Source organism: Mastigoproctus giganteus, chromosome 8, assembly GCF_048544385.1.
Source record: "Mastigoproctus giganteus isolate SK-2022 chromosome 8, ASM4854438v1, whole genome shotgun sequence".
NCBI classification, from domain to species: Eukaryota; Metazoa; Arthropoda; class Arachnida; order Uropygi; family Thelyphonidae; genus Mastigoproctus; species Mastigoproctus giganteus.
In genome coordinates this window covers 233,695,560-233,767,648 of record NC_143582.1, presented here as the reverse complement: position 1 = coordinate 233,767,648, position 72,089 = coordinate 233,695,560, and the positions used below count along the sequence as shown (strand labels likewise).

The window sequence follows — 72,089 nt, the reverse complement described above, 5'->3', positions numbered from 1 at the left end:
CCTCAGCATGTGTAATAAATTGCTCACAGTTTTGAGCTAAAAATGGGGCTAGTGCTATTGCGAAGAAGGTGGCGGACAATACGCCCCCTTGAGGTACTCCCCTAGAGATACAGTAAGTTGCTGTTTGTTTCCCGTTTATTGCGATAATTTGTCTTTCTTGAAGGGTGTTAGTGAGAATGCTTAAAGTGCTTCCTGAAATGAGGAAATACTCCTTGAGGATTACTTTTATAGCTGGAATTGAGACGTTGTCCAAGGGTGCTGCTACATCCAGGAAAACGATGTCCAACTGTTGTTTATTGTTTAAAGCTAGCTGTATTCGGAGTAGAGTCTCCATTAAATTTGTAATAGTCAACCTTCGAGGAAGCACAGAATGTAAGTATTCTGGCCTGTCCCCAAAGCAGTGCTGATTGACGGTGTTGAGGATTGCTTTCTCAAAAACGTTTTGCAGAGAGCATCCGATTGCGATGGGCCTGAAATCTTTACTGGTTTTAGGATTGCTTATTTTTGGAACTGGTTTTACGTAATATCTCTTCCATTTTTCCGGGATAACCCCCTCACTTAGTATTCGCTGGAAGAGGTGGTGGAGCGGTTCGATTATGTAAGCGCTACATATTTTTATTATGAATAAGTGTAAAGTGTAAAGTGTGTTTAGGGTCAAGCGGCACCAGGGGTTTCCCCCATCTCCGCGTAGGTTACATTGTATGTGAACCAGTTTACTGGAAAAGCCAGAGATTCAAAAGTGTATGGACTTTGTATATGTGTGATGCCTTGTACCGTTGTTCATCTGGTCATTTAGCCGCCAGACCTCTACTGAGGCCCGACGTTGCCCCACTTTCGCCCCGTGGAGGCAGACCAGGTATCCACTTGAATATAGTTCACTCTGGCAGGTCCTGCCACCTAATTTCCTGAGATTTCAGTGGCTAGGACCTAAAAAAAAAAAAAAAATAAAAATAAAATAAATAAAATAAAAAATAAAAATAAAATAAATAAAATAAAAATAAAAATAAAATAAAAAAAAAAAAATAAAATAAATAAATAAAATAAAATAAAAATAAATAAAAATAAATAAATAAAAATGTGATCACGTTGAGGAGGAAGTGCTAGGAGGTCAAAAGAAATGGTGGGCGAAATTGATTTTCACTTGTGGAATTTAGGTTGTGTGGGGCGTGCAGGTAGAGTGGGGAGGGAGACTGAAGACTGGGGGGGAGATAGATAGAAGTATGGAGCCGATAGGGAAGACAACTCCAGTTTACAGTGGGGCATGCCCATGCCCCACCAGAAGGAAAAGAAGGGGTGGCGAGAAGGGGAGGTGACAGCAGGGCTGTCCCCTCATCCCCCGCCAGGGACGGGTAGAAAGTAGGCCAGGCAAGGGAGCTGGCCTATTTGCCCACAGGGCATACATGTGGGGTGGCTTCAGTCGGGCGCCAAGGCGTCAGGGCTGCCCCATTTGGTATTCCCAGGAGTGGAGTGAAGATATCTCTGTCCAGGTTTTCAGTCCAGGTCTGTATGACATTTGTGCAGATCATGCTTCGTCTTTTATTAAGTAGTTACTCGTGGGATCCAGGTCCATCCACTAGTGGATATTCAGTAGGATAGGCTTCAGTCACAGTCAGGGAGGACTCCCGAAGGTCCGATTGTAGTCAATGCATTTGGTTAACAGTTCTCAAATGGAATCGGTGTCCTCCATCGGTCAGTATTTGGGAGAGTGCAGTTCAGGCACAGTCCAGTTTTATCTTGGTTCATCATTTGTTGTGATTGTTGTTGTATTTATCCTAGTTGTCCTAGATTTTCCGGCAAAGGAAGAGTCTGGCGTCTTACAAAGAGGCACTGAGCAAAGTTGGTTAGGGCATTGTAGGTTCCCTCGTCCTCCAGTAGGTAGTGCTCCTGATTTTTGGGGTTGAACTGGACTCGTGTGATGAGGTGTCCACGCAGATCTTCGTACAGTTCACACTCGTGTAGCAGGTGGTCCCAGGTCTCGAGGGAACCACATGCGCAGGCTGGGTTATCTGTCAGTCCAAAGAGGTGTAGCTTGTGGCGGATAGCTCCATGTCCTGTGAGAAGGTAGGTGACGTGGAGACCAGGGCAGAGCCATGTCGGATATTTTGGGTACACCTTTTGCAAGTTCGGAAAGAACCTTCGCGTGATGTCTCCTTTGTCAGAAATCGTCCAGCGTTGTTGCCATATCGATGTCAAGTACGTTTGCAGCCTGTATTTCTCAACTTCACAGTTATTAGCCGGGTCCGTAGTGTGGTCCTGGAAGGTTGTGACTTTGCCACGTCTGAGTTGCTGAAGCATGCCATTGCGAATCACCTCAAGATCAAGAGGGAGAGCGCCCGTGATCACTTGTAGTGCATGAGTAGAGACTGTCTTGCATGCTCGGGTGAGGGTCAATAGGATGGGTCTATGTATGATATCCAGTCGTCTGCGGTTTACCGCTGTTGAGGCTTTGTGGAACCAGACGCCGGAGGCGTATGCGATTGCCGGGATAATGGCTGCTTTATAAAGGATCGCAAGTGTGCGCCTTTTCAGGCCCCATTCGCAACGTGTGACTCTGGCAAGCATGCCAGCGTATTTTTTCATCTTAGCCTGTATATATTTTAGGTGTGGGGTGAAAGACCGATTACGGTCCAGGATAACTCCCAGGTACTTTAGTTCTGTGACTAGCTTAATTGTCCTATTGTTGATTCTTATTTGCGGCGGTCTAGTTGGGGTTAGGTAGCCCTTAAGTAAGATGGATTTAGTCTTGGTGGCCGAAATGGTGAGCCGATGCCTTTCCGTCCATTCTTGCAGTGTGGTTACTGCTGCATTCGCGAGAGTTTCTAATTGGGCTCTTGAATCTGCAGTAAGGGCTAGGGATAGGTCGTCTGCATAGGCCAATGCCTGTACACCCCCTAAGTCGAGGGAGAGGAACTCGTCCAATACATAGTTCCACAGGAGGGGGCCTAATACTGAGCCCTGGGGGCATCCTCGGTGTATCTGTCGATCTACCTTGCAGTAAGGGGCCTGTACCAGGATCCGTCTGTTTGTTAGGTAGCTTCTTATGCAGCTGAATAGATTTGATGGCAGTTGGGCTGCCCTGAGTCTTGCGAGGACGCTCGGCCACCAGAGGGCGTCGAACGCCCCTGCAAAGTCAATAGAGATGAGGAGAAAGTATTTTTGTCGGCAGCTCTCCGCCATGTTAAGGATACATTCCAGTGCGTCGAGGGTTGAGTTTCCCGGTTTAAAGCCAAACTGTTTGTTTGCTGTTAAGCTAGCTGTGAGGTAGTGTGATTCAATCCTATGTCTGAGCAGCTGCTCCAACACTTTGCTGAGCACAGTCAGGAGTGCTATTGGCCGATAGGAGTCCGGCTTGTGCTGTGGTTTTGAAGGGTTTTTAAGGATCAATTTAATGTTTGCCACCTTCCAGTCCGTAGGGAACCAGCCTGAGTGGAGACAGTGGTTGTAAAGGTCCAGGAGCAGATTCGGGGTGTACTCAGCCACTTTCCTTACTATTTCCGGCTCGAGCATATCTAATCCTGGGGTTTTCCTGTTTCTTATCTTGTTAATAGCAATTTGTAGTTCTGCTTGGGTGAAGGGCTCCTCCGTCCTGGGGGATTTGTATGCATCGTTGGCTTGGCATAGCAGTTGCTGTTCAGGAGTGTTGTCTCCTTCAATGGATTTAAAAGTGGCGTCTAGTATATTGTTTACAGTATCGTGCCAGTTGTTGGTCATAGCACCCTGGGGAGTGATGGTGGAAGGGGTTACCTCCCCCCTTGGCAGCTTATTTGTGACTATCCGATAGATGATACTCCAGGGGTCAGAGTTGCCGACAGTAGAGACCAGATGCTCCCAGGACAGCTTTTTCCGCTGCCTGATCGTCGCAGTATAGGTGTTCCTGGCCTCCCTGTACTGTTGCCTGAGTGGTTCCACCTCAGGGGCCAGCCAGGTCCGTCTGGCTCTTTGGAAGGCGCGTCTCTTCTGGTTCATTTCTCTTCTTAAAATATCAAGTTCTTGCGACCACCACGGAACGGCTCCTGGCCGAGGGGTCCTTTTCCTGATTGCTTGATTAGCCGCATTTACAATGGCATTGGTGACAGCGCGTTGGTGTTGGTCCGGAGTTTGTTTGTGGAGCTGGTTGGATGGCAAGTTTTGTGCATTTCTAGTGATGGCTTCTTTGAATTTTCCCCAGTCTGCTTTGTTGACAGCATATCTATTCTGTTTGTAACAGTTTGTCTGAGTACGGTGGAGTGATCTATGCATAGTAAAGGTGATAGCCCTGTGGTCGGAGGAGGTCCAATCCTCCTGCACTTTCCAGTCATTGAGGTGACCGGCTAGGGATCTAGTTGCCATGGTGGCATCCAGTGTGGCCTCCCAGAGAGTTGAACTGAATGTTGGTAGATTATTAGAGCGATTTATGACAACAAAGCTGCTATTGGCCAGGAACTCCTCCATGTGTTGCCCATTTCTAGAGCCTCTACGCTCTGGGGTCTCACTGTGCCACAAAGGTGAGCGGCAGTTTAAGTCGGCGGATACAAGGATCTTGGCTCCTGCTAGTTCGGTTTGCACTTTATGCAGATATTGAATGTACGGGAGGATATCTGCTTCTGGACGACAGTACAGGGAAATGATGTAGAGTTCCCCTAGAGAAGTTATGATGTGTGCACAGGATGCCCACTCGTGACACAGGTGTGAGATCTTGGTGACAGTTATGTTGGGGTTTCGTACAACTGCAGCCCATGGGGTTGCTCCATCCATTTGGACAGTTTTATAGCTGGGTGGGTATCCTCGGACAGCACCTGCACAGGTATAAGGTTCTTGCAGCAGGAGAATGTCTAGATTTTCTTCTTCGGCCCTTTTCCTTATCTGTCCCGCTACAGCAATGGCTCGTTGTGCATTAAGTTGGAGGAATTTAATGCAGCTGTTGTTGTAACTTTTAGGAAGAGTCCCCATAATATATTCTTGATTGTTGGGCGCTTCTTGCTTTAATATATACCGGGCATTATGAATAGCGGGAACTGGTCCGGCCCGATCGTTGCTTTACTGGGGAGCGAGTTAATAGCTTCCTTTAAGTTTTCCCTGCTGATATTAATTTCGCGTAATATGTTTCTAGCTCCAGTTTGGTTAGTGCCAGTGGGATCCGTCAGTTTTTCAATCATTTTCTGCATCTCGCGGATGTTTTCCTCACAATTTTTCTGCTTTTCATTCAAAGGTTTTCCGAATGTGACTTCTGTCCACTCTCTAAACAGCTGTTCCGTCATTTCTTTTTTGTTGTTTTTCTCTCTAACTATTCTCTTTCCCTTTTTTAATTTTTCCTTCATAACCTCAAAGTATGCTTGTCTTTTCAGTCGAATGAACTGTGCCCTTTCGCGTTTGTACATAGTCCGATCAGTCGGGTGCCCAGTTCTTTTCCACTTTCGGTAGAGCTTTTGCTTCTTTTTAAACATAACTTTTACTTGTGGAGTGAACCAAGAGGTCGCTCTGTCGGAGATCTTTAATACTTTTGCTGCTCCTAGACGGGCGATCTGCAAGAGTAACCTCGAGATCTCATCTATGGCTTCTTCAGTGGACATCTTATGTAGACTTTGAAAGTTGTATCGCGCTAAGCATTGCAATATGACCTCGCATTTGATATATTTTGTGGAAAATATCAAATTTGATTCATTACTCTGATGAGTGTCGCAGTTCTGATCGGCAATCTGTCTTCGAAGAGCAACCTCCATTGAAAGCGCAGAGTGGTCGGAGGAAAACTGTAAGGAGTTGTCTATTAAGTTAACATCTTGCGCGTTGTAATAAATTAAAACCAAGCACTGTAATCCTCTTGTCGCAGGTGTTGTTAATTGTTTCATTCCGAGTGCTTCTACTGTGGCGTCTAGCTCTGCTTTTGCATCTTTATTCCTCGGTAACGGCATATTCAGATCTCCTAAGATGATTGTCTCAATATTTACGTCTAAGTTTGATACCAGCCAGGTAAAGAACTCATTTCTGATCTCTCTCTCTCGTATGTTCTGGTGGCATGTAGATGAGCAAAGCTGTACCTTGCTCTTCTCACCAGAGAATGTGGCGATAACAGCTTCGAAGTTATCAGAATTAGAGCTGTGTTCTTTCCCAATCTGGAAGTCGGTTTTATATAGCATCATTACTCCTCCGCCCCTTTTGATTTCTCTCCCTCTACCGATGCACTTGTAGCCTAAATTGTCTGCCAGAGCGTTCAGCTGCTTATTATTTTGGAGCCACGTTTCTGTCAGACAGATAAATGAGTGTTCTGCATTGATTAGAAGGCTCTGCAAGGTGTGGAGTTTATTGGATATGCTGCGAACATTTTGTAGGAAAATGGAGACTTTTGTATCTTCTTTGAAGACTGGCGAGGTGTTCGTTAATTGCTATTGTTTTGCCAGGGTGTTCACTGCACTAGTTGTGGGCATTGTCGATTGCTCTCTGTATCTTTTAACGAGGGTGCCACTGGGCCATATGTTTCTGTTCAGTAGTTGGGCTTCACAATTAATGGGGCAAGAGATGGTGAAGGAGGAGTAGGCAGGGTGTCTGGTTCGTACTTGACGTACCTCAACATCGATGCCAATTCCCTCAACACACATTTCTCTGATGACACCAGGAGTAATATTGGGGTTGATTCGCGACACAAATATTTTCCCTCTCGTTTGAACCGAAGTGATGTTGTACTTTTCGGCAAGACAAGGACGATATCCTGTGGGTAACCTCGGCGAGGAAACAGGGATTTTATGCCTAGGATCTCCGTTTGGTCGCGTTGCATCATGTTGCTGATTGGTAGGTAGCAGGTGGCTTTCTCTTTTAGTAGAACTTTGGTCAGCTGATTTTGATGGGAGAGTAACCATCTGTGCATAGGTAGGTTGTTTCGGTGCATATGGCTCTAAGTTGGAACAGCGATTCATATCTATGCAGGGTTGGCTTGCGGGTAACGCAGTGCTAGAGACTGTTGTCACTGCTCTGTTTTCCGTTCTGCAGTCTGGATTTCTTCTGTTCGGGAAGTAGTTTTCAGTACTTTCTACAATTTCAGAGCGTATCTGTTCTCTGCGAGGAGCAGCTTCGTGCAATACTGTTTTTATTTCGCCTGGGAGGGTAGTCCTGAGATGAGTATCATGCTCTTTATTTGATTCTGTAGGATGGGTAGCAGGGCCAGCTCGTAAGTTTTCAGCTGTCTGATTATGTCGTCTGTTAATATGTTGTAGCTGTGTTAGGACGGTGTCTAGTTTCTTATCCATTACTTTCTGACTGGCAATTAGTTTAATGTTTTGCTCTCTTAGTTCGTGATTTTCCTTTTGGATGTCATAACTTTAAGGTACGTCAGTGTCCGAGTCTGCAGAAACTGATCTACTTCCCTGTCTCTCCCCCCCCCTCCCGTCCCTCGAAGCGAGGGTATTACCGAGGCCACATGGGCGTTCGCCTTTTCGATTTTGCTTCGTTGGACGATGTTCGTAAACGGGTCTGTTGCCCGGACATCGTTCCCTCCCCGACATGTCTCAGTCGTTTTGTTCGCCCAAACTACTGTGAAATGAAATGGAGTATTGAAGATTCTCCTTCACCATCTGGAGGTCTGTGCACTTAGACTGTTAATCTTCAATATTCTTTTAGTGGCTTTGATATATCGAGATATGGAATTGGTGAAATAATGAGCACTTCCATCTGCGTGGATTGTAAAGGGGCTTTAATTTCTTAAAGAATTGCAGATTACCGTCGGGCGTTTCGTGGATCAGTTGCTCTCTTTGGAGTCACTGGTGGACCACTTGTTCAATGACTGTGAAGAGAGCGTCACTGGAAAACGAGAGATTTCATTTACGCAGAGTTGTTAATTTGATTACAAATTTCTTTCTTGCTAATATTTAGCCTTTAGTAATCATATTCAGGATCTGTTACACACAATTATTAAACATTAACGAGTTAAGAAATTTGTAATCAAACTAACAACTCTGCGTAAATGAAGTCACCATAATTTACCAGTTCTGCTGTCTTAGCAGTCACTGAAGAAATAGTTTAGGAATTTACCACGACACGTCCGAGAGTAATCCATAATTATTTTTTTTCAGAAATTAAAGGCAGATTACACTTCTCGCAGGTTGAGATGTTCATTATTCTATAAATTTCCGGTTGGACTAACTGAGTGTCTTCTGAAAATGTCGTTTATCCAGTATGACACACGAAAAAAAAAAAAAATTTCCTCCCTGATCTGGAACAACATCCTCCCCTTCTTGTAGCGGCCACAGTTCAGCCAGGGCCTATCTTGCGCGTGTTATGATCTCGAGAGATATGATAACGAAGGCGATTGACCCACAAACCTACAGTTGGTCCCGATGGATTCCCACTCTTTGTTCTGAAATTTGCAGCGTCTACGTGATCGACCTGTTGCGTAACATCCTCAACCGCATTCTCCAGTCTGGTTTCACACCGACAATGTGAAATGTCTGTCACTCCCTACCAGTACCAAAAACTAACGAACCGAATGGACTAAAAGTGTACAGAGTAATCTCCATATCTTTTGAACTGCTAAGAGTTTTAGAAAAAACGATCCAGCCCATCTTAGTCGAACACTGTTTCAACGGACCACCACAGCATCTCCATACTGTTATTCCTAGAAGGAATAACATTGTCTAATCTCTCAATGACCAGCTGGGCAATCCAGAAAGCCCTAACAGCTTTGAAACAACTCGAAATCTTATTCCTGGATATACATGCAGCTTTTGATACACTTTTTAACAAGACAGCTGGTTAAAATTTTCAGAATCGAAGGAAACCTACTTAGTATTCTCAATAAACTCAAACAATAGGCTAATTTTCATCAAATATAACCATAGATTAGAGAGCACCACCACGAACTCTGTCGGCATCCCACAAGGGGGAATTCTATTCTCATGTTTTTTTGCCACAGCTTTAAAGCCCTTCCTTACGAAGCACCCAAACTTCCTCTCTTACACTAATGATCTCAACCTGCTCATCACATCGGGTGACCCAGCAAAAGTAGATGTATTCGCTTTGAAAACACAGAACGTTCTGGTTGAACTCCAGCATAATCTACGATGTCTCGGTCTAAAGTTGAATCTTCAGAAAGCATCTCCGATGACCCTCACAAAAATTAGGACAAAGAATGAAAAACACTCAAAATGAACGGGACTGTTATTGAAAAGGTTCACTGTCACACCCATTTGGGGTTGAAATGGGATGACAGACTAACCTTCAAAGACCACCTGAATATGGCCAGGCTAAAAACACTCATGGTTCTCTGGGCAATCCGACAGGAGGTGGTCGGTCTTAGGCCTCGACGTTTCCTGTTGTGTTACGTGCAAAGAAATTCGATTCCCGTACCAATATATGCATCTGTGCTTTGGTGAGGGGGGGCCTCTTCTGCTCAAAAGAGATTTCTTGGGGTCGAGTATTTGCTCCTGATATGGTTAAACAGGGAAATGGGCCACCATTTTACCATCTGTCGGAGCTTGCTTTACTCAAACCTCGGCATGAAACCATGGGAAACCATCATCACGGAGAAGATTCTGCACACCTTGGCACAACTCCTTTGTGGCCGAATGGATTTACCCGACATCTAAGAGCGACCACAAATCCTCGGACCACTGAACGACCCCGCTGCAGTGCAACACCTTGTCTTAGATCTTCACTACAAAACCTGCAATACCTACGATCAGTATTTCCGGCGAATACGTTCGGACCGTATAACTCCCTGGGGATTGATGCCTCAGCTTTCTGCAGCTCGAAGCGCTACAGACAGAACACCTTGAAAGAAGTGTGCTTGCGCGGGTGCCACAGTGGTATCGTCACCGTCCTCTCCACACCGGGTGGAAAACGCCGGGGTTCGAATCCCGTCGATGATGCGAGGAACTTTAAGGGGCTTTTTTCACTACGTGGCTGAGTTAGTTTGTCTCAGGCGTAGATAGCAAGGATTGTTCCCCCGGCAACTCGTGTTTTTCGTCCAGCAAAACAGGCAAATCGACCAGAGAACTCACGCAATTTAGTCATAATAACATATATGGGCATATATAAGAAATTGTGGGCGGTCCTAATATAATAGTTTGTGTTTGTGTATTCCAGTCTTTTCTAACAGGTCAGGTCACAATGCCGCAAGTGGTTTCGTTTTTGCGTCTGTGAAGTGAGTTTGTCGTTGCATAAAATACTCAGATCCTTGTGTTGCCATACTCTCTGGACGTGATGCCCATTTAGGGCTATCCTAATGTATCTTTAGTCTTTTTATAGTGAAGGACCCATCTTCACCCAACAACTACAGACCAGTTTGTCAATTAAATGCACTCTCAAATATAATTGAATATATTGTAATGAAGCAGCTATTTCACTTTATGAAATTTAATCTGGCGGATTTCTCTCACGGATTTATCAAAGGACATTCCACCTATGATCTCTTATATGATCTCTTTTGCATGAGATTAATCCCAGGCGCTTGACGAAGGAGAACAAATCGACACCATCTTCCTTGACTTAAGCAAAGTCTTCGACAAGGTAGTTCATCAAAAATTGATTATTAACTAGATCGTTATGGACTCAGAGGACAGGCTCTTAATTGGACAGCAAACTACAGTACTTTGAAGGGAGAGAAATATCGGCAACTTTTAAATGTAAGACCCTAACATCGTTTTAAACCCGAAATGGGTGTCACTCAGGGATCATCCATGGGCGCGCTACCATTTCTGATCAACATCAGCGACCTACCAAGTATTCTTGAAGACTGCCAAATTAAAATCAACATATTTGCAGACGACATAAAAATTTACAAAGCTATTCGCAAAACCAACGACTGTACCATTCGTACCATTCTTAACGAAGCTCTGCAACGAGTAATTGAGTGGCTGAATTAGAATAGAATGGTTGTCAACGAAAATAAGTGTGAGCTGATGGGTTCTGTGTATAAAGCGATGGGCGTGAAACACTTTTCAGTGTATTTGCAAATGAGGGATATATTCTGATAACCAACAAGCTCCTGGCGGATCGCCTAGTAGGTTGCATATGTTTTTTTTTCTTTGTATATATGGAATGGTCCTGGAAAGTAAGGTTTTCATCTCAGGCGAGACCAAGATCCGTATGGGATGAAACTTTGGTGACTTTTTTGCAATTTATTACAGCTTTAAATATCATTTTTTTCTCCACATCTTGGTGATAGCTATTTGGGAGGACTTTCTTGAATAAGTTGGAGCCCTGCCATATCACCCTCCTGGCACATTGCCGTCCAGGGGTGGCCCACAGTTTCCTGGGGTAATAAATTGATAATAATAATGATAATATATTAGTCAGCAAGTTGATTAATTTGTGCAGCAGTGTTTTGATTTATTTCTTGAACGTTTTTAATGTCATCAGATATTCATATTTCACGAGTGCTGAAGTTTGTAAACTTCGCTAGACACGGTTCTAAGATGAGGCCAAAGAGCGTGGTAGATAACACCCGACCTTGTGATATTCCTCGTCTTACAGTTGTCATAGTCTGGTTATAAAGGATACTCATTATAACCCATAGTCTCACTATGGGTTATAATGAGTATCCTTTCGTTAAGGAGGTTCCGGAGGATGGAGGTCAATGAGTCGCTTGTCTCGAAATAATTCTTTAATATATGCAGTGGTCTTTGAATTGACACATTGTCGACAGCTGATTTTATGTAAAAAAAGATTATGTCTATTTGAGATCTCTTACTGATGGTACGCTGAATCCGAAACAGTGTGTGTCAAGTAGGTTTGTTGTAGTACAGCGTTCCCCAAACTAGTGAGATTTACGGACCCCCATCAAAAATGAAAACAAGTTTGCGGACCCCCTTCAAAATCACAAGTTTGCGAAACCCTCTTCAAAAAAGAAAACCTAGTATGAACACTGGGTTTTCTGAAAAGAAAATTCAAAGTTTGACGTGTGAAACTACTCAACTTTATTCTTATTTTTGTACAGATACATAATACTGTAATAACTTTATTTGTCATCAATTTGCCACACGGAACCAATGATTTGAAATATGTATACAGTAATCTTATAGAGAATACGTAATGTTCTATGGCGAAGTTATTTGGGATTCTTTCATTATTTTTTTTTTAAAGAAAATAAGCACATATTACTCGATACCTTCTGAACGTTTCCGGACCACCTGGAACTAGTCCATGGTCCTCATTTTGGGAAACGCTGTTATAGTAGATCGGTGGTGGAGTGAGGTTCAATGTGACGGCCTCTCACTGAAGCAATGGTCTGTTATTGCAGGAAGTAACAGCTTTTCAAAGATGGGAGCATCCGAGCATATTGGACAGAAATCAGTCGATAACAAATTTATTGTCTCAAAGCCAGCTGACCACTGCCAACCGCTAATAAGCTTGGACCCATGGCCACAAAATACTCTAATTAAACCTTATGAAAACAGAAAAGCTAGCGTGCTCCAGAGGGGACATAATAATACTCAGGTATAGCAATTACAGAGTGTCCCATCCACACCGGCATCTCTAACTATCAGATGCTACATTCATAACATAAGAGGCATAAGTTGCAAACTCCATACACTTCAATCTATTCTCCTTACTGCAGAGTACGATATTATTTGTTTAATGGAGACCTGGATGAACCACAATCGATGTATTGACACTCTTTGCCTCCCTTTGAACTATGCTTCTCAAGTTAATGGACGCGCCATTCGCCGCGGTGGTGGAGTTGCAATTATCTATAAAAATTCCTTTTCTCGACATAGGACCAACTCAAGTAGTTCCGAAAACTTTGAAGCCATCTCTGTAATCCTTGACCTCAATGAAATTAGAATACAGGTTTGCACTGTCTACCTCCCTCCAGAACACACCCTAGAGGTTAGAACGGAATTAGCGACCTGGATCACTACCAATCTCCAACCCAACGTCCCTACTATTCTCGCAGGGGACTTCAACATGCCCCTGCCAAGGTACTCAACGGCTCGGTCTTCTCTGGAAAACATGCTACATATGCTCGACCTTCTCCTCTTCAAACTCCCCCAACTCGCGGAAATCAGCAGCTCGACCTCATTTTTCACAACATACCTCATGCGGAACTTATCGAACCAACCATCTTCTTCAAATCAGATCATCAACCGTTAGATTGTGAATTTTATGCCCATTCCGACCTCTCTAATGCCTCGGTTGAAGGATGTGGCCCGCTGCATACGAGAAGAGTCTTTTCAAACAAGTTCATTAAGCAAGAAATAATCCTCCATCGCCTCACTACGTATAAATGGAACTGTCTGTTAGAAAAGTCAGGGCCTGAAGCCGCTTCCATCCTGGCTGAAGAATTATTTCAAATAGCTTGTGTTGGTGCGTCTAAGGAGATTCGGATCTCACATCGATCTAACTGGTGGTTTAACAACAATATGAAGGTTGTGTTTGTAAGAAAACAAAAGGCTTACAGAAAATGGCAGAAAACCAGAACCGCTGAAGACTACATCGCTTACAAAAAAGAACGAGCCTGTTTCTTAAAGCACAAACGCCAAGAGTACAACTTTGCAATTTCTAAAAAGCTTAAACAGTCTAAAAGAATCAATAACAACAAGAATACCAACTTCACCATGGATGAAACTTTATTTAGGGAATGGGCGAACAGTACCTTCGGAATCTCTCCAGACCCTAATTTAAAGAATAACTCTCTCGCAACAGACAATACCAGTTGGCTGGTAAATTACATGAATAACATGACTCCGTCCGGATCCAATCTTGATATCAGACCTCTACTAACAGAAATCACCATAACCAAAGAAAATGTAATTCAGGCATTAAATAGCCTCCCAAATAAATCCACTTCTGGCCCTGATATGTTCCCCCTCTTCAACATGAAAGTAAGCAGTCCATTCATCATCGAGGTCTTGCTACACATATTTAGAGAAACCCTACACACTGGAATTATCCCTGAAATATGGAAACATTATATTGTAAAACCCGTGCCTAAAGTCAAACATACGAAAGACAAGAAGGATTTTCGTCCCATCTCTATAAGCTGCAATCTACTAAAATTGTTCGAGAAGACTCTGCTGCCAATTCTTGTTATGCATTTTTTCCATAAAAGACCACCATATTTACACACTGTGATTCCAAAGAGATCAACTGTGACTAATCTAATGGACACCCTATTTCGGATCCAAATGACTCTGAACGCCAAAGAACAGATTGATGTAGTATTTTTAGACATTAAAGCTGCTTTCGATAATGTGTCAATCAATTCCTTGATGACAATACTTGAAAGGCATTTCAGAATACAGGGAGGCCTATTAAAAGTCATCGCTTCCATTCTCAAACAAAGGCATTTGAGAGTAGAACATAGAACCTTCCAATCGAACCACGTCGTCTACAGAGGAGTACCCCAAGGTGGCGTCCTTTCCGCACTATTTTTTGCTGCCGCTTTGGACCCCTTCCTCTCTACGCATCCTGACTGCAGCTCTTACGCAGATGATATAAAACTCTTCACCTCGTCAAAACACGGTGACAAATCTGAAGCAATCAACGCCCATGCCACTGCCCTAATGGAAGAACTTGACCATTATCTTGAGAATATTGGCCTGTCCATAAATCCGACCAAGTCAGCACAAATGTCTTTCACCAACCTGAAGAAGAAGATGAACATAAACATCTACATAAATGGTATTAGAGTGCAAAAGGTTTCTCATCACACTGATCTAGGGCTCACCTGGGATGAAGGCCTGACCTTCCAACAGCACTTTGCCAACACTAAAGCAAAAACTCTGTCAGCAATGTGGGCGATAAGACAGGAACTTACTGGAGTAAACAACCAAAAACTTGTGCTACTCACTACATACAAACATGTCTTGTTCCGATTCCCATGTATGCCTCTACGTTCGGGTCCTCTGCTTCCCTCACTAACATCAAAAAATTCATGGGTATCGAGTACTGGATTTTAAGGTGGTTGAACCGTGTTAATGGCCACCCTTTCACCATCTCGAGATCAGTCATGTATGCTAACCTTGGTTGCACCCCTTGGAATCAGTTGCTCATTACAGGAAATCTGCGTAATCTCTGTCAACTCCTCACCGATCGCTTTGACGCTCCAAATATCCATAATCTTGTTGCAGGCCCTAGGCTTTCCCGCGTCCTTTGCAATAGTTCATGGATTCCCCTAAGAAGCTTATTACAGAATTTAACTATGCTTAGAAGATGTTTTCCGTCTAACATCCTCCAAACGTACAACACCCTGAAGATTGATCCTCACAAGTTCTGTGATGAGAAAGCGTACAGATCTGAGAAGATACAGGACATGTACCACCACATACAACTGTAGAAGTTTCCTGATTATCTCCTTCAGGATGGAATCTCCCATGAACTCTACTTTGCTGAAGAATTAATTTGTTTTAAATCATTATGTGTTTTGTATGTATATGTATTGGCTGTATGTGCACACATTAGGACGCGTATGTGTTTATATGTCTCTACCTTTTGCTCGTGTCACTGTATATATTTTTATCCGCTATATTTGCTCACTTTAGATGTTTGTTGGATAAAGAAACTAATGTTCATAATATTATATAGAAACTGTTTCTATAAAATAGAAATAATAATAATATGCGTAATTTATGTACGATTTCTATGTTTGCTCTCTAAGTTATAATGTACAAATGTATATAGGCACCCTCCTAGCTGAAGGCTGTTCAGGGGTGAAGCATATGGAATAAATTGAAATTGAACTTTGGACATTTGTTTTCTGGGACCGGTTTGACATACTAGGTCCTCCATAGAGTTGGGACAGCCCCAGTTTCCAATATGCGCTGGAAAATATGTAATATGGTTTCAACAATATAGATTGAGGATAGTCTGATTGCAAATAGGGGGAAGCCGTCCGGCCGAACAGTGGCCTTATTTAGTAAGGTGTTGATAACAATTGATTAACTGTTCCTTAGTAATGGTGATTTCTTTCTTGGCCTGTGGGAAGCAACGGTCCACATCAGGTATTATTATTATTAAATCCGTTTATTAAAGTAGCAAGTGTTTCTTTCACCCCTTATACACAGCCGACCTGCTACAATGGTGTACAAAAAATCAAGATTTACAATATAAGAAGGGTGTACAGAAATGCAGATTCCAATTATTTACAATATTTCAACAAGTGCGTATATTTACAACATTGTTTGTAAAATGCAATTATCTACAAGGTTATAGTTGAACTATTCAGAGAGGCTCTTCACTCTCTACTGCTTGTCTTCACAGTATTTCGCAGGGTGGTCTATTGCCAATGAAGTGAAAAGGTTGTTTGGGAAGAAGTTCTTCAGACAGCACACGTTGGATAGTGTAGAATGCAACCGTAGGTAGGTGTTGTCATCACTGCGTCCAGCACTTGGAGCAGAGATAAGTCCACGAAGACTGGGGGCATCAATCAGACCGGTACGCATCTGAGAAAGAAGAAGATTAGTCCTGTATGCAATGCGAACTCTCCAGAGAGTGATCACCCTATCCTGCGATTACTGCTGGAGTACCGCAGGGGGAGTGTCCTATCTGGTGTCCTGTTCACAGCTATCATCGTGCCCATTATTGCTTTAATGAATGGTATCCTATGCTATGCCGATGACCTTAAACTGCTGACTCAAATTAAGCCTGGCGACAATCCTGTTCAGCTCAGCAACGGGATCAATTCCCAACTGAAGGATCTTGAATTGTACCTGGAAAACTTCAATCTAAAAATCAACCCACTGAAGTCTGCTCAGGTTATATTCTCCCTTAAATCCATGCCGACAGTACTCAACGTTTCACTCGCAGGGATACGAATACCAAACGTACCCTCGAGCACAGACCTTGGCGTTCTGTTTGACCAAAAGATCTCCTTTGTCAACCAGATTGACAAAATCAGTACCAAATTCTCTCGTGTACGGTGGATCTCAAAACAGCAGCTACACATCCGACATCCTCTCAATGTTGAAAGGTTCATCATCTCCACCGTCTACCCCGCCATTCTGTATGGTGCAGAAATATGGGCCTCTGCTGCACATGCACACTTCAAGCGGATGTACACAGCTGAATACTGGTTACTGAAATGGGCCAATAACAAGCTTCGGCTACCTCCCGCTACCACAACCACCATGATGGCACAAGCACTCGACATCCCGAGGTTGAAGTTCCTGATCGTGGAAAAGAGGCTGGTCTTCACAGCCAAACTCATCACAGGCCAGATATCATCTCCAAATATTTGGAACGCTTGCTCTTGGAGGATTCCACAGCCAAGCCTAAGGTCGGTACCAGCACTCGTGGGTCACCACAACTGGCTTGTACTCACTGAGAGATTTCTTCCCAAGCAGATGCTCGCTACCCTCAACCGTGTGGACGCCGACATCGACAGCATAATAAGTAAGAAGAAGAAGGACAGACACAACTTTATCAAAGCTCTCGAACTCTGATATATGGCCAACTTGTATGTATTTCTGTATTTATGTCTAGCTCTACGTTTGATGCTGTATTTGTATTTCTTTTGCATTCCTGATCGGTATTTTGTAGCCTTTTGTATTTGTACGCTGTACTCATTCTGCTTTTCTCTAACTGCTATATGGGACCCCTGACGCTCGTCGCCGAGATGGGATATTGTGCTGTAACTGTACTTCACAATAAAGATTTATTTATTTATTTATTTATTTAAGTTGGGGGGAAGCCGTCCGGCCCAACAGGTAGGAGTCTGGTAGTTAGTAATTGCTGATCTCTGAAGGCCTGTTCCGCTCATTTTGTAAAGAGGTCTTTGTCCATGGTCTTGTCGCACAAGAATTCTTCTAGAAAGTTCTGTGGGCTGCTTTCTTTAATCTAGGGAAGTGAGCACGGTCCCTTTTGTATGTTTGGTGGTGGGCTAAGGTTCTTGATTTGAGCCACCTTCCGTATAATTTTTGTTTTCCTTGAAATCCATCTTGTCTTTGTTGAACCAGTTTCGGGTATGTAAAAATGTTTCTTGGCTAAATGCTAAGCTCACGAAGAAATTGGTTTATGCGTGGGTACTCTACATACATTATTTCTACTATCGAGGTTGTATGAACGCATCGTTTAATTAACTGGTGAAGCGTTACTTATTCAAAGCAGTGCAATACCTCGGTCATTCGTTGCGAAGGTATTCCCAATATGAGACAATTAAACGATACTACCAGGGTAGTAGCATTGAATTGATGAATGTGCAGTAACCATACATGAACGAACTTCTTCAGTTTTGGGTATGATCAGGTATTTTGAGTTCTTTTGATGCTCCACCTGTGGCAATAAGTTTGAGCTGTTGTGACAGTTCCATGGTTGCTTCCTTTATAGCCAAACATTTTAGGCTGGTCCAATCATAAATAGGTTTGACGCAGTATAATTATTGACGGGATTCGAACCCAGACCTTTTTTGTCCGCTGTGGTAGGATTACGATTGTACCCACAGAGCGAGGGAAGCTGCCGGATTCGAGAAATTGGACTTCATTACGAAGACTGGCAGGGCGTGTTGCTTTCATCAGAGGTGTGTACGATTACATTTCGTCATCTCACAAAACAGCAACACGGAGGGTCCCCATTCGTTACAAACAATTCACTTTAGGTTTCCACCGTAAAACACCCGTATTTTTTTTAATTTGTCTCGTAAGGCGTGAAATAATTCCTCACTTTTATAAGGGCAGGTAGGAATCACAGTTTATCATTTTGACGACTGATTCGGGCATCAGAACTTCCAAAACAACAATTTTGGGAAATCGGTTTAATCTGTTGGCGATTATATTCTTCTCGCCAAGGTGAATTGAGAATTTTGCACGAACGGGATCTGCAGCTTGGGTGTATTAACAACGTCTGGCAAAAAATAAACTAACAAGAACAATTACGGTACAAGGACACCGATCATACCCGCGTGCTAATCGACAAGGCACGTGTCAAAGGTCGTGGGGTGATCGAACTTTCTGTTGGCTCCGTGTATGTTGTGGAATAATCTGCTGGAAAGGGACTCAGGGTTACCGTGGGAGCGCTCGATTCATAGCTAAACGGAGGTGTGAGCGTGTGGCCAGGAGAGCGAGAGAGAGAATAAACCAAGTCGTAATCCGAACAAGACTAATCCGAATAGCAACTATCCGATCGTCTCTCGCTCGACGAACTGTTCCAACCACTGAAAGTGTGCCTTCCTCGTTAAGGTCTCGCGGTGCCTTACTGTTGGATTGAAGGATGCTCCATCACGAAAGAAACCCGAGAAGCGATTGTGCGGAGGTCACATGACCCGCCAATCAACTCGAGATTAATCTGTTCCACGCCGGGACTAATTACAACCGCGCCCCAAGGGATCCTACGAAGCGTCGATATGGCAAACTCTGCACGTGCCCTTAGTGAATTAAGATGGCGGCGCTTAAACCTGCGGGTGTCCACGAACGTTTTCCGCATCTTGTCGTTCCTTGCGGGGAACGTATAATTGCCTGTCCTGTCCTGTCGGGGAAGGGCAGATGTACGCCCTCCTCCGGAGAGTCATCTCCGAACCAAGTGTAATTAATAAGCCGAATTAAGACGTCTTTGGCTCGAGAGTCTACTGTCGGGGAAGGGCCGAAATGAGCGGCATAAATCTCAGTAATTGCCATGACGAGCGGCACCAGTGCGCTAATTGGGCGATTTTCCAATAATTGTCGGGATTACTGTCGCTGATGAAGAGACTTTTCCTTTGCTTCTTCTGTTTTTTTTTTTTTAGCAAAACCCCAAAATCTCTCCATCGATCTTGATAAATTCCTCCGGCAGCATACATGCAGACGCCAGAAGCTAATGGACACCCACACGAATCTACTGTTATGACCCACAGGAACACAGCCAGAAGGAAAATATGGATTGCTTCATTCAAAGAAACGCTTTATATTTTTGTACATACATTTCATTTTATTGTTCAGCACTTTTAGATAAAATAAACATCTTTCTTAATTTGAGATACTTCTGCGTTCCACAATTTTCAAGTATGTAATAAAAACTCTGTAACCTTTCAGGTCAAGCGTTCCATGTACCGTGGACACGTGTCCCTGCTTTAACCTTTGAATGTAAATATCATACTCCCCCTAGCTTACTGTTGTCCGGGGAGGTGGCTCTTGAGCAGAGCAATAAACAGATAATAATAATAATAATATAATACAATACAGTTTATTTTCATCAAGAGAATTTGTTTCAATAAAAGAACTTGTTAAGAAAATGAATTTCTTGACAACAAGTTGCAATTCTTCATTTACAACAGTTTTTGCATACAGATTTGTTAACTAAGAGAAAAGGCAATGAAGTCATTACACATAGTACATTCCGCACAGCAAACAGAGATTTCAGTTTATCTGCATGTCAGGTCTAACCCACTGTATCATTGAGTATCAAAAGTTTTCTTATTAGGAATTTGAATTTGGAGATAGAATAACTTCTCCTGAGCCTGAAATCAACACTAGCCAACAAGTTATTTATTACATTCATTGTGTGCCTATCTCCAAATTTATTTAGTACCCTAGGGTGTGCAAAACAATTGCTTTTGCATTCCTTAAATTATGTGAGACATTCCTTTGCAGATTCCACTCTTCATGAATAGTGTTAAGATTTTTCAAGAATAAATTTAACTTCAGTTTTTGAACTGGATAAAGTATTTTATATTTCAACAAAAATTGCCTTCTCTTATTCAAATCATTCCAAAGGTTTGTCCCCATTAAAAGTCTCAAAATCCCGTTAAATAAGTTGTTTATTACCCTTGTTTCAGTTATATTTGCTCTTGCCCATACATTTACTAAATAATTGAGTTGGGAGTCCACTAATGGCTTAAATTTCAAGGAACACTTCCTAAAGGCAAAGAAGAAGACCTATGATGCTTTCTGGGCTATCCGCGAGGAACTCACAGGCTGTCAGAACACCAGACTGATTGGACAATACATTAATAGATGTCTCACACCCATACCACAATATGCCTCAGAAATCTGGTCCTCTGCATCTACCTCTCGATGTAATAAATTTCTACCAATGGAGAATTGGATTCTGCGGTGCCTGAACCGTCTGGGAGGGAACCCCTTCACCATTTAGAAATCCATTCTCCTAGTCAACCTAGGCATGACCTCCTGGAAGCTCATTGTCCTCAAAAAAAAAAATCTGCCAACGCTTACCAAGCTGCTAACTCGCCATATTGATGCCCCATCTATAGAAGATATCATGGCACTAAAAGAGGAAGAAATAGAAGCCATCACCCACTTAGGATGAAGCTATCAAAGTTGGACTCCCTAAAAGGAATGTTCCCATGTAACACCATTGAACACTTCAACACCTTCTCCATTGATCCGGTAAAGTTTGAAGTCAACAAAACCTACAGAAGCCAAATTATAAACCAAATCTGGACTAAATCACCAGGATTGCTGCGAAAATTGAGCAGTTTTTATTAGAAATTTGATGATATGAACAATTAAATGCAATAATGTAATGAAAATAAATAAATCTGTTATGTTGGTTGCTGAAAAAGTAGTCAACCTGTGTATTTAACTCTTCAATTATCAAGATCTATGTTAATTTAAAGTGAATACAATTAAGCAATTGTATATATCTATTTAATAGTTATTATTATACAATAATTATATTGTAAAGATCTGAAAATTTGTACAAACGTGTATAATGTATATTTTAAAATTTCTGTACACCCTCCTAGCCCACTTGCTGAACAGGGGGTGAACCTTGTGTTAATAAACTGATAGTAAGTAAGTAAGTAATGCATAATATAAGGTAACTTTTGTTCTAAGACTTAACTTATTTTTAAGGTAGTACAAATCGTAGTCAATCCGTATCTCAAGGTAACAACGATTTGAAATTTCTCCTACAGTTTGGCATTTGCAATTCTGGAAATTCTGATCATGAAGTTACATAAACACGAATGTCGCGTTTATGTAATTTAATAGAGGGATGAATGGCCAGGGTTTGAAGAGGAGGTCTAATTACCAAGAATTTTGTTTTTTGAAAGCTGAGTGCTAATTTATTCGGCGCCTCCGCAGCCAGATGGGAAGGAGAGCAGCAGTGCGTAGCACACGCTTCTTGATTAGACCGGCGTTCGAGCCCGTGCCCACCAAATACGGAGGATACGGAAAGGTCAGAGAATGAACACGGTGGTTATTCCCTTCCCACCTGGCTACGGAGGCGCCCTCCCCGGAGCAATATGTTGCTGCTAATGCTCCAAGTAACAAGCGGGTGTTTTTTTTTTTTTTTTAATCCCAAAATTGAAATCGCAGTTTCGGTAAATTACATTCACTTTATACGAACAGCAATACGATCACTTTTCATGGGGGGGGGGGGGGGCTTACACAACACGTATGTGTAGCACGTTGTGTAAGACATGTGTGATGGCCTCTTCGGTGTGTCTTCTTCAAGTATAAACTGCCACCCCTCACGCGTACTCCGGTTATTACCAAAGAAAGTCCTTCATCAGAGAAAAGTGTTCGATCGGATCTTCACCTTCCGCTTACTCGTCACGATCAAAATGATAGCGTGAAAAAGAGAGAACTTTTCTTTCATTTCCCCCATTAACGTGGGAAATGAAAGAACATTTCGTATATAGTGTTTAACGTTTTTATACGTTTTATATTTAATTTTTCCTGTATTGGTCAATTTTATGTTAACCCCCAGCATTGACCCTGCTGTTATTGCATCCATCAAAGTATTCGCTGCCTGCAATAAAGATATTACGTACGTGCTTTTTAAATCGGGAACGGATTGTAATTGTCCCGGGTGTTGTCCCGAAGTAGCATCTTCTTATAATCGACTCCAAATTTAGTGAACGGGGGGTTGCGCCAAAGAGGAGTTGGCTCAGCCACGTTGTTCGCTGCAAGGCGCGATCCCGTTCTCGCCTCTTCACCAATTTCAGTTCGTACGCCAAAGATCTACAATCGTTCTCTTTCTCCAATAACCGAGAACTGCTCTCTTCAATACAGCGACAACCCGGATCCATCCTGCGCGTTCCTCTTACTGCATCTCTCATCCGCACCGTCCTCGCGAGTGCATTCTTTCCGCTGACTTTAATACGGTACAGCCTTAATTATTGCCAAAAGTACATCTTTGACAACCAGATTGCTAAAATTACACCTTTTATTTTTGCTGGAGATTATTCAGATTGTTACAGAAGAGAAGAATCTGTTCTGTAAGAAACTGAATAATGCACTCGCGCAAGCTTGGGATCAACATCACTGTCAACCCCATATTGTCTCCACAGAGGGAGGAGCTTCAGATATTTTAATAGCCCACCCTTCTAAACCAGTTCGAAAATGTGTTTTCATCCACGAAACCACACCCCAGCCAAAAGCGCAAGATACGGAAGGAGATTTTATTTTTATTTTTATTTTTATTTCATTAATAGCAAGATACACAACAGGTAACCATGAAGAGTGTATCTGAGATCAGATCAATAAACATAATAACAATAATGTGAAATCCTACAGGACGATAAACATTGATACAAATTCAAACAATAAAAGCATATGTACAAAAGAGGATTGTATTAAGTTAAGTTACCGGTAAAACAAGTAATAATTAATCTGTTAGAGAATAGAAAAATAATATAACAAATAATAATAAACTACAATAATTAGATGTGAGCTAGTCACTTTGCAGTTTAAGTGAAGAGGCAAACTTGTGGATGGAGTTCATCAGTGATTGGGAGTTGTCAAAGAAGTCAATGAGAGAGTCATTTGCTGATTCTGTTCAGTGGACTGAACTTCATAAAGTCCGTGTTGGCAGCGTCAAGGCGAAACGGTGTAAGGTTCCTGACTTGTCTACAAGGAGCATTGAAGTTTATTTTACTCAGGATATCAGATGCTTCATAAATTCCAGTGATTACTTTGGCTAGAACGGTGATGTCAGCAGTAACTCTTCTGGTGGTGCACAGAGGCCTCAGATGAAAGTAATCACACAGCGATCCATTGTACACTGAGTCATAGAATAGAGGATTAGGGAACGTAAGGTAAAGGACAAATTTTTTTGGACTGCTTCAATTTTGTTAGTTAAAGTCTTTGTGTGAGGATTCCAGATGGGTGAACTGAATTCAAAGATTGGCAGAACAATAGTTTTATAGAGGATAACCACATATCTGTAGCTTTTGAACTTGTATGTGTTCCGTTTGATGAATCCCAGTTTTGAATGCTTTGCTGGTGATTTTAAGGACATGGGCATCGAATTTAGCACTGCTGGAGAGGAGAATCCCCAAGCCGTTAACTTGGTCACACCTTTCGATGATCACAGAGTTAATACTACACTCCGTATTCATTAGTTGTGGAGATCTGCAAGGTGAGAAAGAGATTACTTTGCACTTCGACGGGTTAGCAGACAAGCCATTCAGAGATAGCCACAGAGAGAATTTATTGAGAGCACATTGAAGTTGTTGAGAATCGGTAGTCTCCTTCACTGCTGAGTAGATCTTAAGATCATCTGCATAGAGAGCAACTTGAACATTGGAGGTGTAGATGAAAGAAGGAAGATCATTTACGAAAACAATGAAGAGAAGAGGACCTAAGGGAGAGCCTTGTGGTACTCCGCTTAGTGGTATAAAACAGTCTGAGTTCACTTGATCGATGATAACGCTCAAGGAACGAAGCGTAATATAGCTGCGTAGCCATGAGAGCAAAGGGTCACGGATGCCATATAGCTTAAGTTTTTCCAGAAGCTGTTCGTGCGGGACTTTATCAAATGCCTTAGATATGTCTGTGTAGACTGCATCAACTTGTAGGTGGTTATCAAGAGCTTCCGAGGTGTATTGCCAGAAAGGAAGTAAATTTGTGACTACTGACTTGCCACTGCTGAAACCATGTTGATTCTGATCGATGAAAGGCCTGAAGAATTCGAAGAGATGTTTGTGTACTGCTGTGTCGAAGAGTTTAGCCAGGCTGTTTTACAAGGTTATGGGTTGATTTGTATAGATCTCGATGTGTTGATCTCTGGCAGGCCCGGGATTCAATGCCAGGTTTGGGTTGTCTAGATTTGGGCACAGTTTCCCCCCAGGTTCACGCGACCTTGCATGTTCCCTGTAGAAACTGTGCTAAGGCATCCACCGCTATGAATTCCCCTGGTTTGGATTGAAGGATCGTGTGCCCATCAGTAAAAGGAGTCTCTCTTAACGAGAGGGCTAAAGATTGCGTCCAAGTCTATTCTTTTAGCCATTTCCAAGATTCAAGACTTACATTGTACAGTAGAGCGCATAATATATGTGTCCTGGAAATGAGAAGTAAATCAAAATACCTCCTCGTTTCTATACAAGAATTTGCTACACGGGTATTTAATACTTTGAACCATTTTTTCTTTCTTTTTTTTTTTCTTTTGTCCTTTGTACTGGCCTTTTCACGAGAGCAGGATTCGCCGATCTCCATTTCAAGTGACGGGTTATCCACTTGCTGGCACTCAGATCTCGGCTTCTTTTTGGATACTCGAAACTGCCGGTATCCACTGGTATTTCTCTGTCTCGTGCTTATGGCCACCATGCGTGATAGTAGGAGGTTGTTAGTACCCACAGAACTTGCACTACTTCGTACTGCTATTGCTCGCCTCTTCGTGACATGATTGGAAAGAAGCCTTCCTGGTGATCGTTGCTTTACTGTAAACCCCCTGGCTTTGTATCCGTGAATGGTATTGTGTATGGTGGGTGCCTTTTGTACGCAATTACTTTCTAATACATTGTGGCGTACTTAGCGAAAAATAACATTCGTCCGAAGTTCAAAATGGAGGGGTTGTTCAGAAAGAGATTCGGACACTCATCGTCGCTGGAGCAATTGACGCTGATTTTAATAGGCAGCATCCGACTGGCAACTGCATCGTTTCGGGATGAAATTTTAAATGAAACTGTACGGTTAAAGGCATCCTTCCCAAGATGGGCCCCTTCAGTGGCGACCCAACCCGAAACGGACCCCCTCATTAACATTCTCGGCAATTAATCGGAGTGGGTATTAACAAACAGCCACGGGCAGTTGCGCTCTTCTCCAGAAACATATCTGCGTTCGTCTGACCCACGACTCGAAAGCGAGCCACGCGTCTGACGGCATCATCGGCCTTTTGCAACACCCTGTCAACCGGAAGAACGACTGACGCGCGCGATATTTCACAGCTGACGTGGGTCGACTGCTAATCCGCGGGCTGAAAGTGATCCCCGAAGCCGAAATTGGGGTCATTATGCGAAGAGCCACTTTGCGATGATTTATCAGCCAAGTCCCGGCTGATACGTGTGGCGGCGATGTCCTCCCGACGAGAAAGGCCTTCGTTCTCAACAAGGTTCTGAACATCGGAGACACGCCTAGCAGCGGATGGCGTGTGGAAATGCCCCCAAATCCGCGAACGGGGGGCACAAAGACGAGACAGGTCGTCGCGAGAAATTTAAAATCACGTTTTAATGGGGGACGGTAATCGACGTGTCGAAAATTCCAGTCGCCGTTTACAGCAAACTACCGTTTGGGTGCAACGCGAAATCGGTTTAGAAATACACGAACTACTGCGCAAAGGATCCTTTCCAACTGGACTGACGAAAGCGATGAACAGAGTCGGACATCCATCTCAATACAGTTCTGGCACCTCAGCTTTCCCACCCAGCAAGTTCTGGCCGAGGACTCCCAGCGACAGAGTAAACGGATTAAGACGTTCGTGGTTTTGAGCGCCGTAAAGCGGGTGTATACTCGGATATCCGACCTCAAGGCTGTCGTCCATTACTTTGAGACGTGCCTCAGACACCCGGTCTCTCACAATTCACGTGCGCACTGTTGTGTATCCTCATCTGTTGGAATGTAGGTGATCGGAAGTGAGACCACGCTTAGTTCAAGAATGAATGAATGAATAATTTTAGTACTTTTGAATGTTGCGTTCACTCCGTGGCACGTAGAGCGGAGGAGCTCATGTCATCTGACGTGAATGTAATCATTAGCAGCATTATAAGGCTGCCGTAGCCTAGTGGTCAGGCGCGCGGGTGCGTAAGTACACGTGCCTTGAGTGACCGGGGTTCAAGCCCGTGACTACTGAATACGGTGCTGTTTCTTGTATTCTATCTATCTTGTGAACTCCTCTGACCGTTTGGTCGTCCCGGAGTATAAACAGAAAATTTATTTATTTATTTTTATTTAGCGGTCACACAGCGTTCAACCACGAGCAACTGAACTCGGTGTACTACTAGACTCATTGTACTCGATCGAGATGTACTACTTCCCCAATCCACTCCCCCCCCCAAAAAAAAAACACAGAACGTACATTTTTATTAGTATTAATATCAATTTATTAACCACAAGAAGCTGTGGGTGACCCCGGGACGGCGAAGAACCACATGTACAAGAGTACGTGCGTGCTCGACCTGGGAAAATTACAGGAATCAACTTGCAAATGCAAAATAACAAAAAAAAACAAAAGTTTGTAGTGAAATAGAGAAAGGCAAAAGAAAGAAGATGAATGCAGCAGTCAGAAATTATCCAGCAACAGGTGATCATCACAGATTCATGAGTTGGTAACAGTTCTCCTATCGATAGAGCTTGTTATTGCAGAATTTATTTAGGTGGACGCCTAATTTATTAAAGATGTGAGAAGGCAATTGGCCGGAAACATGTCCCACAGGGACTCAATATTTGTCAGCGTAAGCCACAGACGGAGGCAGGAGTCGGAATGTTGTCCCCTTGCCTTCTTTGGACCAGGGGTTAATGGAAATACCGATGAGCATCAATTCGTCCCGTTTATAAGCCGCACAAACACGAGGGCATTTCTTTTCGTGATGAGATTTCTCCATGGAGTGGTGCTCAGGCTGGCTTGGGGGATAGATCTAGAAATAGTGATGGATGGGCCACCTGTTCATCCATCTTAGCAGCCAGTATTCCAAACTGAGGTACTTGTTTGGGTAGGACTCAGTAGCAGATGACCAGATTCAGAGGCATAGAGAGGAATAGGGATAATACACCTCAGGATGTACCGAACAAGCAACGCTGGCTAATGCACACCTACGAGCTCCTGAAGCACTGCCCAAAGAGCCGTGTACGTCTTGTGCCTCATCCTGGAAAAGTTCGGCTGGAAGGTTAGCCCAACATCCGGGGTGAGACCAAAGTCAGTGTAAAGTGTGTTAGTTGTTTGGCGGCACCAGGGGTTCCCCCCATCTTCGCGTTGTATTCTTTGCGAGTAACACAGAACTCTATGGAGGCCAGAAATTTAAAAAGTGTGTGGGGAGTGGTTTGTCGGGTATTATTCTGCGCTGTTGTTTTTCTGACCATTTAACCGTTGGGCCCAATTGGGACCCACCGTTGCCCACACTTTGCCACGAGGATGCAGGTCAGGCACCCAGTAAATTATCTAAGTACTCTGGCAGGCTCCAACACCTAATTTCCAAGGATTTCTGTGGCTTGGCTTAAAAAAAAGGGGGGGGGGGGTGTACACTAGAATTTGGCCGAAAGAGATTCACAAGAAAGCGGTAGAATTTAGACGTTGATTGGAATTTAGCGGCGTTGTTACAGGGTGTACTCGGTCGGTTTACTGAGACCGAGATCACTTCGGGAGGTCAACCTTTGCACCCGCTCCCCACCAACAAAGATCTGGATATCATTTTTTAACTCTCTTTTTTTTTTATTATTATCTGTAGCTGAGCTGATTCGAAGGGGTTCAGATGCAGCCCAGTAGTGGCTGGACAATTTTCCAAGCTGGTGTCTGTTGATATCGTGAGTGCGATGAGGATGATCCGAACTCACATCCAACTTCAGATCGTCAGCATAAGAAACAAAGTTAGAATTCTGGGCGAGGAAAGACTCCAAAACTGCTCCGAACAGGACAGCTGAAAGCACACTCCTCTGTGGGATGCCTCTTGTGACGTAGAAAGTTACCTGGAAGTTGTTGTGGGTAACACACATATGTCTATAGGAATTAAAACTGACTTCAGAATTTCAAGTCAGGTATCTGCCAAACGGGAGTAGAAGTTTCAGTATAGCAGAAAGAGCCGGAAGGTGTATTTTGTCACATTCCAGTTTAATGTCGAAGAAAATGATCAATGTCGGATCGGCTATCGAGGACCTGTTGAATTTATAACGCCAATGCCACGAAATCGAAAGCAACTCCCCCGTATTTTAAACCAGCGATAGGGCGGCCAGATGAAGGGGAGACGTCTGCGGCGGAAGGGTCTGAATTTAAAACCTTTATTTTCATCGTTGGCTGATCTCGTGAATTCTTTTCAAGTGGAGGACGCGCCGGAGGATGACTTTACATGTCCGAAGTGTAACCCAAAGTGCGTTATCGCTGAGTGGCGCCTCTAACATCGTGCAGAACTTTCTCAGAGGTTTGTTCCGATTCTGAAGTTCTTTAAAAATGCTCGAGACAGCTGGTGCGGATGTAAACCTCATTTGAAACGGTCCTACATCCGACGCTGGTCCCAAATTTTTTAGAAACGCTTACGACAACTTTGTGCGGTTTTAATGCGGTTTTTTTTAGAAACGCTAACTTTGTGCGGTTTTAAAAATTTCTGAAATGGATGGCAACCCTTTAACCTATAATTCGGTAAAAACCCATCTCGCGGCTGGTGACATTTAAAACGGCTAATTTAAACCGTTTTAATCCACTCCTGTCCCCTTTTCCTAAGAAAGAAGTCTTACATCCCCCCATTGTTTAACCTATCCGAAATGGGTCGAACGATGGGGGGGGGGCATAAGACTTCTTTCTTACTGTGGGATTTCTTATTATTTGTTATAACTCTTCCGCTCTCAGATGCACCGTTCGTGGTTACCTGTCGCGTATCTCTTCATTAATGAAATAAAATTCATTTACGGGCACGTGCAAGTTTCTGTGTTTCTGAAACAGGTCGAGGGTGGGAGTTAACAACTGCCTGTTAGTAGCGATCGCGGGGGCTCCCATTCCTAGTGTTTTGAGCGACCCTCGCACTGCGGCACAAGGACGTTTCTTTCTCTCCTCAGATCTCTTCTGTTTTTGCGTAACCCCCGTACGCAGTTTCTCGTGCTCACAATCAACGGGAAAGTGGCCAAACTGCCTCCACCTGGTCGCGCGTGCCTCTTCAAACCCGCAGTCGCTCGACAAACAACGAAACGAGATAAGGGAGCGTCCCAAATATTTACTCACCGCGTCAGCGCAGATACCAGAAATCGGCGTCGAGGGTCTCTTTAAATATCGCTGCTCGCACGGTCTTCCGCAGCCACGTGACTCTCCAATTCCTCGCCGCTTCCCAAGCAGCGAATTCTGCCCAAGAAAGATAGGAGACAACGCAAAGGTCTTCGCTGATTCTCATCACCCACGGATCGCACACCCCATTTATTCACGGCAAACCCTTCTCTGTGGGCTCACGAAAACATCCTTTCAGAAACACGGAGAAATGCAAAAGGGGCTCTCTCTTCTAGTGGACCCCGAAAGTCACGCAGCAACAGTAAAAGGTTTAGGCGTAATATTTTCACGCAGTTTTGTCCATTCGCTCTCTCGTGTACACGCAATAGCGAAGTATTATTACCCCTGGCATTGCTGCTGTTAAGGGTCTATTGTATATACCACGTTTGTATACAATAAAGATTATATATATATATATTATCATCTGTTTATTAATCTTAGATTAACCCCCCGAACAGCCAGTCGACTAGGAGGGTGTACAAATATATATTTTTAAATACAGCGTACAATTTTATACAAATTTTCGATATTAAAAATAATGAGATTGTTTAGAAAATTACATTCACTTAATAGCGGTAACTTTAAAATAAAACTGATATTCAATTAACTTTGTAATTACAAATAGAGGTTGTCCTACATTTCATTTCTTCTCTCGTTACAATTTGCTTTTCTTTTAAAATATATTTTTACATTAAATTATTTCCATTTCTCATACAAATAAAGCTCGCATTTTATAGTAATTCTGGTGATTTGGTCATCGATAATTTCACTTCCGTTTTCTCCAAACTTATTTGGATCAAGAGAAGGTGTTGAACTGTTCAATCATGTTACACGGGAACATTCCTTTCAGGGAGTCCAGGACAGTGAGCTTCATGCTAAGTGGACGTTGCCCGCTCTGGTGGTTTCTATTACCGGCTTTGGGAGGTGAGATAATATCCTCTATCGATGGGGGCCATCAATCTGACGGGTTAGCAGCTTAGACAATGTGCACAGATTTTTTTAAAGAACAGTGAGCTTCCAGGGGGTCATGCTTAGATTGACTAGAAGAATAGATTTTGAGATAGTGAACGGGTTCCCTCCTAAACGGTTCAGCCACCGCAGAATCCAGTATTCCATCGCCAAGAATCTTTTATGCATAGAGGCATGTGCTGAGGACCACATTTCAGACGCATCTAAATAGAGGGATAGGAGTGAGACACCTATCAATGTATTGACAAAGCAGATTGATGTTGTGGCAGCTTACGAGTTCCTGGCGGATAGCCCAGAATGCAGCATAGGTCCTCTTCATTGTCTTCAGGAAGTGATATTTGAAATTTAAATCTTCATCCCACGTTAACCCTAGGTCAGTATGCGATGAAACCTTTGGAATCGTCTCGCCATTAACTAAACTCGGATGTCATTTCTGAACTTCCTCTTCGTAATTGTCATGTGGGCTGACTTCGCATTTTTTAGTTGGAGTCCATTCAAGCTTGCTGTAAATAATCTATTAATTGTTGAATTTCATTGGAGGTGTGATTATTAATTTCTTGAATCTCTTTGGGGTCTTTGGAAATAATAAAAAAATTTAAATCATCGCCGAAGGAGCAGAAATTCGGATGTGCTGCATGGAAAGGTTCAAGTAGAATTTCAAAGAGGCTGGTCGTTTTTCGTATTCACTGAAAAGTCAGATAAAATCCTGTTGGAATCTTCTTGTCCACTTTGGATAAGTAATAGCCAAGCGCACGTACGTAAAGCAGAAAATGTATTCGAAGATAATTAACAATTGGATTGGATTCACAAGATGGTTCGTGAGAATAACAGTAAATGTTGTCAGATGGCTGCCACCTTTCTGTTTGATTGGACAGGAAGGTTATTACGGTAATGAAAAGAAGCACTTAGTCACCAGCAAATCCTTCGAGAGAGCTCTGAGAAGGACAGAAGAGTTTCGATGCTTTTAATTCAGCTAAAACGGAACGATGCTTTTTTTCGGCTGTTACCATCCCTTATCCTCAACTCTTGCCACTGACACAGCTTTCACGGGAGGAGGGGGGGCACTCTCTAGCCACGTTTACTTCGCATTTAATTATTAGTAAGGGCAGTTATGGCAAGTAAGGGGACTTTTTCTGTATCAGTCGAAAATTAAATAAATATAAATAATGATTTTTATTAAAATAAAACAAATTTCGTACCATTCCCATCCCGACACATAACCATCCAGTTCTGCCTTGAACTTAATCAGACTCACTCCATCCACCACGCCGGGATGCAATTTATTCCAGTTTCTGGCAACCCGCTGCCCACAGCTATTCCAATTTTCCAATCTCCCTGAGATTTTATATCTGAGTCTCCTGGGTCGACGCCTAAGGGGGAGAGAAACCTTTCGCATTAATTTTACTCAATCCCTTCGGTGCCTTACTGCGCGCACCTCAATTAGATCTGTGTATGTATAACATGTTTCGGGTGGCTCCTAGCTGTTCGCCAAACTCAACCTTGAAAATGTGCGTTGAAAACAGTACGACCATGTACCGGCCTCACTGTGTTGTATAATAGGTGGATGTTTGTGTTACGTGTAGGTTTATGTTGTGTTGTTTCAGGCCTCTTCTCCCCCAGAGGAGTTGGAAACAACACCTGTCAGCTGTCAGGGACCTAGTGCGCGTCCCTAGGCACGTAGATCCGGGCCGGGTACTAACTACGTACCTAGTGCTTTCTGCGCAGACATCGTCCATTGCAGGGAGTGAGTGCAATACCAACGGACAAAATTTCTCAGGCTGCCCAACCTGAAAAAAAAAAAAAAAAAAAAAAAATGGAACTAATGATTCTCATCTCAAACTTAGAGATTTATAAGTACAGCATTAGAGCAGAACACCATTAGTTCCTGCATATTTTCATTTAGGCAAACTCTGCCAAATAACTAAATGTAGGAACTTACCTACTATTGAACTTCTATTTTAAGCAAACCACGGTTTATGACCGAGGTAACATTTATAAGCGATAACAAAATCAGGCAGATCCAAATAAAGTATTTGACCTAATCCTAGAACAATCTTCCAAACGTATATCGTAATCTAGGATATCAAATCTAACATTACTAAAAGTTTTACATTTTTATTTCTTTGTAGGAAACAATAATAAACTTAGACGCTATTTGGTTGTACGGTATCCTTATTTACAGATCTACACGCACTCCTAATAAATTAATGCCTTCAAACTTATTACATTTTAGGATTTGGGACGACAGCTGCTCGATTAGAATTTCTATCCAAAATAAACACGCGGAAAAATAGTATTTTAACCTCCCTGGTTCAAACTAACATTAGTTCATTAATTCAGTTTTAGTGAGGAGTAATCAACACTCAAGTTAATCTTTAAATGTCAACTGAAAACACTTTATTTTTAATCCGTCCTTAATTTTTAATCCGTCCTTAATTTTCGCCCGTTTTATCAATTCCAGCTAAAATACAGCGCTAGAAACGAAGACGCACTTTTTATTTTTGTGGCCCACTTAATGATAATGGGACTATGTCGAGTGACAATTTAAATTCATTAAATTTTGTTAGTTTCTGTATTTTGAAAACCAGCCACCACGTGGCCAATCAAAAATATCCTAAAAATAAGTAATTATTTCTAGAATCCGAGTGGGCAATAACAATATTCCGTTACTAAGGGCAAGCTTGGAATAAACCTTTAAAAATGATTCTCAAAAAAAGAAGCCCAATTACGAAGGTTCTCCATATAACGTCCCATACAAATTAGATAACGTAGGAAGTTAAACCAATTACCTAAATAGAAGAAGTTTAAGTATGTAGCCATAAAATAAGTCTAAATCTGAGACGAACTGAAGCTCTATTTATTTCTTTATTTATTTAAACACAGCGAGCAAACACGCTGTGTTTAAATAAATAAACGCAGCGTGTTTGCCAGGGAGGGCGCTGACTCTCTTTAGAAAATACAGCTGCGAGTTACAGGCTCCGAAAAAAACGATACGTTTTTGTTTATTATTTACGTAATTGTTATTTTATATTGTACTTCATACGTTGTCTTATAGTTCTAATTACGCTGGTTATTTTTATTTTTATTTGTATAAACAGTTTTTGTAGATATACGTAATACTTTATAAAACCGTTATTTCATTCGAATATTGCAGGCATTGTTTTCTATATATTATTATTATTATTATTATTATTATCCGTTTATTTCCATAAGGAAACCACCCCGGGACGGCAAAGTGCCAGGAGGGTGCTAAGTACATATCAGGGTACGAGATACTACGTGCAGTGGGTTACATATACTGAACACGTAGTCTCGTCCCGAAATATTATATACACATTTTATGTTTAATACATACATACAGTATTTACACATTTATGATTGTGTACAAACATTATACAACTGATATATTTACAATTCACTAATAATTCCATCTATAAATTACATATTTACATAACTGTTACAGAAGGTATATTTTTACAGTCAACAAATTATTATTGTTCTTAAAGCAGAAAGTTTCTCTTTTATTCACAATTCTTTGGTACTTTGCAGCCGATTCATATTTCGGTAAGTCTGTACGAATCCTGGAAGATCTCTTTCCGGTATGTTGCATCCTCACACAGTTTTTCGGCATCTATGTGTAGTGAGTTAAATATTTTCGCTGCATTTGATGGGAAGAATCTTTGCAGGCTACTAAGATTGTTCAGGACTGGACGCAGTGGATTATTTACTTCCCCGCAACGTCTAGCAGTGGCACGCGGTTTGACTAGAATATTATCCAGGACTGGAGCATCCACTCTGCCTGTGAGCATTTGTGCGAGAGTGTGTATGTTCCTGTTAATTGTCCGCTGCATCCAGGGTGTGATGTTAAGGTTTGAGTAGAGAATGGCCCTTGAGATAGTAAAAGGGTGGCCAGCAATTCTGTTAAGCCATCGCAAGAACCAGTACTCGATCCCAAGGACGGACTTATAATGTGAATCTGGAGCTGAAGACCAGATTTGCGAGGCATACATTGCAATTGGCAGGACACACATTAAAATGTACTTGGTCGCTAGCTGAGGATCCCTAATTCCTACCAGTTCCTGTCTAGTAGCCCATAAAGCGGCGAATATTTTTGTCTTCATATGGGCGAAGTGTTGAGCAAAGGTGAGTCTGTCATCCCACTTAAGACCTAGGTCCAGGTGAGAGTGCACTTTTACCACATTAGACCCGTTCACAGAGATCGAGATGTCATTTTTATTCTGCTTGCAAGTTATGGTCATTTGGGCAGACTTCTGCGCATTAATACGGAGCCCGATGCAATCCAGGTAGCTCTCAAATTCTCTGATTGTGCTATTTGCCATCTGACAAATACCTTCTGCCGATTCATGGTCTTTGGAAGTGATGAAGAATTTTACATCGTCAGCATATGTTATAAAATTGTAGTACCGTGCAAGAAACGGCTCCAGGGCGGCCGCGAAAAGAGTAGCCGAAAGAACTCCCCCTTGTGGCACTCCTCGCGAGATGGTAAAGCAAGATTGTAGCTTTTGGTGCTTAACAATAAGTTTTCTATGTTCTAGCAGGCTGGTTATTATAGTTAACAAATTTCCTCTTACATTAAAATAATACTTTAAAATCGCAATGAGCGCTGGAATTGAGACGTTGTCGTAGGCTGCGGAGATATCCAAAAAATAATATCAATTTGCTCCTTCTCATTTAGTGCTCTCTGCACGCGAAAAAGGGTTTCCAGTAAGTTTGTTATTGTTGATCTACCCGAAATGACTGAGTGCAAATGTGGTGGTCTATGGCTGAAGCAGTGTTGATTGATGGTGGGAAGCAGTGCTTTTTCGAATACCTTCTGTAGGGTGCAGCTGACAGAAATTGGTCTGTAATCCTTAGCCAATTTTGGGTGTTTAATCTTTGGTATTGGGGTTACAATGTAATTTTTCCAGGCTTGCGGGAAAGCTCCTGACCTGATGATTTCCTGATAGATGTGCAGTAATAGATCTATTATAAATGGGCTACTTATCTTAAGGATGAACATTGGAAATTTGTCTGGTCCAACAGTGGCCTTATTGGGCAGATCGTTGATTGCTTTCATTACGCTCTCTTTGGTGATTTGTATTTCACTCAAAGGAGGTCTTGTTGGTTCCTCTCTTGCCGAATAGTTTCGCTTGTTTAAATCTTTCAGGAATTCCAAAATTTTGTTACTATTATCAGTGTTCTCAATTTGATTCGGTCCATGCAGGTTACTAAAAGTGTTATTAGCCCATTCCTTGAAAATGCATTCGGTCAAATTCTCTGTGCTATTTCTATTGCTAGTAATTCTTTTTGCTCTTTTTAGTTTATTATGAACAACACTGCAGTGTGCCTGTCTTTTTGCTTTGATGAAATGTGCTCTTTCTTTCTTATAACGAATGTGATCGGCAGGATGACCCGTTCTTTGCCATTTTCTATACAGTTTTTGCTTCCTGAGGAAACTTGCTTTCAGTTGTGGGTTAAACCATTCTTTTGTTCTCTCAGATATTTTGATTTCTTTTGCTGCTCCTTCCAATGCTGTTTGGTATAGCTTTTTAGTGATCATTTCTAAAGCTTCGTCTACTGGCTTTTCTTGCAGGTCATTCCAGTTGTAACTAGTCAGGTGACTGAGAATGACCTCTGATTTAATATACTTCACGGAGAAAAGATACTTACTTTGCTTTTCCCAGTTCGTGTGGTTACCCTGCATGTATTTGTGTATCTTCAGTGCTGCTTCTATTTCAATGGGATTGTGGTCCGACTTAAATTTTATGCAGTTTTGCGCTAGCCTTATGTCTAAGGAACTATGATACAACAGGTCAAGTTGCTGCATTCCCCTTGTCACTGGTGTCGGAAGCTGCGTTAAGTGCAATGCACCCAATGTAGCATCCAGCTCTTTCTTGGCCTCCCTGTGTTTCGGAAAAGGCAAATTAAAATCTCCCGCTATTATTGTGTCGACTGATGGCTTTAGATTTGCAGCAAGCCAAGCATAGAGTTCGTTTCTTGTCTCCTTTGAGTGCTCAGGTGGGAGGTATATGATGCATAACTGTATTTTCACGTGCTGTTTTTCACGTGTAGTTTTCAACTGTAGTTTCACGTGTATAGTGATCGGGAATTCAAATTTTTAATTAAGGTAGTTAGGTAGCTCTAACGCATAATTATAGAAACAGTAATACGCGTCACTGTTTCTATTAGATAGCGTAGTATTCACATTTAATTTAATTTAATTTATTGATCTTATTAATTTAAAATATCATGCCCCAAACTAGAGCAGCAAAGCAACGGGCACAAAGTGGCAGGAGTGCTGTGACTCGGGGAAGAACTGAGGGGGGCGATTCTTCAACGCATCACAGCCTTAAAAAATGTGCAACTTGTGAAATGTTTGCCGAACTATCTGGAACGGAACATGATATTGCCATGAGGGATGTCTTTGTGTGTGCGCGATGTAAGGAGTGTAAGGAAATCGGGCGACAACTCAGCGTTGTTGTTGGCCTATATGAGAGTTTGAAGGACAGGGAGGATGCCCTCGAAAGATCTAAATTGAGGGGCCCATCAGGCTCTCAGCTGCCCACATCAATGCCAGAGCTTGCACTTGGTCATCACGCAACACAGCGGCAACCCCCCAAGGCAGATTGCGCTGGTCCCAAAGGAACTAGTAGTTGTTGGTGACTCTATTGTCAGGGAAACGGGAAACATCCTTTATAGAAAGGATAGATGGAACAGGACTAGGGTATGTCTGCCAGGGGCAAAGGTTGATGACGTTGTAGAGCAGATATCATCTTTTAAGGGCACAAAAGGTGATATAGTTGTACACGTTGGCACTAATAATATTAAGAGTAGGAGACCGGCAGAATTACTTAACAAGTACAGGTCACTGTTGAACAAAAGACGGGAATTAGGGTTGAATTTGAAAGTGTCTGCAATTCTGCCCAGACACGATAAGAGGGAGTATATGATGAGAGCCTTGTCGATCAATTCGGCCCTGGAAAGATTGTGCAAGGCTCAAGGGGTAGATTTTTCTTCAGCCTGGACTGCACTTGTTAACAGGAGAGATTGCTTCTACAGGGATGGGATACACTTAAATAGAAAGGGTGTAAGAATATTTGCTGATGCTATCGGAAAAGTGTTAGGTGGGTCAGAAAACTGATAGCTTGGGGGGATACAAGGACTAATAGTTTAACAGTAGCCGTAGGCAGAGGTGAAGGTGATTCTTGCACAACTTCTATTAGAATAAGTAGCGACCTGGACCGAGGGGTGTTGGGGGTTTCAGGGACGGATGTCAGTCATCGTGAAACAGGTGGGTATATGGGATGTGTTAGAGTGGCTGGGAATAGGAATAGGTGCATGTATATTTGCATGTATACCAGTGCTAGAAGTATAGTAAATAAATTTGATGAATTTGAAGTGTTGGTCAAGACATGACAGGCGGATATTGTTGGGATAGCAGAGATATGGTGTCGCACAGATATAAGGAATGCAGAACTGGAATTTGGAGAATGCAATGTGTACAGAAAGGATAGGAAGGGAGGAGGCGTTATGCTGTTAATTAAGAAAAACATAAAATCAAAAGAAGTGCATCCAGTTGATATAGATGAACAGTGCACTGTTGAGTCAGTTTGGTGTGAGATAAGCACTGCGAAAGCAAAAATAAGAGTAGGAGTCTGTTATAGGCCTAATGACCCGAATGAGTACAGGGAACAATTGTACAGAGAAATAGAGTGGGCCAGTAAATCGGAATGTCTTATAATGGGGGATTTTAACTTCCCAAATATTGACTGCAACTTGTGGGTTGGTCACTCACACACTAGTCACACTTTTGTGGATTTATTGGATGATTGTTTTCTGCAGCAGTATGTTCGAGAGGCAACCAGAGAAAGTAACACTCTTGATCTGGTTATCAGCAGTGATCATTCGTGTATTAGGAATTTGCAGATAAATGAACCACTAGGTGGCAGTGATCACAGTGTACTGACGTGGGATTTACTTAAAGATTTAATTACCATCAGGGGTAAAGGAAAGGGGTTTGTTTTTCTTCCGTAAAGGCGAGTACAGTGGTCTCCGACAGTTTTTCAATTCTGTTCAGTGGGATCAACTGATGATGTTACCAACAGTAGATTCAAAGTGGGAAGCATTCAAGGAATTAATCGTGGATGCTACTAAAAGTTTCATACCTATTAAGAAATATTGTTCAAGGTTTAGGCCTAAATGGTTGTCAAATGAACTAATGAGACTCGTGACAGAGAAGAAAAATGCATGGGATGCATACAAATTAACACGTGACACAGAAGCCTATGATAGCTACAAGTTGATCTGTAACCAAGTTACAAAGGAGGTTAGGCAGGCGAGGGCGGATTATGAGAAATCCTTGGCAAAAGATGCTAAGAAAAACAGCAAGGATTTCTTTTCTTATATAAACTCTAAAAGGAAGGGCATGAATCAGATTGGTCCACTTGACATCGATGGTTCGACTGCTGATGATCCTGCTCAGATAGCAAACAAACTGAATGAATATTTTGCATCGACATTCACACATGAGGAGTTATTAAGGTTTGAAAATGGCAGAAGGTTATCAAATTGTAGCAGGGTGCTTAATGATCTTGTAATAACTGAGAGCAAAGTGGAAGAGAAATTGTTGAAGTTATACGTAAGAAAAGCACCTGGGGTGGATGGGATCTATCCAGTTATATTAAAGGAGGCGGCAAAGCAACTAAGCAAACCCTTAGCCATAATTATGAGAGCATCCTTGGACTCAGGGGAGGTTCCCACGGACTAGTATGTGCAAATGTATCCCCAATTCACAAGGGGGATCAAAGGGTGACACGAGTAATTACAGACCAGTTAGTTTAACTTCTGTTCCGGGTAAAATAATGGAGTCGCTGGTTAAAGATGCATTGCAGGATCATCTAGACAAGACTACAGCAATAATTCAGATACAGCATGGGTTTGTTAAGGGAACTTCTTGTCTGACAAATTTGATAGGATATTATGATGTGGTTAGAAAGGAACTGGATGCAAAAAATAATTTTGATATCATATATTTGGATTTCAGGAAAGCTTTTGACACTGTTGCGCATGGAAGACTATTGTACAAATTGGAGCAGAATGGTATTAAGGGTTAGTTGCTACAATGGATAAAAGGATGGTTGAGTGGGCGAAGACAGAGAGTGGTAATCAATGGGTGCTGCTCTTCTTGGACTAATGTTATTAGTGGAATCCCACAGGGTTCGGTGTTAGGTCCACTGTTGTTTTGTATATTTATCAATGATATTGATGAAGGTATATCAGGCTTAATGTCGAAGTTTGCAGATGATACAAAGGTTGGCAGGGTTGTTAATGACAGTAATGGCAGTGTGCTACTGCAACTGGGTCTAGATAATTTGGGTAGATGGGCTAAGAAGCGACAACTGAAGTTTAACCTTGACAAATGCAAAGTACTGCATATGGGTAGAAGTAACCCCAGAGAAACGTACCAACTGTGTGGTACTACACTTAAGGTGGTAGAAAATGAAAAAGACCTGGGAGTAATTGTGCAGTCAGATATGAAGTTCTCTGAGCAATGTAGACAGGCTGCCAGGGCAGGTCATAGGGTTTTGTCAATGATATATAGGAATTTTGCTAGTAGGGAGAAGGAGGTGATTGTCCCTCTGTATAAGGCAACGGTCAGGCCACGCCTTGAGTACTGCGTACAGGTCTGGGGTCCTCATTTTAGGAAGGATGTAGATTTACTTGAGCCTTGTACAGAGAAGAGCAACAAGATTGGTGAGGGGAATGAAGGGATCCTCTTACCAAGAGAGGCTTAAGTTCTGCAAATTGCAGTGGGTGGAGACTAGGCACCTGCGCGGTGATCTGATTGAGGTATATAAGGCCTTGAATGGGTTCAGCACGCTGAATTCTGATGGGATTCTTTCACTTGTTCAGATTACGAACCTACGGGGACATAAATTCAAATTAAGAAAAGACAGATGTAGAAAAGATGTGCGGAAATTTTCCTTTAGCCAGCGGGTGGTTAATTGCTGGAACAAACTTCCATCTGTCGTTGTGGAAGTTGATAGGTTGAATAAATTTAAGGAGGAACTGGACAGGCATTTGGAGGGAATAGTGTGATTTTTTTTTTTTTTTTGGCTGATGCTGCATAAGCTCATACATTTGCTTTCTTGCATCACATGCCACTACTACTACTACTACTACTACTACTACTACTACTACTACGCTTTAGCGTGCAGCAACCAAAATAAAGTTAGACAGCTCCACAGCAGAGACTTCGAATAAAGTTTCATTGGAAAAAAAACTAAAAGAGTACATAAATGAAGAAAAAGGCAATTTAAAGGCTCGGGTAACGGGTGTGGTTGGAGATTTCAGTTGCCTCTTGAAGTGTCCAGGGGAGTCAAATATCTCCAAGTTTGCTTTGTTAATTGATCCTGTTGTAGTAGTTGTAATATCCATAATTTGTTCTTACGTGGGATGGTTTCAGCAGTGGATGGTTTCTTAAAGCTCTTTTTGGTGCGTTCAAGTTAATTTGTGAGAGGCAATTTATGGTACCATTTACGATCTGGTTAAATAGGGGTAGAACGGCTTTGTCTCTTCTTTCTTCCAGCATTTCAAGTCCAAAGAGTCCAAACACCACTCTTGGTAAGATTTCTCATTATATTGTAATCCACTTTTGAAACAATCGTATTGCATATACTGTATGCATATATATATATATATATATTTTTTTTTTTTTTTCAGTTTCTTGTTTTTGGTAAGCTTGCATGTGGGGACCAGACGTGGGGGTCATATTCTAGGGCTGGCCTAACAAAAATTTTGTAAAGATATATGAACTGAATAGTGCCAATTGCTCGGTTAATTCTTTTAAGAAATCCTAGTTTTTTGCTAACTGCCATCACAATGTTTGAGACATGGACATCGAAGAAAAGTTATTCTTTGATGAAAATACCCAAATTTTTGGCAGAACTAAATTTTTTGATCGCCTTTTTTGTTGATGCAATAACAAAAGTTACGTTTGTTTGTTTTTTTGCACACGTTGACAAAACTCATGAGCTCACACTTACTTTCGTTGACAACCAATCTATTCTCATTCAGCCACTGAATTACTCGTGGCAGAGCTTCGTTAAAAATGGTACAGTCGTCGGTATTGCGAAGAGCTTTGTACATTTTTATGTCATCTGCAAATAGATTTTGATTTGGTAGTCTCCAAGAATACTTGGCAAGTCGTTGACGTAGATCAGAAATAGCAGCGAGCCCAAGGACGATCCCTGCGGGAAATCCATTTCGGATTTAAAAGGCGGTGAGATCTTACCTTTAAAAGTCATCGACATTTCTCTCCCTTCCAAGTAGTTCTGTCCTCTGAACCCATAACGACGCAGTTTATTAATTAGAAGAAGAAGAACTCTTTATTGTATACAAAATGCACATTGCCGTACGGAACACCCTACACGGCTACAAGTCAGGGGTTGCGTAAAAGAAATAACGCAATGTAATAAACAAAGATGAGAAGAATAAACGAAAATAGCATTATGACCAATTATAACGCATGATTAAAGGCCGGAGCATACAAATGACAAATTTACGCATGAAAATATGTTTGCAGCGTGTTAGCAAAAGTAACGTTATTTCCTGGGAGAAGTCCTTTTATAGTGCAGGGCAGTCATCTGAGCAGGGGCAGAAAGGTTTGAACACTGGAGCGATGGACCCATGGAACTGATGGACAGGTCCTCTGGAACAGGTTCTAATGTCCTGTAACGTAATCCTGAGAAGGAGGTCGATGGAGTAAGTTCTGCCTATATTTCTTACCGACTGCGAACTTGTAGAGGTCGCCGTCCAAGGAGTGTTTGTCCTGCAGCATTCGCACGGGTAAGAACCGATCGGATAACCGGTTTGGGGTGGCTTGAAGGACTCGATTGGCCCTAAGGCTTTGTACCGGGATCCTCCAACCGCAGTTAGCCCAGAAGTCTGGTTCAGAATTAATGCCAACCATCGTTTTGACAGCAAAGACGAGTCTTCTCTCGTGAATGATGGCAGGAAGACGTTTGATGTTGAGAAGCTGCCGCCATTAATTTTTGATGAACTACTTTGTCGAAGGCTTTGTTTGTGAAGTAGATTGCTTTGGTATGGTGTCGATTTGTTTTCCTTCGTCAATTGCCTGGAATATATCCGATACAAAAGAGATCATATCGGCGTGAGGAACGTCCCTTGATAAATCCGACAGATTATGTTTCATAAAATTAAATAGCTGTTTCATTACAATGGATTCGATTATCTTTGAGAGTGATTTAATTGGCAAACTGGCTTGTATAAAATAAAAGTTGCAATTTACATATATACAATTAACAACTAAGCGCTTGTAGTTAAACAGTAATATAGCCCCAAAAATATTGGGTCTGATTATCACAAACAGTGTCACATTAATATACAACCACCTATTTACAGCGCTGAAGAAGGCGAATCTTCTCATAAACTTTGTCTGAGAATGTCTGAAATGCTGAAACGTTTTTGGCATACCGGATCGGAGTATATAAATTTCCCCCCTTATTGGTACAACGAACTAATTCACGTCTAAGAACCTCGTAAAGTGGGCAAGTAAGCGGGACATGTCTTCAGTATCACCACAGAAACACGTCGGATCCGTTTCCTGTACAAGTTTACGGAGCCTATTCCTCAGTGAACCGGAACTGTAATAATGTACGAAGTGGTCATCGAATAGATCAATTAGGTCCGCCCTTAAATGTGAAACTTCGCACTGCACAGCGTCTAAGCCGTTCCTCGTATGTGATTCGCTTTGCACTCGTTACTAATTTCAGTGGTGTGGAGCGCGAGTACAGTAGTACACGCTCTTTGAGTGGACCGGGGTTCAAGCCCGTGACTGCTAAATACGGTTAACATTTGTATCGATTGATTTATTGTAAACTCATTGACCTCTGGTGGTCGTGCTGGAGTATAAACATGAACTTTTTTTTTTTTTAATCTAGTCGCCTTTCTGTGTATCGGACTCCCTCCGTCTTCTTCGTCTTGAGCCACTTTTAACTCGTCTCCCTCTCCTCTTTTATACGTGACTTCGGGATGTCATCCAAATGCCTTTTCATTTAGCCCTAGAGTTCCAGGAAGCCACAGGCTTTTGCCGCACCGGCCAAAGAAAAAAAAAAAAAAATAGAAAGAAAATACAAATATTGCGCTTTCTTCCTCACGTAGGTTGACTTCTGGATTTCTTCGAATTGTCAACCTCGACTTCCTGCGAAGGTAACTTGTTAAAGCAATTAACAACTCGATGGCTAAAAGGAAACTTTCTACAATCTAGTCGGAACTTCCCCTGTAATTTCAATCTATGGGTCCTACGAGTAGTTCTGGAATTCTTAATAATAATGAAAAGTGGGCTTTCATTCCTTTTACAAACCCCTCTAAGACACTTATAAACCTAAATCAGGTCACCTCTGAGGCGCGTGGTTGCCTAGCCCTCATAATTCGAGTCTTTCTCGTGTGTTTGCTCTTTTATCGATCTCGCCATGCGAGTTGCTCGTCTTTGGACTCTTTCAAGAAGTTCATTTTGGATGAAGTCTCCATACTTGGACACAGTATGCCAAATGCGGTCTTGCAATTGCCTTATGCAGTGGGGTTATGACTCTCTATCTGTACAGGATACTGTTCTAAAAATCATCAGTAGGCACCGTGGTAGGCACCTTTGCACTGATCATTCACGACCGGGGTTGTGAATGATCAGTGCAAAGGTTTTAAACAATCTCTCGGATTGTTTAAAAGCTGCCCTTCCCTCCCACCTTCGGAGCATCGCAAAACTCTGACAGCTGACGTTGGCTACCGTCGTCAATATCACTTCTGAAAGGGAAAAAATTAAAATTAAAAGTGGGATGAGGGGGGCGCAACACTGATCGCCGAGCGACTTGTTTCGTTGGCTCACCCGGCAGACTATTCACTTATCTGTCCACCCATGCATTAAGTACCATACTGTACAACTACTTCAAAATCTGTGGCAACATCCTAGTTCTCCTTAGGAAACTCCTTCAGTCCAGGACCGTATGGATCAGAAATCAAAACCATAAACACCACATTCTCTGCTCCAGAGGGTTCCCCCAAGGGGGCGTTCTCTCTGCCGCCTTCTTCGCCGCATATTTAGAACCCTTCCTATCAAACCGTACTAATTTTACCACCTACGCAGATGATATTAAGTTCTTCATCGTCACAAAATGCCCCCAGTGTCTCCAGTCTATTACTGTGAGCTCCAACCGGCAGCTACGTGAACTGGAAAACTACCTTCATGGGATTGGGCTCTCCATTAATAAAGAGAAAACTGCACAACTCTCTATCACCAAGAAGAAAAATACCAACGATGTGAACATCATTATAGCGAACTCTCCAGTCGAAAAAGTCACCCAACATAAAGATCTGGGTGTCATCTGGGACAAAGACCTCACCTTCTTGCCTCACTTTAATGCCACTCGAACGAAAACATATTCGGCTTTATGGGCAGTAAAACAAGAGATCTCCAACTTCCATAACCCGGACCTTATCATCAAATGCATTATTCGTTGCATTTTCCCAATTCCATTGTATGCCTCGACTATATGTTCGTCAGCACCCTCATCATACCAAGCCAGGTTCCTCTCCCTGGAATTCTGGATCTTGAAATGGCTAAATAGGGTTGCCGGGTTAACAACTGCAATCTCAAAATGTGTTCTGGTCACCAATCTTAATACCCTTCCTTGAAGGTATTTCACCATCTCTAGGAAACTTCTTACCCTCTCTTAGCTTCTATCCAGAAAACTGAAGTCACCCGATATATGGGATATCATCGCTAGACCGTCCGACAGGAGAAGATGTCAGTCCGACACCTCCCCATACAGATCTAAGCTGCGTAGCATGTCCTCCCTGGACAACATGTTTCCACACAACGCCTTCCAGATATTTAATAGATTAGCCATAGACGTTGAGAAACTTTGCAAGGACAGAACCTACAGATTTTCCATTCTTGCAGACACGTATTCCTTAGTCATGCTGTAGGTGGACTCTCTCTCTGTGATGCCGCACTATCCACGCTCCGATGTATCCGTTTGCACTTTTATTTGTTGTATCTTTGTGTGTTTGTCCAGTGGCTGTCTGTTTAAGGCCGTATATTGTATCTGGCTCTGTATTCAATGCATTTGTCTGTATTTTTTGTTGAATCTCTGTATATAACTGATGTCCTCTTGCTGCATAGCTGTAAAGGGACATTCCTTCGGAAATAAATTGATATTAATAGTAATAATAATAATAACAGCCCTCTTTTGGTCAGCTTGCAATCCAGCTTCGGTTCTTGCTAGTAGCTCCGGGCGAATCTAGTTTGTACAGGAGCCGAGTCAGCTCGAATCATCTGGTGGTCGCAGAGTGTGGAATGTGCAAAAACGCAGTTACTTTCCGAGTTTGAGAAGTCCATGAAGAACCAACACGCCCGTTTTGTATGGCCCCTCTACACTCTTCTACGAGCAATTTCAATTTCGATTGGTTTCGTTAATATTTCTATTTGGAAATTGGACACACTCTTTGATTCTGTTGTTTTTTTTTTTGTTTTTTTTTTTATTTCGCAAAATTAAAAGTCCCTTCTCTACGACTTCGCTGCGAAGGACAGGGCGCGGGTGGACATCTTTGTTTCGAGCAGAGTCCGCGGTTCATTCGAATGTTTCGTTCCATCACTCCGACACGGGTGGAAGCAACGGCTCTACCTTCGGGCTCTCCCGATAACAGCCCCTCCATCGCTACTCCCGTGTACGAGGCAAGAAAGACCTCTCTTCGCGCGAACTTTTAATATTTGGACTCGTCTGCAGAATCGTTAGGGGGACCGTAAGGACGACCAGGTTTTTGAGTGTGTCTTTAGATAGACCTACGAGCACTTATATGCGTGGTTAAGGGGAGCACATTCCCCTCTGTCTCCCGCTGAATACGCCCCTGATCGTCTGCAATGGACAAACAAATTGTGTTCGCCCGGGGTTCATGCTCGTTCCAGTAGCAGGAGCTCGGACTGTTCGCTTTGTCTTGTCGAACTACTTATTTCGAGATCCTTCCGCCGCTTTTCACGTCTAATCAACGTTTGCGGCACCGAGAACTCCCTCTCTCTCTCTCTCTCTCTGTCTCTCTCTCTCTGGGAAGCCTCGGGGCTCTTACCGAGATGTGTGTCGCAGTTTGTATTCTGTTCTCAATATTTTCCGTGTTGGACACGCGACTTTCTTCTTTCTTTTCATCAGCGGTTTAATTCGCACGCGTGAAAGACCCTTTCCGTATATCGTCGTTAACGGGCGAGTATACACCTGTTGAGCGCCGTCCCAATTCTAATTAGGGTCACGCAAACTCCGGAGAGAGAGACAGGCGATGGATGGCGAAGCGCCAAAGGTCGAGACAGTTGGCATTCGGAGAAATTTCAAACCGCGCAGGGCGTTTCTGTAATTACTCGGAAATGTAGCGAGGCCGCCTAGAGGGATCTGTTGTCTGTCTTTAGCGCCACCAGAGGGAGTGCTGTCGTTCGAACGACACCAAATGGTCATCGCCTCGAGAATCCGTGTCTCGTTCCGTTTCGACTGAACCGAGCGAAGAAAACTGAAAGAAGAATCCGAGGATAGAAAGAAAGTGTCAGAAACACGAAACAGAACCTGGCAAAGAAACGATAATTGTTATTATTTATTAATTTACAGGAAATTAGTGGAACCGTGAAAAGAATATAAAATTGTTCGCCGCTTTTTCCTACAATCGCTTATCGTGGAAAAGTAAGAGGAAACATCGCCCAAAACCAAACGAAGAACCGGTTCTGGATATCCCCGTGAACAGTTTCCTGTCCGAAGAAAGATCTACGTGATGCTGGATCAGAAAGATATTAATTTTATCCAAGAACCCTTCTAAACAAACAGTTCTTCGATCTGTAATGTTAAGCTAACGGTATTATTATTATCGTGGTCAGATTATTCAAAAAAGCGAAGACCGTCCACCCCGGGACGGGTTTGTGCCAGGAGAGTGCGCTATTATGGACCGAGGTACGATGGATTTCAAGTAGAGTACATGCGGGCGCGACCCGGGATAATACGCAGAATTTTACTTATAATTAGAAGATCGAAGTAGTGTAGAAGTTAAAAATTATATTCATTATTATACATAAGTTGAACAAAATTATTCGTCCATCGACAGTTTCCTTTCTGTAGAGCTTATCCTCGCACAATTTATCTGGATGGATGGTGCCTTCAATGATGCCTACTTCATTGAAGATCTCAGCTATTGACAGGAAACGTATCCCTCAAAGAATTAAGATTTGTCAAAGTTAGACGCAAAGGAAAGCAAATAGCCACGTAGCTCATGTAAGGCGGTTCCCAAACGCTAGTTCAACTCCGCCGTGGTCCCCTGTGGGACCTCTGCAGAAAGGCCAGCAATGCGCATAATGCTAATCTACCGTGTACGTGTTTGTTACGTTATTTAGTTATTACTTTGCTACCAGGAAGCAACAAGCGCACGAGGCTGCCTCCAGATACCAGTCTAGCCAAGAGGAGGCGGGCCAAAACTGAGAGCGAACCTCGAAAAACTTCTAGTGTCACGTACTGAATGTCCAAACCATTCAAAATATAAGTAAATAAAGTAAAACAAAATAATAAAGTAATAAAATGATACAATAAAAGGAATTAAAAGGTTAAAAAAATAAATTAATTAAAAAGTACAAAAAGAAATTAAAAAATTTTAAATAAAAATAAATAAATAAAATAAAATAAAAATAACAGAAATAAGGAACTGACAGCAAACAAAAAAAATTGGAAAAAATTAAGATTAAAATAAATAAATAAAATAAAATAAAATTAAATTAAAATCCCACACCGGTGCAAGGCTGGTGCCAGCAATGAGAAACACAATATAACGGTAAAAGAAGGAGGAATAATATAAAAAGTAAAACCTCGGTAGACGAACAAAAGGCAAAGACACGAATTAAAGGGGGGAGACGGAAGAGATAAAGATCACCCACAATACCCTGTGTCAGCGGATGTGTAAGTACCAGCAGGAGATGATAGAAGTCAAGAAAACACAGCGATGTCGTTCGCCGTCGTACAAGTAAGATTGCCCACTGTCCAAGTGGTGGCGAAGATGGTACTTCAGCTAAAATTGGTGGTCGTATCACGAAATGGGGACGATGGGGGTGATCTGGACTCTTTTTGCACATAAGGCTTTATGCGCAAAACTTCGCAGAATATTAAATTTCTCTTTGGAGTCCAAGAAAGACTACTCACGCCTGGAGAAAACGGTTGACACGCAGCACACGGAGACCGACAAATGTCCAAGTAATACGGACAGGTGAAAAGAACATGCCCAGTCTTCTGGGCTAAAAGAGTTACACGGGGGACAATCAGGCAGGTTAAACGTAGCAAGTTTAGCACGAAGGGAACCACCACCAGTTAGAATAAAAAGAGTACTCGGACTGAACCATTTTTGGAACAGACTTTTGTAAGGCAAAGGGCACAGAGGAGAATAAACTTTCTTCCATATTTTTGGAAGAAAAACACCACTGAACTTGCCAGATTTGAACCAGGTGGTTCGAGCAACGAGGGTTTTCGGTTTAGGACAATAGTGGATATGGTACCTTCGTGTATCGGATCGCAGTGTACGGTACCTTTACGTACAATTATAATAACAGGGTACATGTGGGCATGTGTTGTTGTTAGGGCGGCTCCTAGAACGTTAGTTCAAATCCGCCTCGTATTCCTGTAGCGTTTAACAGACTACAAACTAGGCCAGACTTAGAGTAGTGCGATGTTTGTGTATTTTATGTATGTTGTGTTGTTGCGATGTGCTGGCCTCTTGGCTACCTAGAAGCAGAAATCTCCGAGAAGGCTGCTTCCAGATACTCGTCTACACCACGGGAAGGTGGGCCAGTTCCAGTAGATGGGACGCCTTAGTTCACAGTTTATGAGACAAAATAAAAAATAAAATAAAATAAATAAAAAAACACAACTCTGTGGGCCTGCTCCACAGTTAAAAAAAATAAAATAAAATAAATTAATTAATTAACAGGGTTCAGGGTATTGCAACACCAGGGTACCTGCCCACCCACCAAGGAGAAGCCAACAAGCTTTGAAACGGTGCCGTGTGAGTCGCGGTATCCGCTGAGAATAAGTACAGTAGTGTTCTCCACTGATGAAGTGTTACTTATTCGAGGTAGTGCAATACCATTGCAACTCGTTATGAAGGCATTCGCAATATGAGATATAATCAAAACGATGCCAATTTAATTAATTAATTTAACTACTTTGGTAGATGGCTACGTTAAAATGATGCTTTTGCACTAACCTACAAGTTATAATTAACGTGTAGGTTAGTGCAATTATAATCATAATTTTTTTATGATTATAACGTTATAATTATAATCTCTAAACATCAGACGTCTTCTTGCCATTATCCATGAGAGAAGACTCGTCTTTTCTGTAAAAATGATGGTTGGCATTATTTCGCACCCAGACTTCTGGGCCAACTGCGGTTGGAGGATCCTGGTCCCAAGCCTTCGGGCCAATCCATTCCTCCCGGCCACCCCAAACCGGTTAAAGTTATCCGATCGCTTCATTCCCGTGCAAATGCTGCAGTACGTATACTACTTGGATGGCGACCTCTACAAGTTCGCATTGGATAAAAATTACAGGCAGAACTTACTCCATCGACTTCCTTCTCAGGACCATGTCACAGGGCATTAGAACCTGCTCCCAAGGACCTGTCCATCACTCCCATGGATCCCTCACTACATTGCTCCAACTTTCTGCGCCTGCTCAGATGACTCCAACACTGTAAGAGGACTGCTCCCTGGAGGATAAATTAGCATGATAACATGCTGTTGTGTATATACGTTCATATGTGAATTTTCCATTTGCTTTCATTTCGTTACACTTGTATAATTAGTAATAAGATTATTTTTTCTCCTATCTCATCCTTGTTTATTGCAGTGTATTAGCCTTTGTAACCTTTATATTAGACTTTTACCTTGTGTTAACCTTTACTGTAAACCCCTGGCTTGTAGCCGTGAAGGGTATTGTGTACGGCATATGCATTTTGTATGCAATAAAGATTTCTTCTTCTTCTATTTCTTCTTAACAGTTAAGTCTAAAAAGTTGACGGGAAAGGAATGTCTAAGGTAATAGCAAAAATTTCGATAATCGATTTAGGGGTCCAGAGGTAAGCACCGTTTAAAACCTGTAACGCAGCTGTCAAGACAGTGCGACAGGAATGATTCATCGTTAAGAGCATACGTCTTTGGATAGAGAAGAGTTTCTCTTCAATGGCAACCTTCTTAATGTACCATAACCAGGAGCCAGCGCCACAGGTACAAATCGGGACAAACATTACTTTGTACAAAAGACGAAGGGTACGATGTTTAATACTCCAGGATTGTTGCGACCCTTGCGATCTAGAATAATACCAAAAAAAACCGTGGAAAGAGAACGACGAAAACGTTTAACAGTCGGAGGCCAAAAAATGTTAAGGTTTCCAGTAAAATAAAGAAGCTTAGTCCTGTCAGGAGAAATGGTAAGTTTATTAATAACGGACCAGGAGCGCAGATCATTCACGATGCTACGGGCAGTACTTTCCAAAGAACAAGAACGAGAGTTACCAAGGATAAGAAAGGTTAGATCATTGGGCATATGCTATTTTAAAAGCGTTGGAAGTTGAACGGAGAAGGCCATTCATCTGGAACCAAAACCGAGACGAGTATACCAAGCAGTGAACCTTGTGGGGATCCTCAAGCAACTAACAGAATGTCATGGACAGAACGGTGGAGAAAGTAGTTGCAGGTTAAGTTGTAGAGTTCTGAGGAGCATTGAGCAACCCTGAGGCAAGCAAAAAAGCTGTCCCATCAAAGGAAGTCAAAGGCTCCAGAGAAATCTACCAAAATAACCATAGCATATTTAAACGTACAGTTGTTTAATTCTGGAAAGAAGTTCAACCAAGGCCTCCTCAGTTTCACGCCCTGTACGAAAACCAAACCGGTTACATAACTTTAAAAAGCTTTCAGTAAAAAGACAATTTAAACAATTTAGGCAGCAATAAGTTGCTGAAGGAACCCTTGAACAACTTATTATTGAGCAATAGGACGATAGGCATTAATAGAAGTACGAGAACCAGGTTTGGAAATTAATTTTAACAATGCGGTCTTCCGAAGGACAGGAAAATTTGCCTCATTCAAACATTTATTATAGAGTGTAACAAAAACAGAAGGATAGAGTTTGTCCTGGACTTGATAACTTCGAGGTTATCAAATCCATGACAACGATTATTATTGATTTTTGAGATTGCCGAATCAACCTCTGCCTGGTTGAAGCATGGAGTGGATTATCAGAAGTAAGATGGGCCCTGTTGAGTGATCTAATTTGTTGGTGAATAGAAAAATCACAACAAGGGTCATCGGAGGGGAAAAGTGTATGAAGTATAGCATTGGCAGTGCTAGTCCAAGTCAGAGTTTCAGCATTTTGTGAGTCAACAGACTCGTAAATTTCTGGAGGGTGAACCTTGTTTCTAGAGAGACAATGAACCAGCCCCCAAGGGTCAGGATTACCTGCAGAAGGAGGCATGAGTGACGGCGATCTCTTCTCGCCTACTTTGGTCCGGAGAATAATGATGATAATAGAGATGTGGCATCTATTCGTCCCGTAACAAGCCGTGCTAACGTGAAGGCGTTTCTTGCAGTCATCAGATGTTTCCAGTGAGTGGTGCCCAGATTTGCTTGGAGGATCGACCTGGAAATATTAAGAGGATTGTCCAACGCTCTGTTCATCTATTTTAGCAACCTGTATTCTAAACCGTGGTTCTTATTTTCGTAGGAAGCAGCAGAGGACCGAATTTTAGAAGCGTAGAGCGGTATAGGCGTAATGCACTTCACGATGTACTAAGAAATCAGCGCTGAATTATGTACATCCACGAGCTACTGTCGTGCGGCCCATAGTCTTCTTTCTCATCCTGTCAAAGCGAGTTTGGAAAGTGAGCTCTTCATCCCAAGATTCCAAGATGTTTTTCTAGTCTCAATATCTGCCTATAAGCATAACGGTTTATATAATGGTTCTGATGAGGATTATTTGAACTCACATAGAACTTCAAGTCGCGGGTATAGGTAATACAGTTTGAATTATATGAAAAGAAAGGTTCGAAAACTGCTTCAAAAAGGTAGATGATGATCCTTGTTATGCTACAAAGTGAACAGCTTTATAATGTCGGCATACAATAAGGTTCTAATACCATATGCCAAAGTAATTTTGATGAAGTCGTTGAAGTATATATTAAATAACAAGGGTCCCTGCGAAGATCCTTGAGGAATTTGAGGAATAGATGTAAGGGAGGGAAATCCTCAAAATGATTTCCATCCCTTACATGTGGTCTGCAGTCTTTATTCGGTATTTTCTCCCACAGATAAAGTCAGTTAGCCAATCTAATAAAGGACACGTAATTCCATATTGTCGTAAATTGTGCCTTAGTATGATCAATAGATCAAAAGCCCGTGAAAGATCAATGTAAATGACACCGACTCTTTTTTCCCCGTCAAGATTACCAGAAAGAAACCAAGTTGGTCACCACCGATCCCGCTAAGCGAAAACCGTGCAGATCTGCTGATAGAATGGGATTAATAAACAGTAATAATTTATTTTGAATGATGAAGTGAAATGTCTCAGCTATACTGTTTATGAGTGTGAGAGGCCTACTGTGGAACTTCGAACCCTATTTATAGATGGGAGTAACAAATGCTCGGTTAAGATGATTGAACATTTAGCTTCCTTTAATGATTTATTGAAAATATAAAGCAAAGATGAGTTAAGGGAGGAGAATCACCTCTTCTAGACGATCGAATCCCTTTGATCTTCAGGAAGAGGTCTGGTCCCCTGGAATGGTCATTTTTTTAAATTCGATAATACATTTGAGACGTCGCGTTCATTAATAGTGAAGTTAGGTAATTGCTAACTTCACTGGCACCCCTGTATAACGAGTTATATCGAAATTAATATTACTCAGTTGGTACGAGTTGAAGTTTTCTGGTAGTAGTGGTGTGCAAACAACTCACAGACCTGATCGTGAGAACGAGCAATTTCATCATCATAAATCAGTTCGGATGCTGAAAAGGGCTGCTTACGTTTAAATGTTCTTACGGAATTCCAAAATAATCTTCGGTCATTATTCTCAGTTAAGTTTTTCGTTAAGTTGGAATTGAACTGATTCTGGGACTGCATTATTACATTTGTAGCTTTCTTCCTTAATTGCGTCTATTTTTTTGGTTTTTGAATTTTTACAGCTTTTCCTTTCAGCCGAAGGTTACGTTTTACGTCACTCTTAAACCGGGTGGACTATTTTTTGGTTCCTGTTTGTTAGAGGGAATTGGCTGTTTCAATAAATGTTGCGCAGTAATTAACTGGTTCATTAATTCCTCCGAGCATCATTACGGTATAAGAAATTCCAATCCATGTGACTTAAGGGAGTATCGTTAAGGGAGGTCTAGTTTACTTTATGATAATTTTTCTACGTTAAACCGTCGAGTATTCTAATGTTGTTCGCCAAAATATAAAAAATTAGTGGTCTGTGGTCCGATTGAATAAAGCCAGTGATTACCTCAACTTTCGAGTAAACGGTGGAGAATCTTAGATCGAGGATGTGGTCACCCGTGGTGGGCGAATTCACTTGTTGCACGAGACTGTTCATAATTTCAGATTCGAATTTGTATCTTTGTGTCACACGGTGTGAGCTCATTTCGGGAGATTAAAATCTCCCACCACTACGATGGTATCTAGAAGTTAATTGATCTAGGTTTTTACGCAACTCCCTCGATAAATTTGTGTTTAAATTACCGGCGAAGGAAGGTAAATGAAAATGAACAGAATGAGCAATTTTTTTAAAATTTAACTTCGATGCATAAACATCCCCAATTATCGAGTGGGCCCTACACGAACCAGGTTATCCCAATGCTCATTATTAATTACGATACTTATTGCGGTATTCCTTTTTATATTCAACGCAAAAGCAGCTATAATTAGGGTAGTCAGTTTTAGGTTTTCTCGTGTGTATCACGATTCCACATGGGATTCATTTGCAACGATGCGAAGTTTGAACGGGTGGGGATTTTTATTAAGTTATTTTCATCGAATTTGTGGGTGATCATAGGTTTTGTCACATTACAGTAAGATTCTTCGTTGTTCCTGACTAAATGTACACGATTAATGGGTCATTTGCTCGTGGAATCATTAGCTTGCAAGGATGTTGGCGGTGGAGGGAAATCCGTAGAGTTCGACAATTTTGGATTAGAATTAGGGATGGGATCGTCGTTATTAATGGTTATTCTACTTCGATAGGCATCTACATAGATTGCTGTTCTACGTAGATGCCCACTTCGATAGGCATCTACATAGATTGTTGTCTGTATACAGGGTGCAGAGAAACTCTATCGACAAGTTTGAACGGGTGATAGGTGGTAATAAAAGAAACATTTTTTGTCAATTAAACAGAGTTCGTAAATGAGTCGTTATAGCAGCAGAAGCTATTAAAGGGTTGTAAAAATGAGCACAACACATTCAGTAATTTAATGTCCTTTAATGTATACAAGCCATTCGTTGTTGCACACAAAATAGAAAAAACAATTCGTAAGAAGTGCTCGAACTGATGACCGTGATGTTCAATGTATAACTCACACCGACGCATCATTGAATGTTGTAGGCGTTCGAAGTTCCTAGGATTGTCTTGTATCTCTGCACTTCCTGCAACAATCCGTGCTATAAGTTCCTCCACTGTGTCAACTGGCGTTTCATACACAACAGTCTTCATGTTTCCCCAAAGAAAATTCCAAACATGTCAGACCAGGCGACTCTGCTGGCCAGGCTACAGGTCCACCTCGACCAATCCATCTGCCTGGAAAGGTTGTACATAAGTGTGCGCGTACACGTGTGTCAAAATGTGGTGGTGCGCCATCATGTTGGAACCACATTCGTGCTCGGACAATCAGAGGAACATCCTCCAGCAACTCTGGAAGCGTGTGCTCTAGAAAACGCAAATAGAGTCGTTCGGGCAACATGTATGGTCCGACTAAAACGTTTCCCACAATGCCAGCCAGCCCATACATTGACACTAAACCTGCGTCGGTAGCCATGTTCAACCATTGCATGGGGATTATTCTCTGCCCACACGTGACTGTTGCGGCTGTTGAACAATCTCTCTTGGGTGAAACATGCCTCATCAATATAAAGCACATTATTGGCAAAATCAGGCTGCAAGTTGGTTTCTTGTAAACCAGTGGGAGAACTCCACACGGTGGGCAAAGTCAGCAGGTTCTAGTGCATGCACTTTATGGCATCGGAAAGAATGTAGTTCGGCTTCGTGCATCACATCCCACACCAAACGATACTGCACATCCAATCGGTGTGCAACGGCTCTTGTGCTGGTAGATGGAGTATTAGTGAAGATCTGCAAAGCTTGTTCCTCAAACCGGGATGTCCTAGCAGTGCTTCGACATCCAGTGCCGTGCATATTCACACCGAAAGAGCCACTGTCCCGCAATCCTGGATGTATCGCAGCAAATGTTGTGTGGTGAGGCAACCTTCTGTCTGGGAAGCGTTCTTGATAAATCCTGCGAGCCTCTCTTCCGTTTCCATTTTCTGCGCCGTACATTAAATGGATATTCGCCATTTCTGCAACAGTGAAACGCTCCTTGTCTGTAAACGTACTGATCGTAATATGACACTTTTAAGCTATTAGCGGCAGATACGCACCACTCCGAGGACCTCTCAATGCATGCGTACGTTAATGTTGATGGTAGTCGTACGTTCGAGCACTGTGCTATGGATTGTTTTTTCTATTTTGTGTGCAACGGCAAATGATTTGCATGCATTAAACGACATTAAATTGCTGAATGTGTTGTTCTGATTTTTACAACCCTTTAAAAAATAGCTTCTGTTGCTGTAATGACTCGTTTACGACCTATGTTTACTTGAACAAAAAATGTTTCGTTTGATGCCCTCCATCGCCTGTTCAAGTTTGTCGGTAGAGTTTCTCTGCACCCTGTATATGTTCTTGTTTATACTCCGGAACGACCACCACCAGGTGAGTGTATTTTACAATAAATCATCGATACAAACGTTGATCGCATTTGGCATTCACGGGCTCGAACCCCGCTCCACTCAAAGAGCGCGTGCACGCACGCCCCTGACCACTCGGCTACGTCGGGCGATCCTATTAACCGCTATATTGGTGTCATTAGTGAATCCAGAAAGGCTTTCGTGTTGGGCTGACAACCGGTAATAGTTGGTGATCGCGGTAATAGTAATTAAACAAGTAGATAAGCGCAGTTTATATACTTCCCTTCTCACACCCAGTTGACCTTTGAATTTATTGAAACTGTCACCCTCAACTACCTGCGAGAGCAGCCTATTCCAGCAATCAACTACTCGCTGGCTAAAAGAAAACTTCCTAAAAGCTAATGTAAACCTCAACCCCTGTAATTTGAATTTATCGCCCCTAGCCTGAAATTCTTTAGAACAGCGAGAATTCCACCTTCATTTATTTTACTAATCCCTCTCAGAGCCTTATAAACTTCAATCAGGTCACCTCTGAGGTGCTTGGTTGCCAATCTCAGGAGCTCACATTATCGGAGTCTTTCTCGTCCTTCTGCCGATCTCCCCGTTCGAGTCCTGTCTTTGGACCCTTTCGAAAAGCTCGAAGTCTTTTTCAGATGAGGTCGCCAAACTTGAACACAATGTTCCAAATCTGGTCTTACAATCGCCTTATACAATGGGATTATGACGTCCCTCTCTCTCTCTCTCTACAAGATAACGTTAGCTAAATCGTCGATAGGATACCGTGGGGCATCGTCAATACATTTGACGAATTTTCTCTTTGCCCGTTTACACTGATCAGAAATATTCGTATATGCCAGCGTTATGACTCCCAGATCCCTTTTGCGTCCTTCGCTATTTTTAATCCAGCCGTTTTATTTTTAATTTAATTCATTTAGATAGCGAGGTTTCCCCCCCCCCCCAGAAAGTGGGTGTTTTTCGTCCAGCAAACAGACAGGCAAATCGACCAGAGAACACACGCAATTTACGGACAAAATAAATATACTCGTAGATGTAATCATTCCCGGGGGACCCTAATATCATAATTTGTTGGGTTTTTTTAACCATTATTAAGAAAGAAATGTGTGACCTGATTTTCCGGAAACCTCTCGTATATGTAATATTTAGAGGATTATGCTTCAGGCTCAAAAAACGAATACTCACCTCCATCGTGGATATAGACCTATCCCTCAATAATAATAATAATAATAAAAGGGAAAAAGCTCGATGCTTTAAAGAGCTAATAAATGTCTGGCAAACAAGGTGGGACAATTCAACTGTAACAGAAATTTCCTACCGGATGTCTCCTTTGTGATGTCGAAGAAGGTTTACAATTAGTCTGGAAACATCGTATCTTCTTACTGGGTATGGATTCCTTAACGAAAAACTCCACCAGCTTGGCCTGTTGAACACTGACCTCTGTTTCTCTGGTTGTGTTTGGTTTTTAGGAGCAACTAAGGCCATATTGCTCCGGGAATATGCGGTGGTTATTCCCTGACCTTTCCGCATCCTCCGTTATTTGGTGGTGATGGGCTCGATCCCCTGTCTAATCAAGAAGCATGTGATACGTATTCCTGCTCCTTCCCACCTGGCTACGGAGGCGCCTCTGTTTCTGTAGAGCAAAAGAAAATTGGGAACATCTTCTCCACGAACTATGAAGACATTAGGAATGAGCTGCGAAATGGAGTCCCATCCTTCGGCATAAATCAAGTTGACCAACTTGTTCTGACCCCACATCACTTGTCTGCGCTCCAGGCTTTTGCAGCTGCTGTCTTTGCCAGAAGGAAAGAAAGAAAGATATGCTTGCAACTAATGCGGTAGTAACATAACTTCAAGCACCGATCAAAGATCAACCTATTGACCTTTTCAGGTGTATTATTATTATTTTTTATTTATTTCTTTTTTCCTTTCCTCATCTCTCTTTTTTCTCTCTCTCTTTTCCTTCTTTTTCTGGTTTTTTTTTTTTTTTTTTCTTATTTTTTTTTTCCTTTTTTTTTCTCTCAAAACTTGCACCACAGACGGGATTTTTCAATTTTGGCATTAAAAAAAAAACACCCGCTCGTTGTTTGGTTTTAAGGAGCATTAGCAACCGGGATATGCGGTGGCCATTCCCTGACCTTCCGCATCCTCCGTATTTGGTGGTGAAGGGTTCGAACCCCGGTCTAATCAAGAAGCGTGCTCTACAGACTGCCGCTCCTGCCCACCTGGCTACGGAGGCGCCATCTATGGAGTAGTACCCACGGGGTGGTCAGTACACGCACAGTTTCAGCCGCCATCTTGTGCCTTGAGTGGGTACCGGAAAGCAATCTTAGCGCCATTGCTGCTTCCCCGTGGCAAAACCGTGATGGGATGTTGCTGTTACTCGCAATAAACATTTATTTCTTTAAGGCGGCCACAACAAATTTGACCAAGCGAACACTACACTCGTGCGTGGCCACCGCGCAGAGTTGCGCGACCGTCACACGGCACTACGGTGGAGTCTGTGGGACTCGTGTTCGGGAGCCGCCCTACTTTGTTATCTGCCTCACCGAGACCTGGCTCCAGCCACATCAAGAGTCTGTAGTCGCTGCTGACGCTGCTGGATACAAAGCCTACTTCAAATCCAGATCTGCAGCGAGGGGTGGAGGAGTAGCCTTCTTTGCACGTGACATAGCACTTCAAATAATCTCAGTCGCCTACGCGGATTCACAGCTTTATGAGGCATTACTTGTCACTTTAAAAGTCCACTCAGCACTCTTAGATATAGCAGTCGTTTACATCCCACCTGTCCGTAGTCTAGAAATGATAAACAATGTAGTGGACTGGCTTCTCAACAAATTACATGTGTCACCTACCCATACGTGTGAGGATGCAACACACCGGAAAGAGATCTTCCAGGATTCGTATAGACTTACCAAAATATGAATCGGCTGCAAAGTACCAAAGAATTTAGAGTAAAAGAGAAACTTTCTGCTTTAACAACAATAATAATTTGTTGACTGTAAAAATATACCTTCTGTAACAGTTATGTAATTTATAGATGGAATTATCAGTGAATTGTAAATATATCAGTTGTATAATGTATGTACAGAATCATCAATGTGTAAATACTCTATATATTAAACATAAAATGTGTATATAATATTTCGGGACGAGACTACGTGTTGAGTATATGTAACCCACTGCACGTAGTATCTCGTACCCTGATATGTACTTAGCACCCTCCTGGCACTTTGCCGTCCCGGGGTGGTTTCCTTATGGAAATAAACTTATAATAATAATAATAATAATAATAATAATAATAATAATACAGTATGTTGAGATTTCAACCTTCCACCACAGCTCAATAACCTACTGGACACCGTGTTAAATAAACTACAGCCATGCTCCATCTCTCTTATCAATGACCAACCTACAAGAGGTGAAAATAGACTCGACCTAATTCTGTCTTCTGGTAAATGTATAATTGATGTACCCCCCCCCCCCCGAAATGTTCTTTCCATCCGATCATAGCCCAATTGTAATGCTCATAATGCTACCGTATGGGGACTTCAATGCCAAGGAAAAATTAAGAGCCAGCTTGTCACTTCGCCAGCCTTTCTGGACCCAAATAAATGCTTATTTGCTGCCAACTGACTGCATCCCGTGGGATTGTCTACTCAAATGCGATGCCTTATTTGCAACAACTCTCTTAACCAGTTGGATCAACTCTATTACAGAATTTGCGGCTTCCAAAGTAGTAAGGATGTCATCAAAATCGAACCTAACTGCATTGTTTAAACTAAAGCAAACTCTGCACAGAAAACGGAAACTGTCTAATGACACACAAGAGAGAATTAACTACTCGAGGGCCAGAGCAATATTTAATAGGGAAAAATCTAGAGCAATCAACCGCTACATGAAAGACACACTTGACAGGGGAAAGCTACCTCGTTGCACACATAAAAGTGACACAAATCAGGGGCTTGACAAAGAAGCGTGGATGGACCACATCAGCAGATTCTCCAGCATATATCATGAGTCTCAAGTCAGGGAGTTTGAGTGGGATCAATTAGTTGACAATGAGATGGAGTCTGTTCTTATCTCTAAAGAAGCACTAATACAGAGTATTAACTCCCTCAGGCCAACTAACACAGCTGGAGTTGATGGAGTCCCCCACTTCATGGTAAAGTGTCTCAGTCCTTACCTAATTGAACCACTCCAAGCAATTTATAGCTCTATCCTTGCTTGCCGACTTTTCCCTGGGAACTGCATTAAGTACGCTGTAATTGTAATGCGTAAAATTACAAAGCCTAACCTCTAAGCCAATATCTACTGCATCTACCATGTTAAAAGTACTGGAGAAAGTTCTATTGAAAAAGTTGTCGAATCAGATACTGGCTGGGCAGCCTGAACAATTCATTATTCAATAACTGCAAGATCTACTGTTACTAACCTCCTCACAGTTCAAGCCGCGATACTAAATGCTTTTCCAGCCAGAAAGGAAATTGCAATAATTTATGCCGATATAAAAGCAGCCTTCGATAGTCTGGATGCACATGCCTTACTTCATGTGCTCCAACACGCTTTCCAAAATAAAAGGAAATTTGCTGAAGTTCCTACAGGCCCTACTTACTTGTCGGTCCATTTTTTACTGCACAGATAGTCAGATCCTCCAACGCCAACTCCATGCAGGAGTTCCACAGGGTGGAGTTTTATCTGGACTCCTCTTTACTGCCATAATGATCCCGTTCTGAAACGGTAGGGATGAATGCATTTATGGAGACGATATTAAGATCCTAACACCCATCCAACCGTCCATGACCAATAGGGCAATGTGTGACCAGATTAATTATAAGCTTCTGAACTTATTCGTGTACTTAGACAAATTTGGCTTGGACCTAAATCCGCAGAAGACTGTAATAATGGTGTACTCCCTCAAAAAATCGCCTAGGCTCGTACACCCGAAACTTAATGGCAAACCTATCCCAGTTGTTGAGACGCATAGAGATCTGGGAGTAACTTTTGATACGAAACTTACGTTCAAGTCTCATTTTGACCCGATTGTAAAGAAAATGAAGTACTTACGTTGGGCAACAAAACAGCAGCACCTCTTGCACGTGAAACAGACCACTACAACCGCACGATATTTAAGAACCACGGTGTATTCGGCCATTTTGTATGGCGCCGAATTGTGGGCATCAGCCACCCCTACCCACATTAGGAGAATATATGCGAGTGAATTCTCGCTGCTGAAGTGGGCAAACCATAAGCACCATCTCCCTCAACAGTTAAGGACCACGCAGATCTCTGAACAGCTTAAACTGCAGCGTTTACCAGACATCATTGCCTGGAAACGATTCATAACCACAATCAAAATGATGACTGGCAGGCAGGACATCATCACCATGCTTCGGGCAGCTTTGTGAGTGGAACATCGGGCCATCTGCATTAAGAGGCACCAAATCCTTGAGAATGAAGACCAACAGACTGAAGATGGTTTATACCCGCCAGTGCGTTAGAATCAGTTCAGTCCCTAACACGTATAGCAATTGACCTACTAAGGACCCTCGCAGAAGATCCGAAATATAGGAAACAAACCGCAGTGTGGTTCGCTGAGGCTACTGTTGCCTCACTGAGTTGTGTGAATTTCTATCAAGAACTGTGTGTACGCAATTGAATATCTCGCACAAGTTGATTCAGTGGATGTGATGTTAAGATGAAGTTGTATTACAATTGCCAGGAGTGTAGACAGAAATGCAGTGATGAGTAATGCAGTTTATATTTCATCTGTTCGTGTATATTTAACCTTTCTTGTATATTTTAGACATTCTTTTATTCGCATTTTATGGTGATCCCCTGGCATTTTCTGCCGTGAAGGGAATTTGTCTCTTACCAATGTACACCCATAAGATTTATTTATTTAAAACACACAACGCGACGCACGTGTAGCACATATTTCCGTCTTCTCAGCCTTCAACCCACGCGCTGTTCTTCGGTGCCGCAAGTTTCAATTCTTTTCGAATTCGGTGATTTTATAAAAAAAAAAAAATAATAAAAAATAAATGAATAAAGATTTCGGTTATAAGGGGCAGGAGGGGATGCCATAATATGCAGAAGGGATTTTGTGTTTAAATTGGCGTGCGAAGTCACTTTCTAGATCACAACGAGAGGGAACAACTTCACCCACCGGAACACCGCAGTGTATTTAGGGCATGCGCAACGTAGCCGGCTCTCCCCTTCCCTCCCTCCGTCACCCCACCGAGAAGAAGAAGAGTGAGAGGTGGGTATCCCAACAGAAGGCGACTCTGGGAAGTCCTCGAATGTCTCTTTAAGAACATTTGCGAGAAAGAAAGAAAGAAAGAGTTAAGAACACTTCCTTCGTGCAGATGGAGCGAGTGCGGGGTGGACAAGGTGAGCGTGTGTTCCGTAAGAACAGGTAACGGACGCTCTCTTGTAAGTTCTAATTTATCGTCGCACGGAGATAAATAACGGCGACCTTCCTGTCGCACTCTGCCACCGCACTCTCGTGCTGAAGCGTTTGTCAGGGCCGCGCGAGGAACACTCGTGCGGGGAACGTGCCAAGCCGACTTCAAGACGCCTGACGTCTGTCACCTTTGGCAACGAGCCAAGTCGGGAGAGGAAAGAAGAGGGCCAGGTGGTGGGGCACGTGAGACCCACTCGTGAAGAAGCCCCGGTGCCGAGAGTGCAGAGCAAATAAAGGGAACGAACACGCACTCGTCCCTTTCCCCTCTAGATATTATGCAAATCACTCCGACGAAGGAGTTTCCGAGAACCCCCGACCCCCCCTCCCCACTGCATTCTTCCATGCCAGTTCGCTGCTTCCCACAATGCACTTCTCTCCCTTTCCCCCGAGTGAGAACCGCACAATCCCCTCGTACCCTTCGCTGTCCCGAATATCTCCGCACTTCTCGGTGGGTGTTTTCTTGTTTCCACGGCAACCCAGTGGTTTTTTTTTTTTTTTTCCTGGCGAGAATACTCAGGGAATGCCCGTTCACATCGTTAGCCACCATAGCCGCCAGCAGCCCCCTCTCTACCTGCCGTCTCCCCCCCCCTTCCGTCTGGTGCGTCTTTCACGTTCAGCGGCTCGCGAGCCCCGCAGGCGTCGGTCCGTTGTTTGGTTGATCAGCGTCCTCGCCACGCGCTACTCGCGCGAATTACACAATGATTGACGGACGCACAATGGCACGGGTGGGGCCTCGTATTCATGAGGTGCGGCATTTTAACGGCTGCACCGACGCGCTCGACGACAGTCGTGCCACAAGCGTCCTTCGTCTCTCACTCTTCAGCTCGTGTCACTCCCAGTGAAACGTAACGAACGTCCGAATTGCGGCGTTGACTGACGGACGGAAGGTCATGGCGTCTTTAACGGTGCTCACCGCGAGTCCAGAAAAGCTCGGATCTACGACGTGTTTTTTGCTGACGGCGGGGCCGGCGCCCACGAGCAGCGGATCCGCGAGTTCGTCGCCGGTCACCCCGCACGAGATGGCCAAGATAGCTCCGAAGAGACAGAGGACGGAATCGTCATCCGCAGCTGCAGGCGGAAACACACCGGAGCTGCTCCGATGCAAACGACGCATCCATTTCGGACCGATGGGTTCGTCGCTTCCACAGGCACCCCCGGCGTCCGTGGCCAGAAGGAACGAGCGAGAACGCAATCGCGTGCGAATGGTGAACCTCGGATTCGCAACTCTTCGCCAGCACGTGCCCAACGGGGCGAAGAACAAGAAGATGAGCAAGGTGGAGACGCTGCGGTCGGCGGTCGAGTACATCAAGCAGCTGCAGGAACTCCTCTCCGAGAACGAGTCGTCTGCTGGCATCCGAGAGCGTCTTCTGGACGAAAACTGTTACCCCGGATTGATCCCCGTGTCCACCACCCCCACGTCGGAAGGTTCTTCGCGCTGCCAGCCTCAGATGAACCTGTGCGGGGCCCTCCACTACTCGGCTGTCTCTCCTCCCTGTTCCGCCAGCAGCTCCCCGACCCCGAGTTTCGGCTCCGAGACCTCGTCGCCGTACGACACCCTCAGTCCGGAAGACGAGGATTTGCTCGACTTCACCAGGTGGCTCGCATAGATGGTAAGTGCGCTTCTTTTTCGACGTTCGAGCAATCGGACAGTCCCTTAAGTTAATTACCAGTTTAAGCCTTCCCGGTTATTATTATTTTATTAAATCGGTTTCTTGTTGAACCAAATTGCTTTCACCCCTTTTTTACACACCGACCGGCCAGAGGGGTGTGCAGAAAAGCGAGAACTGCAATTATTCCCACAATTGACGAGATTGCAGTGGAAGTGTTCAGAGAATGAGGCTGTCTTCTCACTCTGCACCGCTTGTCTTCACAGTATTTCGCAGAGATTCTGTATCTGTGTAATGTCGGGGCACAGACACCGATATTATTAAATTCTGAAAGGCACCAACCCACCCACACACCGATGAAAAGCCAACTAGCTTTGAAACGGTGCCGGCTGTGCGGTGGTGTCCACCGAGAATAAGTGACAATTGTCTTCTCTATTAGTGAGCGTTACTTACTTATTCCAGTTAGTGCAATACCTGGTAACTCGTCCTGAAGGATGAGCTCAACGTGAGATGCACTTTAAATTCACACTTCGATCCTAGTTTTTCTAAGAGTTGTCTCTACGCCGATATTATACAGACATCGTAACGTATTCTTAGCTGAGGAAGAACGTAATTGAAGAGAAACTTCAAGTGCCCTCGAACTGATAAAAATCTTAAATGAACGATATATTATATTCCAAAGATTCGTATAGGACTGAGGGTATTCGTTTTGTTCAGAGAATAAAAAATGAGGACCAATTCATAGTGTAAATGACGATGTCAGTTTTCTATGTATGTACATTGTTTTGTAATTTTTCTATGTACATATATTGGTTTGTAATTTTTCTGTGAATGCAGGATGTCTGTATGTAATTCTTCCTCTATGTGTATATATCTTATGTATTTGCTGATATTTAATCCTGTTACACTGTAATAAGTGATGTATGTATGCGCCACCCTCCTAGGAAATTTCTGTACAGGGGTGTTTGTTAAATAAACTGATGATAATAATAATAATAAAAAGAGACACAATCAGAGTCGAAAGCTTCTGTAAGTATTTTATTTTATTTTATCAAAACAAGCGAGGCCCCCTAGTGTTTATTAAATAAATTATTTGTTTATTTATTTGCCATACTTGCGCGCGTTGTTCACTCCGTTCGTTCATCCCCCGACGACACTTTCAGTCCGGATGTGCGAAGGAATTCCGGTTCGGCTTCCATCGCTGCTCTCGAGCACTTAAACCGCACTCTGACCTTTCAACGTTAATTCTAGAAAACAAAAGCGCTCTTGAAGTGGCCTCGGGGACAGGGCCGCGTTAACGCCACTGCCAAACCAGCCATGGCCGGGGCCCCGCGAAAAGAGGGGCTTCATTTCCGGCGAAAATATTTTCTAAAGTAGCGATAAATTTTCTAATGAACGAAGAAAACGCGTAATACGAAAGCATTCTCATTAAACGTAGCTTCTTATTTTATGCTTTTAATCGTCCAATAAATGAGTCGAAAGTTTCTTTAAAAAATTGTTTTCCTTTTTATTTTTCAAAAGTGAAAATAAAACATTTTTGACATCTTTTACTTTTCATTTTTATCGAGGAATTATTCTTCGCAATATAAGTAAACACCCGCGTACTATTTCTATTTATGTGTGCGCAATATGTACTCGTGCGTGTGTGTGTGTGTGTAAAATCGAAGCTCCAGTGGACGAATAAAAACGAAAGTTGAATAAGCGAAGGGAGGACAAAAGTGCACCAAAACGCGCGAAGCAGCAGTGGACGATGCAAAAGTTTGCGCGGATGGAATATCCATCTACGCAACCCAATGATTTAAAGGGGCCTCAAATTCCGGACACCTTAATCCGGCCCTGCTCAGGGAAGTTTCAACCGAGTGCGTCGGGCCCTTTTGGCCAAAGTCGCTTCGAAACACGATTTCGTCCTTCTTCTTCGGTGACACCTCGCTCGCAAATTGCGCTGACCCCCGTCCGCCGTGTAAAGCGAAAATTTCTTTTTTTTTCTTCTGAAACGCAGTGTCGATCGTCGGCGAGAAAACAGCGAAAGGAAGTGTCGGGCTGTTGACGGCAACCTCCGCTCGATCCTCACGACGTCCCATTGGCCCCTGTTCAAAAAATGAAACGGCGCGTGCAGGGGTTAGGGGCGTCCGAATTATTATTATCTGTTTATTTCTCTTTCGAGACACAGCGTGTAGCTGAGGGTGGATTTAGATCGGGTTCACCCCTACGAAACCGTTGGTGAGCAATACCCAAACTGCGCATGCGCAGATTTTGTCCTCTGCGGGCTTTGTGAACCGCGGATTCCTGTCTGGACATCGGCGTCAGAAATGCGCACTTGGAACGGATTTTCAATCAGGGGGCCCTAATTAGGACCCGAAAAATGGGAGTCGGGCCAACGGCAGCGATGTCTCACTTCCAAACGAGGTCTTTCAGCTTCCTCGCGCACTTCCGCTCGACCCATTGACGTATAACTCGCATTAAATATAGCCTCGAGCCCTTCTAGCCCTCGTTGTGCGTGCACGTGTGTGTGTGTGTGTCTGTGTGTGTCGAGCTACCTGTTTTTTTGTGGGGACGAAAGATGAAAGACCCGGCCCGAATGAAAGAAAGAAGAAAAAAAGCTTTTTCTTCGAGTCCCATTGATGCGCACCTAAGCCAGACCTGCTTAATTCCGAGCCGGGTGGGACGGGGGTCAGTGAATGGGTTGATTAAGGTCTTTCTACCTGCGCCGGCCCCGCACAATGGCCTGCGACTACACTTGTTTACCTTTGTTCGCTCCCTGCGTTCGCAAAGCCTTTCCCGTGGCTCCTTTCAAGGTCCGGCCCTATTCTTCGCTCGAAAAGAAGAGGGGTCGTCGGTCGGGGGTGCGACGGGTGTGAATTTCTCAGACGGGGACCGGACCTGTCCGCTTCAATAGCCTCGGGACGGCACACATCTACTTCCGGATGGAGGAAACTCCGCAGTGGATGCCGGCGATTAAAAACAGTGTCAACTCCGAAGACGTTTCTCAGACACTGACTCGCCCGCGCACGCACACGCGCACAAGGCCCTGCCCCCTTTTGCAGGTAGGTGGGATAGCTATACAAAGAAGTGCAGGGGAAGGTGGATAACTATACGCGGGACGCTGAGGTGGGGGAACGAAAAGTCCTTTAATGCCACTGAACCGTTCAAAGCAATTGTCCTCCAGTGCGTTCTCCTTACTGGCACGTCGTGAATGATGGCGGGGGGAGGGGAAGAGAGACGAACAACCCCTCGACAGTATTCAACTCGGTCTCCGCTGACGGGGTCGCGCACAGACCGACTTCAACTGCAAACGAATCGAGAAAATAAAGTAAAATAAACGCAATTTCTGTTTATATTCCAGGACGGCCACAGGATTTCGCGAGGACATCACGCGTTTTATAATCACGTGGACTGCACATTCAACTCAAACGCGTGTACTCCCTCGCTAACCACTAGACTACGTTAGGTCATTTTGATCGAAACACGAACAAACTTAACTCTTTCCGGAAGTTTCGTTGGTCGCCTTCCGGCAAATGAGCAATGACGCCACGAAACAACTGGAAGGGGGCCCTCCAAAACTCCACACAGTTTGCGCACATTTCGCCGAAATAAAATTCATTCTTCAATCTTCGATGATTTACCTGTTGGAAAGAGGGGCTGGCTGAACCCCACTGCTCAACAGAATATTGGGATCTTAGATGGCTCAATAGTTCCCCCCATACAATATCCAGCCAACAGCTTTATGAAAACTTAAAGAACAAAAGCCTCTGCAGCAAATGATCAGCGAGTCTGGAGTGATGCTTCTTGCAAAGTTAATTACCTCTGCGAGCGATTCGCCAGCCGTAGCCAACAATAATAACTCCTCCCAACAGAGAAACTTCAAGACACCAACAACAACTCAAATGCAACCTCTCCAGACTGAAACAACTGAACCGAATGTTCCCCAAGGCATTCCTTCGCCTAATAAATTATCGCAACATCGATTGCAAGGAGATTATTCAACTGGGAAACCTACCGAAGTCAGATTTACAATCAAATGATGATGTGAGGTGAAGGAATACATCGGGGAACATTCTGTCCATTTGTTTGAGTCTGGATAGCTTGCATTTGAACTGTTGTTGGTTTCTTGAATTTTCTCTGTTCGGTGGATCCGTTATGTTGGCTAGGTTTGCTCGAATCGCTTGCAGAGGTTGCAAGAAGCAGAACTGTAGACAGAAATCTAGTGATGAGACTTTCATTTTATATTTTAGATTTTTCTGTTATTTTTTACCAATTCTTTTCAGATTTCATTTTATGTCGATCCTCTGCCATTTTCTGCCATGAGTGGAATTTGTCTATTACTAATGTACTGATATATTTATATTTGGTAGGACAAATAAAGATTCTAAATAAATAAATAAAAACAGCTGCTGCCTGCAACCCAGTAAATGCATCTGAGAACCCAATGTCATGTTCTACAATAATAGATATTTCTGATCGTTTTAATTCCTATTCGTTGTCAATATACGAACAGGATATTTCATTATATATTTATCTCCTTGTACTCAATACATGTCCCTGGCCTAGTGCTGTGATGGGCTTGCTGCATTTGCAATAAATGAATATTTGTTATTTATTATTTATTAGTGTAAACTTCGTGCAGGTACGAAGTTGGCATTCAGTACTGGGGTTCAACAACCTAAAAGGTTTTGCTGTCTTAATGAGATACCTGTGAACCTTCGGCTAAAACACGGTCCATCTGACGATGGTCACTGAGGTTGCAGATCGGACTGGTGGCGCAGAAACGTCCAACCTAACCGGGTGGGCGCTGCATTCGTGCCAAAGTGTGGGTCAAATCTGCCAGACGGTATGTTACGAGCTCGCACCTTCTAACTTCTAGAGATGACGATGCAGTATCGTAGACTATGCTCCATCTTCCTGGACTTTAGCGAAGCCTTCGACAAGATAGTCCAGCAGAGACTAATCAATAAACTGCATCGTTATGGTCTCAAAAGATAAGCACTAAACTAGATTGCAAACTACTTGGAAGGTAGGGAAATGTTGTTTGCCTATTTGTTTGTTATTTGGTTTTTACAAGCATTAGCAACTAAGGCCATATTGCTCCGGGGATACGCGGTGGTAATTCCCTGACCTTTTTGCATCTTCCGTATTTGGTGGTCGCGGGCTCAAACCCCGGCCAAATCAAGAAGCGCGTGCTACGCACTGCTGTTCCTGCCCACCTGGATACGGAGGCGCCGAAATGTCGGTGACATTTAGAGGTAAAAAAACATGACATTGTTATCCCACAGGGTTCATTCTTAGGCCCACTGTTATTTCTTATCTACATGAAAGACCAGCTAAGTACCCTTGGACACTACCAATCACAATCAACGTATTTGCAGACGACATAAAAATCTATAAAGCAATTGGCAGTACCAATGACTGCATCATCCTAAACGAAGCTCTTCAACGAGTTATTCAGTGGCTGAAGGAGAACAAAATGGCAGTCAATGAAAACAAGTGTGAGCTGATGAGCTTTGCTAATGCACACAAGAAAAACAAACTTAATTTTTCTTATTGTATCAACAACAAGGCAATCAAAAAAGTTAGTACAGCCAAAACTTGAGGTATCTTTATTAAAGAATCATTTTCCTTTGATGTCCATGTGTCAAACATTGTGAAGGCAGCTAGCAAAAAACTAGGTTTCCTGAAAAGAATTAACCGAGACTTCAATCAGTTGGCACTTTTCATTTTTCTTTACAAAATCTATGTTAGGCCAGCCCTAGAATTTGCCTCACAGGTCTGGTCCCCACATGTTGCTTATCAAAAATTAGAAATTGAAAATATTCAAAAAAGAGAAATCCAATACGTTTGCTTTAAAAGTGGCCTTGAATACAATGAGAAATCCTACCAAGAGTGATGTTTCGACTCTTCGGACTTGAGACGGTGGAAGAAAGAAGAGATAAAGCCAACTTATTCCTTCTTAACGAGCTGTTAAATGGTACCCTGAATTGCCCTCATCTCGTCTCACGAACAAACTTCAATGCACCGACAAGAGCTTTAAAAAACCATTCAATGCTGAAACCATCCTATGCGAGAACAAATTATGGATTCTACAACTTCTACAACAGGACTGCAAGATCAATGAACAAAGCAAATGTGGAGATATTTGACACTCCTGGACACTTCAAAAGGCAACTGAAATTGCTAACCTCATCCGGTACCTGACTTAAAATGGACTCTTCTTGCAAGTTCACAGACTCTGATTGTGTAATGTGTGAAGAAATAGCAGTGCTCTGCCTTACTCCTACCTGTTCACTTAAAAAGAGGACGGATCAGTCCTGTTTTTATTTTTATTCGGTTTTTATTTTAGATCTCAATTTTTTATGTACATTTTTTACTTTTCTCTTTACTTTGGAAATGTATACTCGGAGCTTCTGCTTTGTAAAAATGCTTTTTGTAGCTGCACCCTCAGCACGTTTGATTGCTCTTTTGTAGCTGTTAACAAATAATAATAATAATTTAAAAAAAATGATTTATTTCAGTGATGTTGCTTTGTTCTGGCCATTGGCGTCCATCTCACTGTTTTCTTCTTTTTCTCTTTTCAGGTGCGTTTGCCATTGTCATCGTTTCCACTGCTACGTCATTTCCTGTTCCCGCTAGAACTGCAACGTGTGGCCGCGGGTTAACGCACGAAGAAAACAACCCCACGTCTCGTCGCCGGGAAAGGAAAATAGTTCTTCGGAATCGGGGTGAAGCGCTAATCTCGTCCGCCATCTCCGAGCACCCAACAAAGCATCCGGGAGGAGGAGGAGGAGGAGGAGGAGGAGGAGCAGAACCGCATTCGGCAGCTTCCCCGCAGGTCACGCCGCCTCAGGTGCGAAGCAGTGGCAGAGAATTTCGGCCGTCACGGTATTTGTAAATTTGTGTACAGAGTTTCCTTCCTCGGACCGGGCTCGACCTCGTTGCTGTCCGTTGTACATAAGAAATCGAAGTGGCCACCAACCGCAGTGCCATCGA

The 72,089-nt window shown here is 42.8% G+C and overlaps 1 protein-coding gene across 1 annotated transcript; it reads left to right on the top strand.

The window, feature by feature from the left end:
- Nucleotides 1-64,391: 64,391 nt before the first annotated feature.
- LOC150082418 (achaete-scute homolog 1-like) lies at nt 64,392-71,784 on the top strand. The gene is made up of 2 exons (XM_090380520.1): nt 64,392-65,111; nt 71,678-71,784. Exon 1 carries the CDS (start codon nt 64,392-64,394, stop codon nt 65,106-65,108), a length of 717 nt encoding a protein of 238 aa, XP_090236646.1. The 3' UTR covers nt 65,109-65,111; nt 71,678-71,784.
- The last annotated feature ends 305 nt before the right edge of the window (nt 71,785-72,089 follow it).

Coding starts and splice junctions, on each gene's coding strand:
- LOC150082418 (XM_090380520.1), top strand. CDS start 64,392: ATGGCGTCTTTAACGGTGCTCACCGCGAGTCCAGAAAAGCTCGGATCT.